This window comes from Solanum lycopersicum, chromosome 6 (genome assembly GCF_036512215.1).
Source record: "Solanum lycopersicum chromosome 6, SLM_r2.1".
NCBI classification, from domain to species: domain Eukaryota; kingdom Viridiplantae; phylum Streptophyta; class Magnoliopsida; order Solanales; family Solanaceae; genus Solanum; species Solanum lycopersicum.
This window is the reverse complement of record NC_090805.1, coordinates 41,753,872-41,824,831: the sequence shown is the minus strand read 5'-3', so window position 1 is coordinate 41,824,831 and position 70,960 is coordinate 41,753,872. Positions and strand designations below refer to the sequence as shown.

The 70,960-nt window shown below is 31.8% G+C and overlaps 9 protein-coding genes, 4 non-coding genes and 2 pseudogenes across 16 annotated transcripts in view; 13 read left to right on the top strand and 2 right to left on the bottom strand.

The window, feature by feature from the left end:
* Nucleotides 1-829, top strand: part of LOC101263824 (acid phosphatase 1) — a 1,505-nt gene extending 676 nt beyond the window's left edge. For both annotated transcript variants that reach the window (XM_004241904.5, XM_069299268.1), the window contains 2 exons: nt 83-292; nt 602-829. In XM_004241904.5, coding sequence (XP_004241952.1) covers nt 83-292; nt 602-776 — 385 coding nt within the window. In that variant the 3' untranslated portion in view covers nt 777-829. The remainder of the gene's footprint in view (nt 1-82; nt 293-601) is intronic.
* Nucleotides 830-11,813: 10,984 nt separating this feature from the next.
* On the top strand, nt 11,814-13,352 carry LOC101266530 (acid phosphatase 1). Its single transcript, XM_010324559.4, has 3 exons — nt 11,814-12,544; nt 12,765-12,974; nt 13,053-13,352. The coding sequence occupies exons 1-3, from the start codon at nt 12,129-12,131 to the stop codon at nt 13,225-13,227; spliced, it is 801 nt and encodes a 266-aa protein (XP_010322861.1). The 5' UTR covers nt 11,814-12,128; the 3' UTR covers nt 13,228-13,352.
* Nucleotides 13,353-15,671: 2,319 nt separating this feature from the next.
* LOC101266836 (stem 28 kDa glycoprotein-like) lies at nt 15,672-17,099 on the top strand. Its single transcript, XM_019214307.1, has 3 exons — nt 15,672-15,772; nt 16,659-16,860; nt 16,986-17,099. The coding sequence occupies exons 1-3, from the start codon at nt 15,672-15,674 to the stop codon at nt 17,097-17,099; spliced, it is 417 nt and encodes a 138-aa protein (XP_019069852.1).
* A 2,617-nt stretch (nt 17,100-19,716) lies between these two features.
* Nucleotides 19,717-20,954, top strand: LOC101264133 (acid phosphatase 1). The gene is made up of 3 exons (XM_004241905.3): nt 19,717-20,303; nt 20,385-20,594; nt 20,682-20,954. Exons 1-3 carry the CDS (start codon nt 19,852-19,854, stop codon nt 20,854-20,856), a joined length of 837 nt encoding a protein of 278 aa, XP_004241953.1. The 5' UTR covers nt 19,717-19,851; the 3' UTR covers nt 20,857-20,954.
* Nucleotides 20,955-24,226: 3,272 nt separating this feature from the next.
* On the top strand, nt 24,227-29,237 carry LOC101264438 (syntaxin-22). 3 transcript variants are annotated; one of them, XM_004241906.5, is made up of 7 exons: nt 24,227-24,740; nt 26,522-26,615; nt 26,824-26,963; nt 27,147-27,221; nt 27,680-27,837; nt 27,912-28,012; nt 28,881-29,237. In XM_004241906.5, exons 1-7 carry the CDS (start codon nt 24,553-24,555, stop codon nt 28,944-28,946), a joined length of 822 nt encoding a protein of 273 aa, XP_004241954.1. In that variant the 5' UTR covers nt 24,227-24,552; the 3' UTR covers nt 28,947-29,237. The 3 variants fall into 3 exon arrangements, with proteins under 3 accessions (XP_004241954.1, XP_019070058.1, XP_025887335.1); XM_019214513.3 differs by having other exon boundaries at nt 28,850-29,237; XM_026031550.2 differs by lacking the exon at nt 28,881-29,237 and adding an exon at nt 28,450-28,780.
* A 999-nt stretch (nt 29,238-30,236) lies between these two features.
* TRNAW-CCA (transfer RNA tryptophan (anticodon CCA)) lies at nt 30,237-30,308 on the bottom strand. The gene has a single exon. It is a non-coding gene; the product is annotated as a tRNA-Trp (tRNA).
* A 2,822-nt stretch (nt 30,309-33,130) lies between these two features.
* On the top strand, nt 33,131-38,363 carry LOC101264735 (ruvB-like protein 1). Its single transcript, XM_004241907.5, has 12 exons — nt 33,131-33,862; nt 34,382-34,570; nt 34,857-34,988; nt 35,107-35,256; nt 35,675-35,830; nt 36,411-36,545; nt 36,676-36,741; nt 36,835-36,941; nt 37,573-37,672; nt 37,774-37,865; nt 37,958-38,027; nt 38,110-38,363. The coding sequence occupies exons 1-12, from the start codon at nt 33,782-33,784 to the stop codon at nt 38,197-38,199; spliced, it is 1,368 nt and encodes a 455-aa protein (XP_004241955.1). The 5' UTR covers nt 33,131-33,781; the 3' UTR covers nt 38,200-38,363.
* An 819-nt stretch (nt 38,364-39,182) lies between these two features.
* Nucleotides 39,183-39,256, top strand: TRNAT-AGU (transfer RNA threonine (anticodon AGU)). The gene has a single exon. It is a non-coding gene; the product is annotated as a tRNA-Thr (tRNA).
* Nucleotides 39,257-40,968: 1,712 nt separating this feature from the next.
* Nucleotides 40,969-47,889, bottom strand: LOC101267129 (flavin-containing monooxygenase FMO GS-OX-like 2; annotated as a pseudogene).
* LOC104648079 (zeatin O-glucosyltransferase-like) lies at nt 41,004-42,665 on the top strand. Its single transcript, XM_069299267.1, has one exon. The coding sequence runs from the start codon at nt 41,004-41,006 to the stop codon at nt 42,423-42,425; it is 1,422 nt and encodes a 473-aa protein (XP_069155368.1). The 3' UTR covers nt 42,426-42,665.
* Nucleotides 47,890-50,486: 2,597 nt separating the features above from the next.
* LOC101267418 (probable 2-oxoglutarate-dependent dioxygenase AOP1.2) lies at nt 50,487-57,095 on the top strand (annotated as a pseudogene).
* A 586-nt stretch (nt 57,096-57,681) lies between these two features.
* On the top strand, nt 57,682-57,753 carry TRNAD-GUC (transfer RNA aspartic acid (anticodon GUC)). Its single transcript has one exon. It is a non-coding gene; the product is annotated as a tRNA-Asp (tRNA).
* Nucleotides 57,754-59,271: 1,518 nt separating this feature from the next.
* On the top strand, nt 59,272-61,805 carry LOC101265039 (zeatin O-glucosyltransferase). Its single transcript, XM_019214155.3, has 2 exons — nt 59,272-60,856; nt 61,532-61,805. The coding sequence occupies exon 1, from the start codon at nt 59,430-59,432 to the stop codon at nt 60,831-60,833; it is 1,404 nt and encodes a 467-aa protein (XP_019069700.1). The 5' UTR covers nt 59,272-59,429; the 3' UTR covers nt 60,834-60,856; nt 61,532-61,805.
* A 701-nt stretch (nt 61,806-62,506) lies between these two features.
* Nucleotides 62,507-64,948, top strand: LOC101261904 (zeatin O-glucosyltransferase-like). Its single transcript, XM_004253329.5, has one exon. The coding sequence runs from the start codon at nt 63,417-63,419 to the stop codon at nt 64,797-64,799; it is 1,383 nt and encodes a 460-aa protein (XP_004253377.1). The 5' UTR covers nt 62,507-63,416; the 3' UTR covers nt 64,800-64,948.
* Nucleotides 64,949-67,591: 2,643 nt separating this feature from the next.
* LOC112939980 (U6 spliceosomal RNA) lies at nt 67,592-67,693 on the top strand. The gene has a single exon (XR_003247343.1). It is a non-coding gene; the product is annotated as a U6 spliceosomal RNA (small nuclear RNA).
* The last annotated feature ends 3,267 nt before the right edge of the window (nt 67,694-70,960 follow it).

Below are 70,960 nucleotides of genomic sequence, written 5' to 3'. Positions count from 1 at the left end.
AAGCTCAGCTCAAATTACACGACTCACTTTTTTTTTTTTTTTTAATTCAGTCTAAAACATTTTTTAACTATTTAACATTCAGGGCAAAAGCGTTCAACAGTACGAGGTTTAATGCGTGGGTGATGGAGGGAACAGCACCAGCGATTCCAGCAACACTTCGTTTATATAAGACGGTGTTGTCTCTTGGGATCAAACCGGTTATCCTAACAGGAACTCCAGAGTTTACAAGAGAAGGAAGGGTTACGAATCTAAAGAAAGCGGGTTACACTTCTTGGTTAAAGCTCATACTAAAGTAAATACTCACTACTCTGTTTCAATTTATGTGACTCAATTTCCTATTTAGTTAGTATAAAAAATAACAACACATTTTTATATTACGGAGTAATATTTTGATTATAAAATGTCTATTTTATTATTAATGAAATGATTTACAGACACACACACATTTCTATCATTCATTTTGTACCTTAAATTTTAAAAAATCAAACTATCTCACGTAAAATGAGACGGATGGAGTTTTATTTCGGTACCCCAACAAGTAGTACTTTTATTCTTCTCTCTTTTAGAATATTGAAAATAATTAGATTTGGTTCGAATGCAGGGGAGAAAATGATTCACCAAAATCAGTGGTGTATAAATCGAACAAGAGAACAGAGCTGGTGATTGCTGGATATAGAATTGTTGGCAACACTGGAGACCAATGGAGTGATTTGATCGGAAAAAACGCTGGAGCTCGTACTTTCAAAGTCCCTGACCCTATGTACTACATTGGTTGATTTGCTTATAAAATTTTCTCAAGGGTGAATCAATAAAATTATATTTTTATTTATGATTTCTTTAATACCATGTGCTTATGTATAGTAATCGGTTAATATGAGATAGAGAATTGATTGACTGATTTTTTTTTATTGTGAAATATTAATAATTGAATGACTTTCTAAATGAAACATCAATAATTAAGTGTTTTTTGAGTTATAATATAAAATTGAGCGACTTTTTAAATAAACTATTAAAAATAGATGACTTTTTGAGTAAACTATTAAAAGTTTGAGATATTAACTGATATATAAAATACTGAAATCTTGTATTTGCAAATATGCACGACAAACTTCAACATCCAAATAATAATATTGTAAGTCACATGTGAAGAGCACGAAATAATCATTTGAGAAAACTTCGAATAGAGTAGACAACATGATTTAAGTTAACTATAGAGTGACGTCGCCTTTATGGACTTAATTTTTATTGTCTTTTGGTAAAGTGATAAAAGTTTCAAAAACACTATTTAAATTATTTGATTTTACATCAAAATTATTAAGAGTGAATTTTACATATGATTTATCACTTTAAGTTTGAGAAACACATATTAATAGTGTGTATAATATATCATCTCTTTTATTGCAAAAACTTTGTCACATCACACATGAATAAAATATTCAATCTTAACAAAAATTAAATAAACTATTAATACTGGTTAAAAACTAAAGACTTTAAAGTATTATTGTCTTAATTTCTTTTTAAAAAATAAAGTTGAAAATTTGATATTATCTTTTTAAAAATAAAATAAAATTCTACCCTATCCCATTTACCGCTTCGCTCCTAATTTATTTTTATTTTTCTAACTTTTTTTTGTTAGATTTGTATATATATTTTAGGAAAATAACCTTTTCTATTTATTATAATAAAATCGAAATTTTATTTTTAAAAGTCTTGCAACAAGTAAAAAAAGTGCTTTTCTAGAAAATAAATATCTAATACAAAAGGAAAAAAATATGAGAGCAAAGAATTATGTGCGGTGTGCTAGAAATATAATATTTAAATTATTAATTGATGGGACGGGGTGGGGAGGGGGAGGGGGAGATTTAGGTAAGAATTTTTTTAAAAATAAAACTAATAAAAGAATTTTAAAAAAATAACTAAAAAATTGAGGTAGGAGGAGTACATGAAAGAAAGTGATTAGGGTCGGGCATAAACACCGGAAAATTGAAACACCATACCGAATCAAATTTTTTTGATATTTCGATTTCGGTTTTTTGGTTTTCGATTCGGTATATGTTTTTGTATTTTTTGATATTTTGATTTGGTTTTCGGTATGTGATTTTGTGTAATTCTGTATTTCGGTTAACCGAAATATATTATATTATATTATAATATATATTTATATTATATTAATTATTAATATTAAATTATAAATATTATAATTTAAAATAAAAAAGTAAAAAGTAAAAGACTTTTTGATATAACTATTTTTAGTCCATTAAGCTGAAAATCAAACAAAAAAAATTGTAAATTTTTAAAAGCCCAACTAAGCATGCCCATTAAAAAAACCAAAATAACCAAACCGAATCGAAATAATAAAAACCGAACCAACAATATTTCGGTTCGGTATTCGGTACACAATTTATAAAAATCAAAAACCAAAAAAAAAATCGAAATCGAACCAAAATACCGAATGCCCACCCCTAAAAGTGATGGTGGGTAGGAAAATATTTTATTTTATAATTCTTTTTTTAGAGAATAGTAATAGTTTAATTATTTAACTCTAATCAAATTATTTGAAAATTATTAATTTTTTATCAAATAGGAATGTTTTGCCCTAGTGGAGTGTGATGTAATAATTTTTACCAAATAAAAGAGAGTGTGCATTAAGCATACCATGATGAGAGTAGGATTGTGTTCATGGTTATGATTAAAAATCTAACGAATCGCAATTCGTACCGAGTCGATAAAGAGAAATTCGATATTTAATTTGGTTTGATTTTAAATTTTAAAAATCGATGCTATTAAGTTTGGTTTGATTTTACTAAAAAACAACTGCAAAAAATCAAACCGAATCGAAAAACTGCAAGTCTATGAAAATTTTAGCTCAACTATTATAACCCTAAGTGCTAGTCTATCAAAATACAGTACTTCAGCTTATATCTAGTAGCGTACCTCACATAAGATATACACACTTTTCTTAATTAAACCATTTTGTTCGTGTGATAATAACTTTTGTTTAATTGAACTCACATTAGATTTTTCTATAGATTGTTCATGTGGTAGGTGTCCATATCTATCGAGATACATATGTCTTCAAAAAATTTATTACTTTTAAATCAAAAAAATCAGAACAACTGAACCAAAACGAATTAAAATCGACAATAACCAAATCAACAGTTATTTATTTCGTTTCATTTGGTCTTAAAAATTTTAAAACTGACTTAGATTGATTTGATTTTAATTTTAGTTAATAACCAATTCTAATCGAACCATAAACACCCTTAAATAAGAGTATGATAAAACAAATAAAGAGCATGATTTTTCAAATTAATAAGTAATAATTTAAAAATAAAACTCAAAATAATAGTTTAAATATATTTTTCACCCTCTTTTCGTAAATGTTAAACAAAATCCGCAAGTTGTTAATGAAATTATTATGAGGAATGGTTAATTCGAGACTTATAGACTATATAATAAATACATATATGTAAATAAATGGATAGCTAAACGTCAAGATTAAACTAATGATATGGGCTTAGACGTAGATTTTATGGAAACCGATCATCCTATTCTACTTTGTAAACGTGCACATCGTAAATGACACAAATTCGTTCATGAAATCAATAGTATAGTATTCGTTATTTAGTATTTAAAAACTGACTTGATCAATGGTTAAAATGCTTTCCACTTGAGTTGCTTCACTTGTCGTTGCCTTCCTCTTTTTCCGGCGAACCCCACCGCGAGGCAGCAACTCCAACACCATCACCGGCGCCTCTCCTCTCTTCCCCCTCCATGTCCTCCGCTCCCTTCCTCCCTCCGAACCCCCACCACCCAGAAACCCCGACCCAAGCTCCATATTCCATTTTTCTCCATAGCCAATGGAGAAACCAGAAGCTCCAAACAAAACCCCATCCCGTTTTTCCTTTACATTTTTTTTTTCATTGCAGATGAATGAACCAGGGAGCTATTAGCTCCAAAAAATCATCAAGTTTCGACGGGAAACAATCCAGATCCAGCGCACGATAGCTCCGAGGAGCTTTGATATTTTTCTTCAATTTCTGGTAGAAATCTTGAACTATTTTACCATTTTATTTTTATTTTTTTGTTCTATGTTGAATTTCATATTTCGCTCGAATATTTTTATGTGGCTGCTTGTTTGGAAATTTATTCTGATTACTTTTATTTATTTATCTTATGTTTACTTTACATTTAAGTTTACACTTCCTATTTTGCTAAAATTGTTCATTGGATATTTAAATAGTATTGCATTGTTATTTTTTTTTTCTTTTAGAATACTTTTACCTACATTATTTTATATAGAGAGAGATAAATTCTTTTAGATTGTTAACTCCGACGACTATTATGTTAGCAATTTCATTTGGTTTTGTTTGATTTCAAAATAGGATAGTGAATTTTATTTTTCCTAGCGAGCTCCCTGCTTCAATCCTTATATCTTGGTTACTGTCACGTGAATGTTTGTTAGATTTGCTTCTAGTTTACTGTTATTTTTATTAGTTAATATAATTTGTTTTCTTTCAATTGTTAGTTAAATGATAACATATGTAAGGGCTTAATTCAATTAATGAAGGTTGGTGTTATATTTTAGTTACTTAGCTTATTAAATGTTGAAAGGGATCAATGAAAAATCTATCCGTCGGGTTAAGAGGTCTTTCCATTTTGAAAGACAGAAATTTAATTCAAGTTTATATATTTTATATGTTGAAATGGGCCAATGAAAAATCTATCCGTCGGGTTTAGAGGTCTTTCCATTTTGAAAGTTACCGTCGATTTCCAAGGCCTCCAATGTTAATAAGACGGATTTTTATTTTTTAGTTATTATTTGAGTTATTCATTTTTATTTATATTTATTTGGTACTAACTCTTCTACTAAGTTTCTATATAGGTACTCGGAGGTGCTTCTCCTTGAAATTATTCGAATGAAGTTCGAATCGTACTTTATTTCATTATTATTGGAATATTGATGTAGGCAAACTTTAGGCCGATTTTTTTAATTATTTATTTTATTATTTGTGCATATTGCATGTTTATTATATTTGTACATTATTTTATATTCATCCTCAATTTGAAAAAAAATGAATTCATTCACGAACCACAATTGTGGATTCCGAAGGGTGCCTAACCCTTCCCTTTGGAATAATTTAAACCACTTACCTAGAATTGAATTGGTTTCGTAGATCATAATTGGTTTTCTAATTTTCCTAAAATTAGGTGACGACTCTTTTTTAAAACTCGTTTATTTTTAAAACTTTGTTACAATTGAAACAATTAATTATTTTCGAGTTGCCGCGACGTTTCATCCTATTTCGACAGAGTAGGGATGTAAACATATATATCAATTTATTTTATATATATGTATAATATTTTTCGAAGTTAACGAATGCACATACGTCTCACCATTATATAAATTAACGAGTACACGTGCGCCCCTCCTTTACATGTGGATCCGTCCCTAATTGACCATATCGTCTCGATCTTAAAGAAGAATTAGGAGAATCAATATGTTTTAGCTCTTAGAGTTTTCAATTTGATTTTATACCCCTATACTATACGTAGCAAGAGAAATTATTTGAGAATATATTTTGAATACAGTAGGCAAGATGATTGATTAACCAAATAGGAACTCGTCTTTATTTTGTTGTCTTTTGGCTAAAATGCAGAGGCAAAAACCTCGAGATGGGCCGAATATATTTTATTAATGCAATAATTATGAAGACTAATTAGATTAGGAAAAATAAAAATAACACTACACACATATTTAAAGATGTTTTAAATATCAAGTTATAAATAAACTTTTTAATAATAAACTACTTATAGCATATTATTATCAAGTTATAGCATATCAAGAAATAATATATTATTCTCATTAATTTTTTAAAATAATAATTAACTTATTTAAATAATTCAATTACCTTATTTAAACCAATGTAGTTAATTAAATTTATTATTTTAAGTTACCTTTTTTAAACAAACTCTTAATTAATGTAATTTAAATTAAATGTTATATAGTTACCTTTTTTAAGATAACTACAAAATAATAGGGATTTTATCTCTAAAACAGTTACATTTTTATTTTTAAAACTGTAAAACGTTATCTAAAAAAAATAATTTATATTCCCCAAATTTTTGTTCTTCCCCAACTCTTTTTCAAAATCATTACCTCTGCACGCCTATCAAATCTTTTCACCATAATTCGCACGCCTAATTTATTTTCACCAAATTTTCTCTCAAAATCACTTCTCTCTTAACAGTCTTCTTTGAGAATTCTCAAATATTTGCATTCAAATCTTCATTTTTAGCACTCAAATCTTCAACTCTTGCGAGAAACAAATCGTACAATGTCGAAAAGAGGCAACGAAACCCCGAGAAAAAGTAGAAGATTGAATGAAGAAGCAAGCTCAGACGATTTTCATGCTCCATCTTTCAAAATTTTATCACAAACACAATCTCAACCTTCATATGTTAAAGTTAAATCTAGATCAGGGAAATCAACAATAGAAAAAAAAATATCCAAAGGAAAACGAGAAGAAGAGAAAAGGGAAAGAAAAGAAAAATGTAGATGAATCTGAGAAAAGGACGAAAGAAAGAGAAAATAAGAGGAAAGGAAAAGAAATCGAGGAATCATCAGATTCTGAATCTGATTTTGTGGAAGAGTTGATAAAATCAAAATCCAAAAAACCAAGAGCATTTGAAATCGATACTTCACATTTACAAGAAGAAGGAGAAACAGTTAAACCCAAAAAAAATTCAAAGGTTAGTAAAAGTTAATTTTTTTAAAAAATGTTATGTTCTGTTATTTTTATTTTCAGTTATTTGGGTATAAAATAGTTAAAATATAAATTTTGTGTAAATAAATAATGTATGAATTGTGTATGATCCATTGTATGAAATTACAGATCTCTTCATATTACAATATCAATTGCTGAAACATGTATTTTTTATGTATGATTCACTGTATGAATTGTGTATGATTAACTGTATGAATTGTGTATGATTCACTGTATGAATTTTGTATGATTCACGGTATATATAAAATGTGTATGAATTGTGTATAAATTTTTTTGTATCAAGTTTTTTGATACTGTTGAATAGTAATATCCATAATTAGTTATACTTTATGTTTTGATTTGTATATTTTGGTGTTGAATATATTGTGTATGAAAGAATGTTGTAAGTTTGTTTGAAATGTGTATGATGATATTGTATTATGCTTTGTATACTATGTGTATGAATTATGTATTTTTCACTATTATGTTGTAAGTTTGTTTGAATTGTGTATGATTTACTGCATTATGTTTTGTATACTATGTGTATGAATTATGTATTTTTCAATATTATGTTGTAAGTTTGTTTAAATTGTGTATGATTCACTGTATTAGTTTTATATTACATGTGTATGATTATGTATTTAATTTTTACAATTTTTTAGGAGAAGAAGACACAAACACATTTGTCTTCATGTATTAACAAGAATGTGTTTGCGGATTTGTTGACCTTTTTAGGTCAAGATAAGTTTCAACAATTCCTAGATGAAACACTTTTTGGATATTTTTATAATTTGCATCACATTAAAATTCAATGTCAATTGTTGAGACACTTATTTATAATGGGGAATGAAAATGTTAGGGATGACTTTGACATTATGGAAAATCAAAGAATGATGAAGGCGTAATCAGTGAAAGTGAAGTTACAGGAACAGTTGCTAGCAAGAAGGGTGGACCTCGAACCCATAAAGAACAAGTTATGGACACCACCAAGTATCCTACTCCAAAATTCCGTATCAGGAAGTAGAAATCTTCATGGCACAATGTACATTTATTTGAATGACTTGTTTTTTTTTTAACTTATGAACAATTTATGTATTTTTCCAGTTTTTTTTATTATGACTACTTTGATGGTTTTATATAAATTACTACTGACTATTACTAAATGTGTCTCACTTTAACATATATGAACACTGTATGAATCATGTATGAAAATCATATGAATTATGAATGTCATATTAAAATTTGATATATAGTACATAGTAATGTTAAATTATTCCATAAATTTGTTTTGCATGAATACTATACACTTTCAAATACAAACAGAAAGGGATATTAATTGTATTACTGGTATGAATACTGTATGAATTATATCATACAATTATACATTAATAAATGTGTATCACCATCTTGCATACATTATTCATACCAGTAATATACATACAATTTGTTTCTGTTTGTATTTTTATCATGACTACTGATGGTTTTATATAAATTATTACTGATTATTACTAAATGTGTCTCACTTTAACATATATGAACATTGTATGAATCATGTATGAAAATCATATGAATTATGAATGTCATATTAAAATTTGATATATAGTACATAGTAATGTTAAATTATTCCATAAATTTGTTTTGCATGAATACTATATACTTTCAAATACAAACAGAAACAAATATTAATTATATTACTGGTATGAATACTGTATGAAAAATGTATGAATTATGACAAATTATAAAATATATTTTTCACAATACAAACAGAAACAAATTGTATGTATATTACTGGTATGAATAATGTATGAAAATTGTATGAATTATAACATATTATAATTTAATATGTATAACATAAACATACATTATTTTTTTATATGCAAGTATTGAATTTGTATAAATGTATAAATTTTGTATGTAGTCCCCATTATGAATGCAATAACTGAATAAATGTTATATGATTATATGAATTATTATTGTTAACATATGTCAATATATGAACAGTTGTATATACAATGTATGACATTTGTATGAAAAATAATATTATTCAATAAAAAAATATTTTATAACAATGTAATGCCTCAAAAAACACAGATTTAACATTACGACATCATTGTTTTTGTACATGATAATTTGAACAAGTCTTCCTATTATATCCAACCTGATGGCATCTACTGCATGTGTTTTTTGTCTTCTTGAATTTCACATTTGCGAACCCCTTCCGCCGTTCAAGTTTGGGTCTTTCTGCTGCTCTTTTTGGACCAGGCGGCATCAATTTAGGATATGAAATATAACTTGGTATATTCCATGTACGCTCGACAGGAATGACATAAGCATCTTTGAAATTCTTGAGGCTATAAAAAGCAGAACATATGCAATATAACATGAGAATTTAACATATGCAATATAACATGCAATTTAACATATGCAATATGACATGGGGGAAAAAATACGACACATTAATAAAATATTAAAAAAAAACTAACCTGATGAATTCCATTTGCCACCATGTTTAATTAAAATTGACACAATTTTCTCCATCAAATCAAATCTAAACTTTTTCAACCTTCAATTTTAATTGTTTTTCCAAAAAAAAAACGATAAAATATGACAGAATTCGAATATATGAATATAGTTCAATTTCTGGGAAAAAAATGATACACGTTTATGGAAAGATAGATAACAGAATACAATTTTTTAAGGATAAAAACTCAAAAATAATTACCATTAAAAACTGATTGAGATAATTAAGGTGCATATCTATAATTAATATATTTTAAAATCCCTTAAAAAAAGGTGCACATTTTGTTATCAGTTAACATAACTACATTTAAGGAAATTATCCAATTTTAATTATTCATTTTTTAATTTTATTTTTCGTCCTATTTAGAATAAATATTTACAATATTTTAATTTAAAGAAATGCTATAAGTTGATATATTAAATGTTATAGAATGAAAATCAAACTCTTATGTCATAACTTGAGAATATGACTACATAATATGCTATATACCTAATTTACACTTAGGAAAATGCCTACCGAATGCCAAGATGAGACCAATAATTTAATTTATTAGATGATTTTTGATGTGTATGTTGCAAAACATGCTGATCAAAAAAATGATTCTTTAAACAGTCTAATATTATATTAGATCTTCATAATTAATTATCTTATAAAGTATTTTTAAATATAAGATATTTATTTAAAGATACGTATTCAAGTATTGATCGCTCTTATTGTTATCTATAGATCACTATCATTGTCTAAATCTTAATAAAAATAAATATGATCTTATACATATAAAGGGAAGTGTCTTCTTAAGAACTACCTTAGTCATTTGTTAGGAGAGATACAAAATATGTACCATCAAATTAAATAATTATAGTGAAATAATATTATAACGAATAGTAAATCATGCCTTTGAATATTATGACGAGTACAGAAAGCATATCAGAATGCGGAGGTCTGAGAATATATGTAAACAATTGAGTACTAAAGTATTCAACTGTAAAAAGTAAAAAAATTAAAAACACAACTTGTAATTGTAATTCGTAGGTATAACGACAAAAGTTGAACATGTGACATTATAATTAAATGTGTTAGACGGTTTCTAAATTTTTTCTAATTATTATTATTATTATTATTATTATTATTATTATTATTATTATTATTATTATTATTATTATTATTATCTCTTCTAAGGGGGTTGGTGGAAAGACAGTGGGATGTCAAACCACGCCAGGGACATGGCAATATTTTTATTCCATAAAATTATGATACGGTATCATTAAGAAGATATTAATAGTATTTTTTTAATCTTATTCTCATTTAAATAAATAAATTTATATTTTTTAAGTAAGAAAATAATAAAAAAATACATCTTTTTCAAGATATTTTATTAGAATAAATTAGTAAAATATATCTTACATTCTAAGGATGAATAATTTCTTTTAAAGAGCATATCCAAATAAAAAATATCATTTATTTTGAAAGAGAGTAGAATTTCTTTTGTTTATTTCGATGTTGATGTCGTTAGAATAACAATTATGAGAACCATAAGAATACGTGAAATTAGAGTAAGTAAGCGTCATAGCTCTCTCCACTTCAAAATAAATTCATTTTCGACACTTATTCTATGTTCCAAAACAAATTAATTTTTTTTTTAAAGCCTAAGATGTATCACTTATTTTCTTCAAAAGTAACTCATCTATTTAATGAGTAAGTTTTTCAAATATCTCTAGATTAAAAGAATTCTGGAAGAAGCAAGAAAATAATATTTTTCAAATATCTCTAGATTAAAAGAATTCTGGAAGAAGCAAAAAAATAATATGGACTTTCGATAAAATCACTAATAAATTTTCTTCACGCCTCAAAAATTTGTTTATTTTTAAATTAGAGGGTGTATGAATAAATAAAATACATGTACGTCACCCCCAATATATTGACTTGCACTCTACCTGTCCCGGCTTGGAAAGAGGATGATGATTTTGCTTGTCAGTGTTTATAATACTATTACTCATCAATATAGCCAGAAGAACACAATATTGATCGAGAGATCGATAGGGATATTTATAGTATAATTTAACTTAATTTGATAATGTGGATAACATCCATTACAATTGTTATACAAATAATATAGTATCGATTATTATGGTCATTTAACGCGATTTATTGATAGCCCAAATGTTTTGGTGTATTCTAGACCCAGGATCAAGTTCTAGGATGTGGATGATTGGGTGGCCTATGGTCGATTTGGGTTGATTGCGTCCTTTGTTTACTTGGCACGGTTAAATGATGTCAATCCGGTGTGTTTCTACAAGTACAATTAACATAGAATGTTATTTAGAAAATTTATTGTTAAATAAAATTCTAATTTAAAAAACTTATCGTTAAAGAAAATGTTTTGACAGACTAGAGATGAAAAATGGAAATCCTTCCAGCCAATCATGACCCTTTTTAATGTACAAGCTAAGTTATGAAAGAATGATTTTAACAAATCCTCATAGAGAAACATGCCTATCCGGTCAAATCATATCATAATTCATGTCGTTAAACACGTGATTGACATAGTTCTCTGAAATTAGGTTTTAAAGTCTAATTTACACCTAGGGCGTAGATAAATTTAATTTTGAGAGCTTCAATTTTGGGTGATCATGCGTCATGTTGTGAAATGATGTAAAATGTGTAATTATCCCATCTTAAAGCTTAAACTATTAAAAATAAAATATTTTTATTAGTTAATTATACTCTCAACAAAGCCGCTTTGATAGGTTTCGCGAGGTAGTTGAGATTGAGGATCTTATAAAGGGCACCATATCCAAGCAATATAATCTCAAACATCTTGTTTCTTCTCTTCAATCAAAATGAGGTGTTTCACAATTCTCTTGTTTTTTTCATCTATAGTAGCCGTGGGATCGGCCTCTGATGTTGAAGATGAGGGTATGATTAGCCAAGTAGTAGAAATTCACCGTCTAAGGCCACAAACTGGTTCTGCTGGTTATACCGTCCCACAATTGGACTGTCTTAGCTGGCGCCTCGCCGTGGAGACGAACAACCTTCAAAACTGGAGATTGGTACCTAAAGAGTGTGAAAACTATGTAGGTCATTACATGCTTGGTAAACAATATCGACGTGACTGTGAGTATGTAGCCAAACAGGCTATTGAATATGCCAAAGCCCTTAAACTTGGCGGAGATGGAAAGGACGTTTGGGTATTTGATATTGATGAAACTACTCTCTCAAATCTTCCTTACTACGCTCGATCTGACGTTGCTTTTGGGTAAAAAAAAAATTACTTTTTTATGTGTATGTCCGCTTATTACGTTTTCTAGTAGGTACATAGCATGATAAATTTTCATGAATAGCGCTATTACCATCCATTTTTGCAAGAATTTGTTTTAATTCAAAACATATAGTAGCATTTTGATTTCCAACTAAAATAGACATTATATTTCCAAAGTTAATATTAGATATATGTATTTCGATGTAATTTTATGCAGGGCTATAGCATACAACAACACAAAGTTTAATGCGTGGATAGCTGAGGGAAAAGCGCCAGCGATTCCATCGATACTGGGTGTATACAAGACTGTGTTGTCTTTGGGGATCAAGCCCGTTTTCATTACAGGGACAAGAGAAAATTTCAAACAAGTTAGGATTGTCAATCTCAAGAAAGTTGGTTATAGCAACTGGGCAGCACTTATACTAAAGTAAGTAATAGGTTCGTGTATTTTCAGTAATGTTACGTATTTTTTTCGTTTTAATTTATCTGACTGATAACTTTACAGGGGAGAAAATGATTCGGGATCAGCAGTGCAATTTAAATCAAGCAAGAGAACGGAATTAGTTAAAGCTGGATATAGAATTGTTGGTAATATTGGAGATCAATGGACTGATTTAATCGGAGAAAATGTTGGAGCTCGTACATTCAAAGTCCCTGACCCTATGTATTACATTAGTTGATTCTGGCCAAATTTTAATCATCAACAAAGGGGGATGGCTTTTTTATTTCATGTTTTTATGTATTTCGACTTTTCTTATTCATCACCCTCACTTTGCTATAATAACGACTTGCTTCAACATTTTAATTGTTTTCTTCTTGGCAATTTTGTTATTAAAAGAAGCACATCTCTATTAAAATTTAATTTATCATTGTAGCCTAGACTCTAGAGGAGTAGATCACCACACGATGTTAATTAATTAAGAAATTACATTTTTTTTCTGTTATAAAAATAAACAACCCATACCTAACCATTATAGAAATTGCTTTGTGCGATGGAGATAGGTTTAGATGTTGAAAGGTTTTCATCAAATAATATGATTTTTCGTACATTTCTTCGTTTCAAAATATTATTGTCCTTTTGACTAACTTTTTTCTTCTTCTTCTTATTTTACCTTTTAATTGTAATTGCTCATTCTTTTTTTGAAGATTACACACACTTTAAATATATTATATAAATAGAGAGATTAATAAAAATACATTATATCTGAAAATATTAATAAAGATAAAATATCATTACTCTTAATTAATATTTCTTTAAAGATATGTAAATAAAAGATACAGATATTTTGAGACATAGCTAGTAGTATATGTCAAGTACACCAATAGTAATCACAATTAATTTAGCTTTTGACAATAGATATTTGAAAGTGAATTTTGTCATTCGAACATCCTTTTCAAAGGGATAGCCCAAATCTCAATAGTAGAGTGGACTTACCGATTGACCATAATGCCACTTTAAATTTTAAAAATTACAATGTCAATAATTCAATTCTTTTAAATTTCAAACTTTAAATGTATAATTAATCCAGAGTTTAGCTATCAAGTGATAATGTCGGTATAACTTAATATATAATTAATGAGTACTGGACCGCATGAGTATGTCTGCAATAATTCTAAACCCATATTATATTCTATTTTTTTTTTCTCTAATAAAAGCCATAGAAAAAAACGAATTGTGATGGGGGACTCATTATTAGGGGTTTGATAACTATACCTTACATTTTATATTGCAACTAGTACGTGCGTATGAAACACGACTAGTTGCACTATTTAGAAGCAATACTAAAGACAACTAGATAATGGTTATAAGATTTAGCGTACAATGATGTACTGCTCAATCGTTAATCAAAAATTTCAAATTTAAATTTTGAATATTAGAAAATTTTGATAAAAATCCTGTAAAATTAAAATTTACTCGGCACTCTAGTACATATTCCAAATATCAAATAAAAAACCAAAATGATAGTGATTACCCGTATGTGTTATGTCAAATTAAATGAAATTATATCTTGGCCTGATTGGTCCATCTTTAAGTACGCTAGATCCTAGTTGAATTGCGTGTTTTTTAATATACATGCAGTGAAAAGTAAAATAAAAAAAATAATTATTTAAATCATTGAGATCAAATTAATTTGACATTATATATATAATTTTAAAATTTATTACTATACATAAAAATATTTACTTTGATATAATTCGTAAATATTTTTTAAACTTTTTCATAATTCTTATCTTTTCACATATTATTTCAAGTTTTGAGACATAAATTTTTAAATGTTCCAATGAAGGTTATAGTCCATAGATATTGATAACTTTAATAAAACTCAAATCACTAGTACTGCTAACAAAAGAAAAACTTAATTCAACACTATTTGTTCTTTAGTTTTACACTGACTTAAACATTTAAATTACATTACTCAATTTTAGTTTTCTTTAACGTTTAATCATGTATTAATACTTATTAGGCTTATATAGCATGATTTAATACTTTTAATCATGATCATTTTCATTATGACTTTTTAATTTTTAATATTTATTTTATGCAATTTCATTATTATTTTTTGTTGAATATATTAGTGTCATCACTCATTTCATATTTGTGTTATTTTCTTTAGAAACTCCACAAATAATTGTATTTTAGTAGGACTTTAGAAAACTTTGGAGTAAAATTACTTTATTGAAAACCCTGAAAAAATTCTATAACCCAAGTTTTATAAATTTGATTTGACTTAAAATTTTAAAAATTCAACTTAAATTAATTTGATATTTGAAAAATTCAAACTAATTCGGGCCATGTGTACACCCCTAGTTGGAATGAAAATGTTTAAGGGAAAAAAACGATATTGTTAATTTTATAAATTTCATAATTGTGAGAAGCACTTTCAAAATAGTGTACGTACGTAAAGAGCTGTAAACAAATTAAGAGAAAGTCAGCTATATGATTCACGTTATGAAACACCCTGAAAACCTTGCAATTGAGAGTTTTATTTAAGCCACTATATCCCACCTATATGATCTCAATATCTTCTTAATTTATTCTCTTCTATCTATTTGGTTATATATCAAAAAAACATGAATAATATATGGTTTTTCACTATTCTCTTCTTTTTTAACTATAGTAACCATGGCACTGCCGTCCAATGTCCCACCACAACTTGACTGTCTTAGCTGGCGCCTCGCCGTGGAGACGAACAACCTCCATAACAGGAAATTGGTGCCTAAAGAGTGTTCAATGACTTCAATCTAGGTAGGTCACTACATGTTGGGTAAACAATATGGACGTGAGTGTGAGTATATAGCCAAACAGGCTATTGAGTATGCCAAAGCCCTCAAACTTAACGGAGATGGAAAGGACGTTTGGGTGTTTGATGTTGATGAGACTACTCTCAACTCTTCCTGATGTTGCTTTTGGGTAACAAAAATAAATCATGATTTCTTTTTTACTACATTCTTTTTACTTCGCTAGGACGGAGTTGCTGTCGATTGAGGATTGGCAAAGGGCCCTTTTTTCTTTTATAAGAGAAGAGATTGTAGCTGGGTACAAATAGGCCGGTGAAAGACGAGCTCGGGTCTTTGAGATTCCCTGTGATGGTGGGCCATTATGTTCCCCTGTCTCCCCTTAGAGGGGAGGGGTGGAACTATTGAGGAGTTTATGTGAGACAGCATCAGAATGCTCCGATTTAATAGAGTCAGCAAGATCCGGGTGACCAGAGTGATCAGCTTATATAGGGATAAAAATGACAAATATGCTCTCGAACTATCATAAATTGTATGCAGATACCCTCCGTTTTGGTGTTCCTACCGTCCAAAAACTAGAGCATATAAACCCTTTATACTAATGGATATACACGTATCATAATCTTATCTAACAATCGACATTTATTAAATATCGAATCGATGGATGAGATTGTGCCAAGTGTCCCTATTTAATATTCTGTTAGAGTGAAGAGTATATATATAATTCTAGTTTTTGAACAAGAGGGGCACAAATTTCCTAAAAGTATGACGAATAATATTTGCATGCCATTTACGATAGCTCGGAATATATCTGTCATTTTTTCCTTTTCTATATATATGCAACTAGTCATGCCATACGAAATATTGTATATAGGGCTATAGCGTTGAATAGTACAAAGTTTATTGAGTGGCTTGCTGAGGGAAAATTGCCAGTCATTCCTTCCATACTGGGAGTATACAAGACCCTGTTATCTCTTAGGATCAAGCCCGTTTTAAATAAAGGGGCTCCAGAGAATTTTAGACAATCAAGGATTGCTAATCTCAAGAAAGCTGGTTATAGTAACTGGCTAAAGCTCGTATTAAGGTAATTAATCGATACTTCTACTTGCATCTTATTTTACATGACACTATTTAAGTATATGTTTTAAATATTTATATAGATATACAGTAATACTTTTGATATAATCGCGATGATCGTAAGGGTGGAAATGATTCGAGATCAGCAGTAGAGTATAAATCGATTAAGAGAACGGAGTTGGTTAAAGCTGGATATAGAATTGTTGGTAATATTGGAGATCAGTGGACTGATTTTTGATCGGAGAAAACGTTGGAGATCGTATTTTCAAAAGTCCCTAACCCTATGTACTACGTTGGTTAATTCTAAGAAATTTTAATTAAGCATGCTAATTGCTAATAATTACCAAAGGGGGTGAGTAACTTTTTAATATTGTCACATGTGAGATATGATTATAAGCTCACTGTTCCAGTATCATTTATCATGTATTTGACTTTTCCTTTTTCCTTTTCCCACTCCCTTTATCATTACGAAGAACGGAAAAGGGCCTAAAATATCCTTAAAGTATTGAAAATGGTATAAAACTACCCTCTATCCACCTATTGGCTCCAAAATACCCTTTCCACCCACCTATTAGGTCCAAAATACCCTTGTCATCCACCTTTTGGTTCAAAATTGACCACTTATTTAACGGTTTTATATTTAAACTATTTAAATATTTTTTTAAAATACGTGGTGCTCAACTATTTGTTATAATTTAACTTATTAGTATAATTTATGTATCAATCCATAACCCACCCATTACTAATTAAATTCCTCTTAATAAACTGTCACATTATTAATGCAAGCTACTGCCAATTGATTGTTTTTACAAATTATAGAAGTAAATTATCATACATTCAAGTGGTTAAATAAAAATCACCGATAAACTTAAAAGTCTGATTATGTTCATCTTAATTATTTTTACGTCTCAATTATGTGATGTTACTTCATAGGTAACTTTTTTTCAAATATATTAAAGGTTTTAAAACAAATCATAAATATTTAAAAATTATATTTACAAAAAAGTGCATGAATTAATTCGGGATGTATTACTTGTTTACCTTTAATCATAAATTTCTAATTCAATTTTGAAAGAAAGTGTCCTCCTAAATAAGCGGCTCAACCTAAATTTAATTGGGGTTTCGATTCGGACTCGAATAATATTGTATGTCATTTTAAGGAATCTATAATTTCGTCGTGTTTTAGTAGTGTTTATGACGATTTTGATATTATAATTGAATCATTAATTGAGTAAGGTTTAGTTAGTAATGAGTGGGTAGTGGATTGATTTATAAATTATATTAATAAATTAAAATTATAATCAATAGTTGAACGCCAAGTATTTTAAAAAATATTTAAAGAGTTAAATTTTAAAACAATTAAAAAAGTGGTCAATTCTGAACCCAAAGGCGGATGACAAGGGTATTTTGGAGCCAATAGGTGGATGAAAAGGGCATTTTGGAGCCAATAGGTGGATGGAGGGTAATTTTATACCATTTTCAATACTTTAAGGGTATTTTAGGCCCTTTTCCGTACAAAGAATGAAATGTTTTAGTTTGTAGCTTGACAAAAATAATTTTTAGCGGTAATAGATTTGTACATTTAATAAAGAATATTAAAATATTTATCGATGTTAGTTAATTGTCAATTAGATTCAATATCATTATAAGCTTTAAAAATATTTACACATAGTACTAATTGCCACTAAAAATATATATTTATCGTAAATAACTAGGTGGTTATATACCATTGACATGACAAGTCTAACAAATACTTACTAGTATATGATTAGTAAAAGATAAATTGGAATTGGGAACAATTTTTTTAATGTAATTTTCATATAAATTTGAAGCAAAAGAATTTAAAGAAAACTAATATAAAAATGAGAAATTTCTATGTAATAAAATATTATAATTAATAAAAATATTGATGACTTACATGTTCAAATTGTAATTAACTCCAAAAAACATCATGACAAAAACAAGAATAAAAAAAGACACAGGAATAAGGAAGAAAATGAAATCTGACTCAGTATTAACTTCTTTTTTTTTTTTTTTGTATCTATGTAATTTTGTCAAATAAAAATCAAGAAAGGAAAAAGAAATACATAAAAAGAAAATTTAAAAAGTGATGCTAAAAAAAAAGAAAAGGAGAAAGTAATAGTGGAATACATTTTTGACATGGTATGCTTCGCCTACCTTTAAATTTTTTTAATCCAACTTAATTGATCATGTGGATCACACCTGTTACTGCCAAAATATCTTGGTGTATTCCGGACCCAGTTCTAGGGTTTTGAAATGTTCAGTGGTCAATTTGGCTATATAGTCTCAGCTAATACAATTATCATACTGAATGACGCCAAGTTTACGATTGTAAATCATATATTAATAAATTAGACGATAAATAAAAGTATATTAAAAATATATAAGTAATATATATAATTTTCATCAAGCGACCTAAATATTATAAAATTAATATTGAAAAAATATAAATATATTTAGGAGAAAATCTCCCGGTAAACAAGACTTTTAAAGATGGAAAAATGAAAATCCTCCTCGCTAGACCTTTTAAAAAGTATTTCCTCACCTTAGTTTAAAAAATATTGAACTCCTTTCAGTTTTAGTTTATTTTAAAAAGAATGATCTTTTTTTTTTGAAAATGTTTTAATTTCAATATTTCAGGTAATATATTTATGATCACAAGACAATTTTAACACAATTAACATAACTCTAATAATTTAGAATTGTGAGATTGAGAAGTCTTTTTTTATTTTCTTCAAACGCCATGACAAGTAAAAGTTGGGTGATTTCTTTTTAAAATGTGGGAGCACAAGCTCTAAGTTACTAAGAAGCAACTGACAAGAAAAAAAAGTTTTTAAAGAGAACCACAGAATGCTTATCTTGTCAAATCATAGTTCATGTTGTGAAAAACGTGATGACCTAGCTAATTGATTGCTTTTGAGGTAGTTGATGTATTGAGGCTCTTATTTAAGACACCATATCCCAGCAATATGATAATCTCAACATCTTCTTTCTTCTCTTCCGTGAAAATGAGGTGTTTCACTCTTCTCTTGTTTTTTTCATCTATAGTAGCCGTGGCATTGGCCTCTAATGTTGAAGAGGCCGTGATAAGCCAAGTAGTAGAAATTCACCGTCTAAGGCCACAAACTGGTTCTGCTGGTTATACAGTCCCACAATTAGACTGTCTTAGCTGGCGCCTCGCCATCGAGACTAACAACCTACAAAACTGGAGATCAGTGCCTAAAGAATGTACAAACTATCTAGGTCACTACATGATGGGCAAACAATATCGCCACGACTGTGAATATGTAGCCAAGCAGGCTATTGAGTACGCCAAAAGCCTCAAACTTAGTGGAGATGGAAAGGACGTTTGGGTATTTGATATTGATGAAACTACTCTCTCAAATTCTCCTTATTACGCTAGATCTGACGTTGCTTTTGGGTATTACTAGTTTTTTTGTGCATGTTACGTTTAGTTTTTACAAATACAATACAATTTCATTGTGCATACATTTATGTGCAGGGCTAAACCGTACAACGCTACAAAGTTTGATGCATGGATAGCTGAGGGAAAAGCGCCAGCCATTCCATCGATACTTAAGGTATACAATACTGTGTTGTCTTTGGGAATCAAGCCAATTTTCATTACAGGGACGAAACAGAATTTCAAACAAGTAAGGATCGTTAATCTCAAGGAAGCTGGTTATGCCAACTGGGCAGCGCTCATACTAAAGTAATAAGCAAATTCCATTTCATTATTACCACATATATGTTACTATTTTTTTTTTCCATTTTTATTTGTTTGACCTGACAATGACAGGGGAGCAAATGATACGGGATCAGCAGTGAAATTTAAATCGAGCAAGAGAACAGCGTTGGTGAAGGCTGGATATAGAATTATTGGTAATATTGGAGATCAATGGAGTGATTTGATCGGAGAAAATGTTGGAGCTCGTACTTTTAAAGTCCCTGATCCTATGTACTACATAGGTTGACTCTAACAAAATTATCTATATACCGACTTGCTTCAATATTTTAATTATGTTCCTTTTTAAATAAATCTTAAAAGGTGCACATCTTTACTTTTTCTAAATTCAGTTTAGATTCCAGATAAGACATTAATTAAATTGAGCAAACTTAAATCAAAGAAGTAAGTCGACTTAACAATATTGGAGCCTAAATCAAAACTTATATATATATATATATATATATATATATATATATGAGCAACTTAAATCAAAGAAGTAGGTCGACTTAACAATATTGGAGCCTAAATCAAAGCTTATATACATACATACATATATATATATATATATATATATACATATACACGCGCTTGTCCTTGAAAATGGGTCGTACTGGCCGTGAGGGCCAATCGTATGCATATCCAAGGTCTTGACGGATCACCCAAAAAATGATTTGCTATAGCATACGAAAATCGTTGAAATGGGGGGAATGCGCATTTCGGGACTTGTTTGACCTTGAAAACGGGTCGAACTAACCGTGAGGGATAACCGGATGCATAGCCAAGGTCTTGACGGACGTTCACAAAAAAATGGCATTTTTGACGTCGTATTCCAAATCAACCAAAAAATGGTTTGCTATATCACACAAAAATAGTCGAAATGGGGGATATGTGCGTTTCGGGGCTCGTTTGTCCTTGAAATGGGTCAGATTTCCCGTGAGGGTCAACCGGATGCATAAATGAGGTCTTAACGGACGTCCACAAAAAATTATGGCATTTCTTACGCCGGAATTCGAATCACCCAAAAAATGGTTTGCTCTAGGACACGAAAATCGTCCAAATGGGGATATGCGCGTTTTAGGGCTCGTTTGACCTTGAAAATGGGTCGCATGGCCACGAGGTCCAACCGGATGCATAGCCAAGGTCTTAACGGACGTCCACATAAATTTTTGGCATTTTTGACGTTTGAATTCGGATCACCCAAAAATGGTTTGCACACGAAAATCGTCGAAATAGGGGGTATACGCACTTTGGGCCTCGTTTGACCTTGAAAATGGGTCATACTGGTCGTGAGGGCCAACCGGCTGCATATCCATGGTCTTGACGGACGTCCACAAAAAAATATGGCATTTTGACACCGGAATCCAGATCACCAAAAAAATGATTTTCTATAGCATACGAAAATCGTCTAAATTGGGGTGTATGCGCGCTACAAGGCTCATTTGACCTTGAAAATGGGTCATACAGGCCGTGAAGGCCAACCGGATGCATACCCAAGGTTTTGAAAGACGTCCACAAAAAACTTTGGCATTTTTTACGTCGGAATTCGGATCATCCAAAAAATGGGGGGTATGCGCACTTCAGGACTTGTTTGACCTAGAAAATGGGTCGGACTGGTCGCGAGGGCCAACCATATGCATACCCAAGCTCTTGCCAGACGTCCACAAAATTTTTTGGCATTTTTGACGTCGAATTTCGGATCACCCAAAAAATGGTTTTCTATAACATACAAAAATCATTGAAATGGAGGGAATGCGCACTTCGGGACTTGTTTGACCTTGAAAATGGGTCGGACTGGCCGTGAGGGACAACCGGATGCATATCCAAGGTCTTGACGGACGTCCGCAAAAATTTGTTGCCTTTTTTACGTAGAAATCTGGATCACCCAAAAAATTATTTGTTATAGCACACAAAAATCGTCGAAATAGGATATACGCTCTTCGGGGTTCGTTTGACCTTTAAAATGGGTCATACTGGCTGTGATGGCAAATAAGCACTATATCCAAGGTCTTGACGGACGTCCACAAAAAATTATGGCATTTTTGACTCCGAAATCCGGATCACCCAAAAAATAATTTTCTATAGCACATGAAAAACGTCTAATGGGGGTATGCACTTTTCGGGGCTCGTTTGACCTTGAAAATGGATCGGATTGGCCGAGAGGTACAACCGGATGCATATCCAAGGTCTTGACGAACGTCCACAAAACTTTTTGGCATTTTTGACGTCAGAATCCGGATCACCCAAAAAATGATTTGCTATATCACATGAAAATCGTCGAAATGGGGGGAGGGTATGCACTCTTCGGGGCTTGTTTGACCTTGAAAATGGGTCGGACTAGACGTGATGGCCAACCGGTTGCATAGACAAGGTCTTGACAGACGTCCACAGATTTTTGGCATTATTGACGTCGGAATCCGGATCACCAAAAAAATTGTTTGTTATAGCACACGAAAATCGTCTAAATGGGGGAGGGGGGTATGCGCGTTTCGGGGCTCGTTTGAACTTGAAAATAAGTTGAAATTTCTATGAGGGACAACTGGATGCATATTCAAGGTCTTGACGGACGTCCACAAATTTTTTTTGGAACTTTTGATGTTAAAATCTGGATCACCAAAAAAATGGTTTTCTATAGCACACGAAAAACGTCTAAATGGGGGGTATGCGCGCTTCGGGCCTCGTTTCACCTTGAAAATGGGTCGGACTGGCTGTCAGGGACAACCATCTGCATAGCCAAGGTTTTGACGGACTTCTTTTTAAATATTAAATTCTTTTAAGAAAGAATCTCATGAATAGTTTTAATATTTAATCTTGAAATGAGTCTATTTCTAAATTTCTAAAATTGTTTCCATCATTTTTCATCATTTTACTATATAACTTTGCAAAAATAGTGGCTGAAAATGGGAAAGAAGAAGAAAACAATAATTAAAAAATCGACTAAATAGGGTTTTCACGCGCGCTCAACAAGTGTATTATACTCACTAAGTCATGTTAGCAAAAAGTGTCAAAATGACACAAGAAGATCTTACATGATGTTTCTAAAATGAACATCACCCACTTGAGGTGTCTTAGTAAAATTTCATGTCAAGTTTAAGCGATCACCGATGAGTTAGACTTTTGAATTATAAGCATTTGGTACATTCATATGCTAATATCTCAGAACACATACTGGTCAAATAAGGAGTATCTATATCTAAGCTTGATCCATATATGCACTAATAACTATTTCACTAGCCTCTCTCCCTCTATCGCTCGTATCTCTTCTTGTATATTTAAATTTGAGAATATATTTGCAATATTGAGTCTCCCGATCATCTCTTTTCCTATATATATGTTTATTCATAATGTGTCTGATATATCATATACACGTATATATTTGACTTGTCTAAAGAAATGATGCATCTGATTTAAAACATGATACAAATTTATTTATTAGTGAGAAAATATAAAACAATTTCAAACATTAGTTTGTATTCTGTAAAAGATAATTAATTACCTTAGAAATTCAAAATTTGAATTAATAATTAATTTATATATTCTTAAGATTAAATAAATAATTCTTGTAATAGTTCTCAATTTTCTAAAAATATTAATAAATAAAATAATTTAAATAAATTCAATTTTTTGAATTTATTGTTTTTGTTAACGGGAGTTAAAAATGGAGATATTATTAGTGCACTTTTTTTTTTTGTTTGTGTTCTTCAATTCCTTCCTCCATTTTCGCCCAATTTCTCTATTTTTGGCGCAATAATTATCTAATAAAATACTCCTTCCTCACATCTCCTTGCAAATTCCCCCAACCCCAAATTCTAGGGTTTCCATATTACTTCTCTCTGTAATCCAAATCGTTATCCGGCTTTGTCCCCTCTGATCACATACCTTTAGGTTTGGATTTCTGAAATTTGGGGTGAATTTTGATCAGAATTCGAAGGAACAAGAGAAAAAAATGAGCTTTCAAGATCTAGAATCGGGTCGATCAGTGGGTCCACGTCGGGGCTTTATGAACGGGAAGCAAGACACTACCCAAGCGGTCGCCTCAGGAATTTTCCAGATCAACACCGCCGTCTCCACATTTCAGAGGCTGGTTAACACCCTAGGTACACCTAAGGACACCCCTGAGCTACGCGACAAGCTGTGAGTTATTCCGATATTTTGTTAATTTTTTAATATTTATTCCATAATTTTGATAGTTTAAGAATCTTTGCAATCTGTACGTGAACAAAGCTAGAACTGATGCTTATGCCGTTGTTGACATTCAGCTGGTTCTTGTGGTTTATAAACGGAGCATTGTCACGTCTAATGGGAGTTTTTATTTTTATACAAAAGCTTGGCATTAATGTGTTTCAGTTGTGATCAGATTAGTCAAAATGATACATTTTTACAGCTACTATGCTGGTGCTTTAGCCTCCATCGGCTAATTTGGGAACTTGCGTGTTATAGGATGAGTTTATTTATCAGCTTCAGCAGAGAGGCAGCAGTATGCTTGACAACATTTAGTCTAAAATTGCTTATATGCATGCCAAATGGCAGTGTCTTATACGAAAATCTTACAAAGTAATATCTTGTATGCTTGTGAAATAGACATCCTGGTGGGAGATATTTAGAAGGAGAAGCGCAAAGAACAAACCTGGCAACCATTATAAAAGAGAATGATGAACTTACTGTAAATAGAAGTGATGGATCACCTATCTTAGGTTTTCGTCAAAAAAAAACAATTTGCAACTGCAGGATATACTTTTGATGATGAATGATAAAGCGTGTTTCCTGGTTTACGACTCTAAGAAGACAGTATAAAAAGAAGTTTTGAGTTGAAATACATAGGCCCTATAGAGACTTGCATATGTAAGTGAAACATAAAAGCATGAAGGGTTCATGTTGCTCCAAAAGTGGCACATGTGCTTCATTGAAGTAAAGCGTGCAAGTTGAGTAATAGTTCTAAGCAGCACTAATGAATTTCCCTTGGTAATAATAACAATATAGTTACGTTTGTCTCTACAAAATCCCTTTACCATAGTATATTTATGATATTATTTTTTAATGAAAATGTAGAGAGTTTGTTAGTAAAGTACCAAGAATTAACCAAAAAAAGTACATCAGAAAGAGGAACATCCTCCTAAATATTGAAGTAGTACAAGAGATCTATAGTGAATCAGAATCAGATACAGGAGCTTTCCTACACCATAGGTACAGTTTTTTAAACACCTAGATTTAACTTGTTCTATGTTGTTTCTCTTGTCGTTAGAACATATATTGTTCTTCTCCATCCCAGTAAACCAGAAAATGCAAGAAGGGATAGCAATCCAGTAGTGCATGTTATCCTTCGATGTGAACTGTTCATACCAGCTGCATAGGGCAAGTTTTGTGCATCATGGCATGACATAGTGAACACCAAGTATGGGTAAGAAACATAGTCCAGACCTGTCTACTAAAAGCACTGTGCTGCTATTAGCCGATATGAATAATTATCTCATGCTTGCATATGTGTGTGGTGATAGTTTCTGTTCTAGCAGTCTCTTTTCAGAATATGATTTAGATAGTTGGTGAATAGGTGGGATAGCCCTGCGAGGTTTACCTATCAAATGCCTTTAGCTTGAACAGGGTGAATGTACCTCGAACTTTTCCCAGGTTGAATAGAAGACTAAGATATGGGTTGGTAACAAGGAAAAAGAAGCAGTGGTGGGTTAAGGCAATGTATTGATCTTTAGGGAGTTTACATTAATTTGTTCAATAATATCTTAAGAAGACAATTAATACAAGTTTTGCTGTCCGATGTTTGTCAACCCAACTTAATGATGCATCAACTATTATAGTGTGTTGATGAACTGAAAGGTGGCAACTTCTATTCATATTGGGTATCATTAGATTAAAAGAATTTCAAACATGTTTGGTACTTGTGCTGATTTTCTTAACTGCAGGCACAAGACAAGGCTACATATTGGGCAATTAGTGAAAGATACTTCCACAAAACTTAAGCAAGCGAGTGAAACAGATCATCGAGTTGAAGTCAGTGTAAGATTCAAAAAGTTCTCTCCTCATTACTTTGTGTTTGTCTTGTGGGACTGCACTTTGAATATGTATGTGTGAAATATGTATACATCTTCTCTCATCATGAATTAACTATATTCTAAAACACTCACCACCCTTGTGTCTTTCTTGCACTTCTTACATCACATTCTCTCTTTTGCCTATAACTGTAAATTCGTTCTTTTGTTCTCAGGCTAGCAAGAAAATTACAGATGCTAAACTTGCTAAAGACTTTCAAGCTGTATTGAAGGAGTTTCAAAAAGCTCAACGGCTTGCAGCTGAGAGGGAAACAGCATATACACCTTTTATTCCCCAAGCAGTTCTTCCTTCTAGGCAAGTGAGGGTATACTTCGATGGAATTTAAATGTAGTCAAATTTGAAATGTGAAGAAGTACATCAAAAGAATCTTATATCTCAATAATGATCTTGCTCTTTGACATTCTCAAATAAAATTCTGTTCCTTCATTTTTTCTTTTGTCACCTCTCATTTTTAGTTCATCTTTTTTTGGTGAACAGTTACACAGACGGTGAGGTAGATGTCAGTTCAGATAAAGGTCAAGAACAGCGAGCTCTCCTTGTGGAATCTAGAAGGTAAAATAAAGTAATAATAGAACTCTTTTATGCATACTCTTAATCATTATTGTTGTTGTGCTGAAGGTTTAATTAATTTCTACGAATTACCAGCAAGATTGTTGTCAATTCTTGATGCACAGGGAAATGAAATTGGCCTTGGATTCAAGGTGACTTATGGTCTACTTCAAATTAGATGGACTGGGGATTGGAATTTTTGGTTATTGACATCTGTGCAACATGGTGTAGAGTAGTGTAAATTTTCCGAAAGAGCTGTCAAATATGATTGAATCGAACTAAGATTCCTTTCAAACAGTTTTTTTAAAAAACAGACTTCACTCTTATGAAAATGCACTTGGGGCAAAGTTGAGATTAATGTGATGTATTTCAACTATGATACCATTATGTCTTCTTTTATTATAAGTTTTGGCTTGGTAATATTTGGTTTCTATTTTATCTTCCATGTACCTGTACTGCAGGCAAGAGGTTTTGCTTTTGGACAATGAGATTTCCTTTAATGAAGCAATCATAGAGGAACGAGAACAGGGAATACAAGAAGTACAACAACAAATAGGTGAAGTTAATGAGATCTTCAAGGATCTTGCCGTGCTTGTTCATGAGCAAGGAACCATGATTGGTAAATCACTCTCCTTCTTCATGTCATTGAGGTACCAAGGGGAACACATTTTGATGTTTGCAATTGTTTCTCAGATGATATTGGTTCCAACATTGAGAATTCTCATGCTGCAACTGCACAAGGGAGATCACAACTTGCTAAAGCTGCAAAGACCCAAAGATCAAATTCATCTCTGGTAAACCTGACATGTTTCACACTTCTCATTCCTTACCTTGTAAAAGACTCTCATCCTTGAGACGAAATTCTGGGTTTTGCATGCAGTAGCATGAAGTCTGGCTGTTACTCCTTCCTTTCTTCCATAAGAATGGCACAATTATTTATTTGGAGCATCAAATAGTTTTTTCTTTTATTATGATTTTTGCAAATAGTTCAGAAGTCTAGTCGACCAAATATAGACCAAAATCTACCGTAATTCTACAGTACCATAAATGTATAACAGTATAAGTATGTAGTTTTATCATATAAAAAGTTAAGAAATATATGTCCGAGCTAACACCAATAGTTAATGTCCACGCTCATATCTTGAACCCCGACATTCTTTTTAGGACGGAGACAGTAGTAGTTGTAGTATTTTTTGGTGCTTTACCTGATAAGGTTTCATGGACTTTTCAGGAATTCAATTGTGAACTACTGGTGGTTAGATGTAGAAAAGGAATGTAATGTACCGGACCATTTAGACAGTGGTCGACTTAGAAATATCATCATTATTTTATTATAACAAGTCAATTGATGTAATTACTCGAAGTTATTTGATGCATCCAAAAAATGGGGAAGAAGGAATTAGTGGTTAGGTTATGTGCTCCAAAGTTGGGGTAGAGGGAGAGGTGCAGTAATTTGAGAACATTTGAAGTACTACTATGAAATTTTTGATATGCAATCATGTAATAACTCTAATTTACATCATACTCATCTGCAAATTCAAAATTGGTGATTCTGCTTCCCACCCACTTTGTGCGACATCATATTGCTTTTCCACCTTATTTTCCTCAAACTGAGTAATTTTTTTCTGTAGATGATCTCCTGACATATTATACTAATCGCAGACATGCTTACTCCTGGTGATTTTTGGAATCGTGCTCCTTATTGTTATTATAGTACTGGCAGCCTGATTTGAAGATTTTGAGATATAGGAAAGGATCCTAAACTCTGTTCAGCAGTTGAGAGATCTTTGTGATGCAAGTTGTTTGAAGTCTCAACCTGGTGTAATATTGTGCTGCCTCAAATCTTTGATCATAGTAAAAATAGAGATACTGTCAAATGAACTGTTTGGGGGGAGGGGGAGTGCAGAGTTTGTGTTTATTATTGTAAATTTGGTGTTTGGGTTGCCGCGTATGTTACTGCCTTGTAGTGGCACTATTACAGGTTTGTCAATAAAAATGATTCGTCACAACAATAACAAATAGTGTTCATGACACTAGAGCAATGCGATAATTTAGAGCGAGTGCAACAAGCATCATTCCACACATCGTAAAGTAGACGAAACATATGACTTTGTTACGTTGAGCTAATTTTTCATCATTTTCATCAACAATCATATCATTATTTGATATTCAATAATATTTCATCACTATTTTTCTGTTCACGTAAAAAATTATATAATACAACGCAAACAATTACTATAGAGGGTGTTTTTGTAAAAGATAAAACTTAGGAGTAAAATTTTAATTTTTAAAAGATCCCAAATAATGAGATTTGACCTAAATACTAAAAAAAAAAACTAATATTAGGGAATTTGGGATACTTGCCAAATAATGACAAATAGTATTGACAAACATTATTTGTCAAATTTTTTTCCAAATATTATTTGGAAAATCTATGGCCCAAATACTAGAAAAAACTAGTATTTAGGAATTTGGATATTTGCCAAATTTTTTTGCAAATGCTACGGCTGTTTCAAAGTCCTCAGTTGCTTAGTAACCAGGATACTGTGCTATCTATGCTATGATTAACGAAATGAGAAATGTTGATACAACTATTGACAACAGTTATGATGGATTTTGCAGGACCATTTTCACAATATAATTCTGTTTTATATTCTATACTATAATTCCCAAATTATAATCTCAGTATAATTATTTCACTAAACCAAACTATGTGTTAAAATTATTGTAAATCTTTCAAGTGTAGATATTTGCAGCTTCAAACGGTACCTGTATTATATATCATAAAGTGTAGATATTTGCAGCTTCAAACGGTACCTATATATATCATACTTGTGTATTTTGCGGCTCCAGAAGAATTTATTTAACCTAATAAATAAATAAATTATTCAACCTAAAAAATTACAGAAGAATTTATTTAACCTAATAAATAAATAAATTATTCAACCTAAAAAATTATTTTTTAAAAAAAAAAAAGAGCAAAAAAGTTGTGGGGACCCGATATTATTCGGGGGTTTTTGAACCCGACGTGAATCGAACACGCAACCTTCTGATCTGGAGTCAGACGCGCTACCATTGCGCCACGGATCCCACGTTGTTATTTGATTTACAATATCACTAAATAAACTTATACAATGTTTTGGTGACATAGCAAAAACTAATGTCCACATAATTAATGTAGATATATTGTTATTTTCGTATAATTAACATAAAATTTTTGTCAAATCAAAATAAGAAAAAAATCATAAACGCATTAATGGACATAATTAAATACCACATTAAGCTAATACAAAAAATTATATATTATTTTATGTGGAAGAAAACGTGATCTTTATAAAAAGAAAAATGTGTATTAGCAAATCCGTAATGTGACAAAATGCTCTTTATGTAAATAAGTACAATTAAAGTAATCATCCGCTTATAATATTAATCGCTGAAGTAACAATTCTTTCACTTCCTATTCATCTCATATATAATCCTTCATTATAATTCTTTCTTTTTTTATTGTTGTTCTCATTATAATTCTTTTACTTCTTAAAGAAGACTAATTTTATATTGCAAAATCACTTGTTCTAGAATTTACCATGTCAATCAAACAACTGATTTGATTCCCAACAACAAATTCAGTAATATTAACTCTATAATCATCTAATAAAAGAAAGTTGGTGATTTAACTAAAGTAAATACTTAATTATATATACGTTACTTGTTCGTAGTTGAAAATCATAAAACTTCAAATGTATTTTTAATTAATAATATTGGATATGTCAGAGTGTAATTATGAGTATCATCTAAGTATATAGTATCTATTTTACTTAAAACCATTTATCGGGAAATTAGAACAATTAAATGACTCACTATATTTCATTATTAGATGTATCTTATATGTGTCTAATTGTAATTCATATTTAGATGAAGCATATATGACTATTCTAACTAATAATTATATCTATTAGTACGTACATGTCTCATTGTAATTCTTAATTGGATGAAACATTTGTACACGTAATTATAGTTCATGAATAAATGTATCATATATGTGTTACTTTGTAATTGAGTAACATGCATGTGTTGTAATTCATAATTAGATGTATTATGTATGTGTTTCATTGTGATCCATGAAATACAGTTTTGCGTGAATGAATCATTAGGTGGATCAGACTCAATTTGTTAATTATATTAGATAGATGACGAGTATAATCAATGTCAATATATATCAATAATATTATTAGGTGAAATATGAAATCAATATAAATGTGTCACATATTTGGATGAGTCATGATATATTCATTGCTAAGTGAACTATAAAGTCCAGTAGGCTTAAGTCATCGATAGCCACTTAAAGTTGTCCGCAAATTTCACTTAAACATCTCTTCTTAGGCTTGTTTCAATTGAACCCCCATACTAATAAAAGAATTTACCTATCAAACACTTTATAGACAATCAGCTGAAATAAGAGAGTGTGTGTTATACACTTGCTGGTGATGTGGCATAGTAACTAATTAAAAAAAGACACATGGTATTGGACCTAGAATAACTAAAAAAATAATAAGGAAAAATTATATATTTTTTTAGAAATAAAAGAAAAAGAAAATCACCATTACCCTTCTCCTCTTTCTCCATAACCTTCCCCAAATACACCATAGACTACCATTTTTAAATCTTACTCTTATCCTCAAACTTCATTTAGATTTATTGATGTTCTTTTTTCTTCTTGTGTTGTCAGTTCTTTAAAATTTAAATAAATTAACAATTTCAAAGAATAATTTCAAATTCATATTATTCTTGCCCCAAAAAATGGAGTTTGCCGGAAATAATGAACACTAAAATAAAGTAAAAAGATGATTGATCACTAATTGCTCGTTATTTTAATTTTATTTTAATATTTATTTAATGAAATTTTCTTAACATCCCATTTCAAAGGAAAAGAATCTCTGGTTCATCTTCTTCTTTTTTTTTGTTTTTCTTTTGTTTTAAGATTTTTATTTAATTTATGTTTGAGTTTATTTTGACAAAATAGATGAACAAGGTTAGATACTTTTGATGGCAGCAGAGATAACATTTTTACGGCTGAAAAACTTACGGTGGGTAATTTGAATGTGTAGTTGGTTGTTTGAAAGGCTAAGGTTGTTTGACAATGGTAGACTTGTGGATGATAGCAACCGATTTAATAAACTGGTGTATTGGAGGAAGAGAATGGCTGAAAATCGAAAAAGAAGGAGAAAGAATTATGAATGGTGATGGTTGCAGAATTATGACCAGTGATGGTTGCAACTTGCCATGGAAAAATGGTGATGAGCTTTCTCAAAGAAGAAGAAGAAATAAAATCTTTTTTTTTACTGAAAAGTTATGCTTTCACGCTCCTTTCTTTGTGTGTACTATAAACGCTTTGCCATGTCAGCGAAAAGGGTTTAATAGGTAAAAGATTTTGTTGTCTAGGTGTTCAATTGTAACAAGCCTAAGAAGAGGTGTCTAAGTGAAATTTGCGGACAACTTTAAGTGGCTATCGATGACTTAAGCCCCTAAAGTAATATACTACAATAAGTTATTGTATTACTGAAAAGAATATGCTAATTAGAGCAGCTTTATTGTCAAAGTCATTTCAGCTAAAAACAAATTTACTTTCATCAATGATTCTTCGTTTGTGTCATTAGTCACTTCTTAAGAGTTTAAGGCTTCGAGTCGATGTGATGATATGATAATATCATTAATATTTAGTTCTCTTTCTAAGGATATAAATAAATTTGTGTTTTACTCGAAAACTGCAACAGAAATATAAAAAGAGTTAGATGTGAAATTTTGAGCAATGTAATAAAGCACAACTTTATCACCTTCAAAAAGAGCTTAGTGATACAACTCAAGGTGCTATTGATATTACTAGCTAATATCACAAAAGTGAAAGAAGCTACGGAATGATTGCATCCAACATTTTATGATCATTATTCATGTGCTTGCACTTGTAGAAGTAAGTCTAAAACTGCTAAGTCTCACTAGGACGAGAGACTTAATACTCATGATGAATTTTCTACCTAGAATCGGGTAGGCCTAGTCTCCGCTCATTCAAGATGAGAAACAAAAAAAAATAATTTATACTCAAGAGGATCCTTTTATGATTTCTAATCAGAAGTTCTTTGAGAAATCAAGAATAAACTATCTTATTTATGGATTTATTTTTTTCATCTGAACAAAATTTCAGGCACAATTTTAATAAGCTGAAGGGAAAATTTTACACATTGAAAATTAGTACAAGCTAATTATAAATCCTATTAACTCAGTCTATTTAATCTCTCCCAAGTACAAGTAAACCCGTCCAATTTGCCCCAAGGCAATATAGAAAATAAAATTTGAAATAAGGAAGTAGCCCAAAAGGATTTAATAGACACTTTTCTTGGAACAAAGAGGGTTTATTTGAAATAATTGAAAACAATTTGGGTTTTTCTTAGCACATTACAATTTTGCCTCTTCAAAACCTCATATCGCCTCCATAGAAAAGCTTCCGTTAAACCCAGACAGCAACACGAAAAAGAAGAAGAAAGAAGGAGACACATAAAGAGGAAGAAATTATGAAGATAGAAGAGGTACAATCAACAATAAAGAATCAGAGAATTGCTACTCATACTCACATTAAAGGCCTTGGTCTTGAGGTAACTTCTTCTTTTACCTCAAACCCCTCTTCGCCTCTGTGTACTTTTTTTGATCTTTTAGTGGAAAATCGGGTCAATTTGTTTTTATTTGGTGTTTTGATTTGTGGGTTTTTGAGTTTTGGTGTTAAAATTTGCATAAAGCTGATATCTTTTGCTGGTTCTACCCAACCCCATTTCGTCTCCGTGTATTGTTTTGACCTTTTAGGAGTTTTTTTCTGGGTTAACTTGCTTTTATTTGGTGTTTGGGTTATGGTTTTTTTTTTTTTTTTTTTTTAGTTTTGGTGTTAAATTTGCATAAAGATGATATATTGTTTCTTTAGGAAATTTTTTGGACTCTTTGGGGAGTTTAGTACTGAGGGTGTTTAGACTTTGCTTCTATATTTCACTGAATTTGTCATCTTGTGCTGGTTCTTTAGTTACCAAATACTTTCTTGCATTTGATGTTTAAGTTTCGTGTATATGTGTACTTTTTTGCTAACAAATGGGTGATTAAATGTGACATTTTGTGTTATATGGTAGCCAAATGGGAGGCCACTTCCATTGGCAGCTGGGTTTGTAGGTCAGGCAGCAGCCAGAGAAGCTGCGGGGCTTGTGGTGGATATGATACGCGAAAAGAAAATGGCTGGGCGGGCTTTACTGCTAGCTGGTCCGCCTGGTACGGGGAAGACAGCTCTTGCTCTTGGTATATCACAAGACCTTGGAAGCAAGGTGCATTCTTTGTACTCTTTGGTTCTTGATTTAATGCGTCTATTTTATGGTACTTATTATGTTTGAGCTTTATTTACTGCTATTGGAATGAAATGGGATCGGACGGGGTGGAATTCATATTTAGGATTCAATGATTTAAATAGCCAATTGCAACTAGTTTAGGGTGATTGATTGAACATTGATAATATGTGAGATGTTTGGGTATTTTTCTTAAAATTTTATCAGGGTTAGCAAATCCAAAATATAGCCTGTGTCATAATTGGTGACATTGACTCCTATATTGCAGGTTCCATTTTGTCCAATGGTTGGGTCCGAAGTGTATTCATCAGAAGTGAAGAAAACTGAGGTCTTAATGGAAAACTTCCGGCGAGCTATTGGTCTCCGTATGAAGGAAAATAAGGAAGTTTATGAAGGAGAGGCAAGTCCATAGTCTTTCTCATTTGTGGTATCATTTTTGCTGGTCATTGACACAATAATTCTGCAATGGTTAATATGTTGTGAAGTTGATCATTTTTTAATTTTCTCTTCTAATGTAGGTGACTGAACTATCTCCAGAAGAGGGTGAGAGTGTGACAGGTGGATATGGTAAAAGCATTAGCCATGTTATAATTGGGTTAAAAACTGTCAAAGGTACCAAACAGTTGAAGCTTGACCCCACGATATATGATGCCATAATTAAAGAGAAGGTAAGTTCTGCAACATATCTGACAGCGACGTATCAAAACTTTTAATACGTTTAATAAACAGGATACAACAGCCTACACAAAGTAGTGGGGTCTATGAAGGGTAGTGTGTACGGAGACCTTACCCTTACCTTGGTAGGTAGAGAGGTTGTTTCCGAGAGATGCTCGGCTCAAGGATGATGGATATCTAAAATATTTCCCTCTTTCTTAACATCCGACTTGTGAATTTAGATTGACACATATTTATCTTGATTAAATTCATTAACTTTCATGTCATTCTTATTAATCACGCTCTAAGTAGTCATTGAGGAAATTGCATTTAGTCTTTAATTTACTTTAGTATCGATATCGTATATGCTTATTATGCAAGGGAGCTTATTCTTCTCTGTTGATATCTCCTGCTTCCATTATATATTTGCAGGTAGCTGTTGGTGATGTCATTTACATTGAATCAAACAGTGGAGCAGTTAAAAGAGTGGGCAGGAGTGATGCTTTTGCCACAGAATTTGATCTTGAGGCAGAAGAGTATGTTCCACTTCCTAAAGGAGAGGTTCACAAGAAGAAGGAAATAGTCCAGGTTTGTCTCATTTTTTGATTTGCTATGGTGTGAATAAAGATTACCTTGGAATGTCTTCATGTGGCTGTTTTTTGGCTCAAATAGTCAATTTGTTCTATGCTTTGGGTGCTGTAAAGATCATAGTTTGTCTTCTCGAGCTCACGCCTCATGTGAATGTTTGAAGCGTATAAAATTCTGTATATTATTTGGAGTGGTGAGGAAAGAGATTCATTAGCTAGATTTTATGATGACTGGGAATTCAGAGTCCCGTAAGGATGTAACTGGAGTGGAAGTATCATATTTCATGGCATTAACAACTTATAAAATGGTATGTTTAAAGTAGCCAAGTACCTGCTTTTAGCACAAGATCTTTTAGGAGGAAATTAGCTGCCTTATTGTAGTATTTATTTAGATTTTACCTGCCATGATTGCTTGCTTGTGAGATTTTGATCAAACTAATATGCAATTCCAAGTATCTGCATTTTTGTTCTGGACAAATGATATCATTACTTTAATGGACTTTTGTGAGAGAAACCAGTTGCAAATAACCTGAAAACAAAGATTTCTGTACTTAATTGCACGTGGTATTGTTTTCTTCCAGGATGTTACATTGCATGATCTTGATGCTGCAAATGCACGGCCACAAGGAGGACAAGATATATTGTCCCTTATGGGTCAAATGATGAAACCTAGGAAAACCGAGATCACTGACAAGTTGCGGCAAGAGATAAACAAGGTACTTCTGATTTATTGGTTCTAGTAGTCCTCTGGATGAATGAGTACAAATTTTATGCTGGTTCTAATGTCTATGAGACTGTGAATTTAGTATTTAGCATAGTGGGTTATATGGTATTATTTCTCTGCAGGTTGTCAACCGTTATGTTGATGAAGGTGTTGCAGAGCTTGTTCCTGGTGTCTTATTTATCGATGAGGTTTGTTCTCATTCAGACAACATTCTGTTTGATAATTCATTTAACACCATTCCCTCCCCTTTGGTAATTAATTGGAGAAAACGTCTTGGGCAGGTTCATATGCTTGATATGGAATGCTTTTCATACTTGAATCGTGCCTTGGAGAGTTCATTGTCTCCAATCGTGATTTTTGCAACTAACAGAGGCATTTGTACTGTCAGGTATGAGTGTTCATGCAAAACCAAGCTTCAAAAGTTCATCAAGTTGGAAAAATTCCATTATATTGATTTCTTTATCCTGGGGCTTTTAAAAATTTGCATTTTGGCTGCATTTTTTCGTACATTGATCCATTGCATGTAGAATGAAGTGTTTAGAAATATAGGACAAATTGTCACTTCTCTATATCAAAATATTGTTACATGGGCCATGTAATTGTCGACTTTAAATTGAAAGAACATAAGAAGAATGAAAATCTGAACATAATTACTTGTTAGATTCAGTTGCTAGATACTCCCTCTGTTTCATTTGTTTCTCTTACCCCTTTTTAGTCCGTTTAAAAAATAAGGCCTCTTTTCCTTTTTGATAACTCTTTGATTTCAACCTCCGACATAGCATGTTTAAGACCAGAAGATTAAAGGGTCTCTCTGTACATTCTACATATCTTCAATTTAAGTCACAAGATTCAAAAGTTTTCTTTACCTTCTTAAACTTCTTTGTGAGAATCAAACAAACAAACTTAAAAGGAGGGAGTACATGCTTTTGGCTTTGTAGGCGCCTTAGATGTATGTGCTGCAGATACAGGTGATGTCTGAGATTAATCAGTTGTCACTAACAAAATGTATCTCTTTGCAGAGGAACAGATATGGTTAGTCCACATGGCATTCCAGTTGACTTGTTAGATCGGTTGGTGATTGTCAGAACTGAAACTTATGGTCCAGCTGAAATGATACAGGTTCGGGCTTGCTTGTTCAACACTTTATTTGTATGGCTTATTGATTTCGACCTTAGCCGTTGCATTTTCTTGATGGATCTTTCGTTTGAGTGCTTGGCCAGATATTAGCTATACGTGCTCAGGTGGAGGGATTAGAAATAGACGAAGAGAGCCTTGCATTTCTGGGAGAGATTGGACAACAAGCTTCCTTGAGGTTGCATTTAACTGTTGGATATATATCTCCGAAGTACAATATCAATTCATTTTAAATTAAAGTAACCGGTGTTCAATCCTTCCCTTTGTTAGGCATGCTGTTCAGCTGCTATCGCCAGCTAGTGTAGTCGCAAAAATGAATGGCCGTGACAAAATCTGCAAGGTACTTGGCTGATCACATTCTTTATCATTTCTCTCTGTGAAAGCTCCGAACTCTATTTACTTATTAGCTATTCACTTTTCAGGCGGATCTAGACGAAGTGAGTTCATTGTACCTGGATGCAAAGTCTTCTGCAAGACTTCTTCAAGAGCAGCAAGATAGATACATCTCATGATAAATTGTACCTATAACATCAATTCTCTAGCTTTATTTTCTACGCTGCTCATATCCAATATGCATTTTGCAAGTCAATTTGTTTCATTCTAAGGTTTTCGTGTCTTCTGCAACTGATGCACTGTAGTTCTCTCATGAGATTGCAATAGAACAAGGCTTCTGGAATAGGAGACTCTCCTTTCTATATTTGTATCTTCATAGTAGATCGCTCATCCTGATTCTACTTGTAGAGAGAGGAGGGGCATAAGTTGTACAAATTAAAACTTGTACATTGACGTTTGGTTCCTTACTTCAAGACTAGGCTGAAAGGCATAGTCTCACCTTTTGGTTCAACCCTTGAACGATACACTGTTTAATAGGGGGTTTCACGACCAATTTATGGATTACATTCTTGGGTTCGAAAAACCCGCGAATGTTGCCCTGTTCTTTCTTCTCCTTAGGTACTCGAGACCATGAAGTGTTTCACACCCAAGAATCAGACCAGTGCATAGAGGTTTTAGTAAAATACTTGACCTTAGTGTGATGAGTTGAAGCTTAAAACTTTGGGATGCCTTGGCTAAGTTAGTTGAGGTATTTTCACCAAATATTGTGAACCTTTAATACGCCACTAATGACAACAACGTTACGTGAGTACATTCTTCAACGATTAGAAATTCAAATAGTGAAATATGTAGATTTTAAATAATCTCTCATCTCTTTCAACAATTTTTTACACATTTCATTAAAATATAGTTGTTTGAGCAAAATTTATTAGGTTTAACTGAACCTGCATGTGTGCGATTAGTTTTGCATCACTATTCGCTGTTAGTCTTATTTGGCTACCATATGAGTTCATTTGTGGTTTACAATACGGATTGGTGTGTGGTTCTTCCTATGGAAAAACTTAGCTTGTGGAGTTGCATTATCAGACACCAGAGACATATTATTAAAAATATTCCTTTTCTGTTTTCATATATTAAGTCTATGAAGGAGTCAAGCATATAAGCTCTCATAGCTCAGTTGGTTAGAGCACCCGTTTAGTAAGCGGGAGGTCTTGAGTTCGACTCTCAATGAAAGCAAATATGTATTCCTTTTTTTTTTACGCCCCTTAAAGGGTGTTCAAATATTGCAAATTGTTATGTTAAGGGTGTCCAAAATAGATTATTTAATCATTTCGTATATCATTTTATTTGTATATACGCTAATTTTTTTTCGACGAAGGACACCCTTGACAATATATGGCTTATGTAATTTTGGACATCATTCATCAATTTTCGAGCTACGCCATTGACAATCTGTTGTAGGCTAGAACACACAGAAAATTTATTTTTATGTTTAGTTTGTTGTTTTTCTCCATTGATCATGTAACTTTGGCAATCAAAGTTATCCGAGTATATGCTCTTAACAAATTCACTTTTGGTGTAAGAGGTATCACTATGACTTAATCAGTATTATAACACTAATCTTCCTTTTGAGGAATTTCAACTACTTTTATATATACATATATATGTTTATGTTTGTTAATTAATCATGTTGCTTTGAAAAACTCCTATAAAATAATATTATTTTTTTTGATGTATCCGAGGAAAATTCAAACCCTTTGCTTGAGATATTTTAGCCGCCTCGACAGGTCCAGTATATAAAAAATGACTAGTTTAAAAAATCAAACCATTAGGGTATTCTAGATTATGTCAATCTCTGACAAATAATTTAGTCACCGTTGACTGGTTAAAATTGTATAAAATGACCAGATTGGTTCAATTATTGTTCGGGGAATCTCAACTACCCCTTACCATAAAAAATAAATATAATTATTTTAAATTATCTGTCAATTTACAAAATCAAACTAAGTTTCCCTATTTTATATTTATAATTAATTTATTTTTGTTATGTGTAAATTCATTTATTTGTGTAAAGAGAAAAGTGAACAACTAATATAGGGCAAAGGAAACATTAAGATTTTTCACATCTATATATATATCAAGAAATGATTTCTTCATTATAAAAAATTTACCATGATTTTTTCTAAAATTTTTCTTAATCTTGTGATCTAAACTATATATACGTATAAGATAACAAAATATTCTTTAGATTTTATGATTTTAAATGTGTGAAGTTGGAGAGTTAGTAATTTTTAATATAATAGCTTTTTATCTCCTAAAAATATGAATAAATTCTGGTTTTAATTCTCATGACACATGTGACTTGATGACATACTTAACCTTCATTTAATTAAACTATACGTTCTTCATCCCTTTATGGATGTAGAAAATATGTTATATTTAGACATAATTTTAGAAGCATATTATCCTAAAAATTAGAGTAATAATACAAACTTAACGTACTGCGAAGGTAATAATTAAAGGAAAATTAGTGCAACGGTTAATACTTCTAGAAATTTGTGATTGTTCTCCCAAAAAAAGGTATCAAAAGTGCTCATTTCGCATTATTGAAAGTTAATTATATTAGATATCACAAGGATTAAAATCAGAGTATATCAATAGTTAAGGAACCAAAAATGAAAATGACGTTTGTTCCTAAAAAAGGACAGACATTACAAGACAAATTTAATTTTTAAGATTTACTAACATGAATTGTGGTGAGATGGTTGGATTCACTCTTAGTTACCGTTATAGGTCTAGAGTAGCTCCTAAGAATAGAAAACATAGGCCATGCAATGAGCAAATCCGATTTTAATGGGCTCCAATGTAGATAGATACAAAAAGGGAAACCAAAAAGAAAATAGGAATAGTACTATTTAAGAGCTGCCTAAACAGCTACCATATACTTTGTATTCATAGCTCAGTTCTAACTCTTTTTGTTTCAATGGCTATGAATTCATCATCAGATAACAGTCTACTTCACCTTAATGAAGTGACTGTAGCCATGGTTCCATGGCCTGAACATGGCCATCTCAACTTACTCTTCTATCTCGCTCGAATCATCGCCTCCCACAACATTCCTGTACACTTCCTCTGCCTCACTGCTAGGAACCAAGATTTAAGAAAACGCCTCCAAGGTGGACTTAAAGCCTCTGTTGAAAACCTAAGAGATTCAAACATCCATTTCAATGACCTCTTAGTACATTCATCTCCTACAGAAAAAAAAGATGATTTCTTGGAAAGACTAGGTGAGTCCATTTGCAGGACATGCCATGAACTATCGACCAATACGAAAAGATTGGTCATAATTCATGACTGTTTGATGATAACTTACATAGGTAATCATTTGCATTTGATGTCCAACTTCAAGTGTTATGCTTTCCACCCCACTTCAGCTTTCACCAGGTACTCTACACTTCGACAAACTATTCATACAGCTGATCAAGATCACGACGAAATGATTAAGCAACTTGGAGATGAGTTTCCAACTGCAGAGAGTACTTTCGGTCCAAATATGGCTGAGTATGTTGAGGAGGAACTTACATGGAAGCACAACTCTGGAGATATCATTAACTCCTGCAGAGAATTGGAAGGTAAGTTTATAGATTCACTTGCGAAGGTAAAAGAGAATACGCCTTTGTGGGCTTTTGGACCATTTAACATGCTGCCTGAATCACTAGACTCATTTTCTAATTCTTCATCTGGCAACAAAAGTACTCGTCACAACTGTCTCGAATTTCTTGACAAGCAAGATGTTAACTCAGTAATATTCGTGTCGTTTGGAACAACCACTACATTATCACAAGAGCAAGTGAAGGAGTTAGCACTTGGTTTAGAACAAAGCAACCATAAGTTCATATGGGTAATAAGGGAAGCAGACAAAAGGGTAGACATGGAGAATGGTGAAGAAAGACATGAGAAGATTGTGTTGCCAGAAGGGTTTGAAGAAAGAGTGGAAGGAAGAGGAATGGTGGTGAGAAGTTGGGCACCACAGTTGGAAATCTTGGGGCATCCGTCTACAGGCGGTTTTCTGAGCCATTGTGGATGGAATTCTTCAATGGAAAGTATAAGTATGGGAGTCCCAATGGCAGCTATGCCTATGACTGTTGATCAGCCATATCACACTCTGTTGGTATCAAACGTTTGGAAGATCGGAGTCTCTGTGTGGAGTTGGGCACGTCGGAAGGAAATAGTACCAGCAGTGGCTATTGAGAAAGCTGTCAAAACTTTGATGGGGACACCAGAAGGAGAAGAGATGAGGCAGAGGGTGGTGGAGTTGAGAGATAATATCAAGAAGTCTGTTAGCCATGGAGGACTTGCATACAAGGAGATGGAATCTTTCATCTCTTATATTATCAAGAACTGACTTCTATTGCTCAGTTTGACCTATGTTGGATTTGGCTTGTATGAATTTTCATACTTGATAAAGTTTTACTTTAGTGTTGGAATAAGATTTTTGCTAAATCTTCTGATTCTCGTAATCAAATTTTAAGAGCTGAGTCACTCCTTCTAGATCGAAGAAGGTGATGTTTTCTTTTGACATCTTGCTTTAATGTATGCATGTTGGAACTGACAAACGAAGAATTTCCACAAGTTGTTATTATTATTATTATTCTAGAAAATTATTCAAGTATACACTTCATGTAACAACAGAAATAACCAAATTCAGGAATAATACATGCCAGATTTACCATAAGAATCATGTCGATAGCTTTTGTACTTGAGGTAGTTCAGGAATAAATTGTACAAATTCTTGAGGAGCTTGAATGATCAAGTCATCGTCATCCCACTGATCACGATATCTCTCTGTCTGAGTCTTTATCTTCTCCCTAGCGATAAAAAACATTTCCTTTCTCCATTTTTCAGGAGGTGGAGATCCACACTTAGCAGCCAACCAATCTTCGTAGTCTAACTGTAAAAATGAGGTCTATCTCAATGAGGCAACAACAACAACAAACTCAGTTTGTTCACATAAGTGGGGTCTGGGGAGGGTAGAGCATACACATACCTATTTCCTAACTTTGAGAAGGTAGAAAGTCTGTTTCCAAAATCTCAACGAGACAAAAACTTTAAAAAATCATAAGAATTTGTCAAAACTAGTTTAGTACATGGGGATGTATACATACATTCCCCAACACATTGGTACCAATCTGTCAAGTTTGCTAACACAATATTAGGAACTTACTATTCCTTAATTCTTTTTTTAAAAAAGAAATCCTTTCTTATTTCTTGCATAACTAGGATGAAGAATGTTCCGTTGCTTATACCCAAGTGTATCGCCACTCCAACCAAGAAGAAAAGTAAAATGAAAGGGGTCAATGGAAAAAAGATGAGAAAAATTCAACAATTGAACAAGGTCTCTCAGGTTTTATACCTGAAAATCCATATTGTGAGTGTGTCGTTTTGGTATGCAAGAGGCATCCAAGGATGAGTAGAACGCATCAATATCAGCAATCATATCTTCCTTTGACAAGAGAGAAATTCGACCAGATAAAACACCAGCAATCCACTTGCTTTGTAGTTCACAACGGGGGAATGGTATAAGCTGTGCAAACCAAAGTAAACACGTTATTCATGTTCACCATGAATCTAAACCTTAAATTGACAACCTATTCCCAAAATCATCTTATTTACCTTCCATGGCATTCCAACAAATGAAAGACTAGGAGCAAAGGCTGGTGGGAAAATGTGTTTGTAAAGTGGCCCAACACGGTTGTCATCCACAGTTGCTATCCCATTAGTTTCAAGGCAAGGGAAATGATATTTTTACCTGGGAGAAACTGAATAGCAACATTACTGAGTACTGATGCTTCATCCTCCCATTCAGTTTCAGTCTTTCAGATTAATTTTTAAGATCATTTGTTAATCATTTTGTATTGTTCCTTTCAATTTACTTGTGATTCTGATTAAATGGAAGGCGATTAATCTATCACTTTCCTGATGAATCTGTATGGATATACTGTGGAATTCATAAAGAATATTTGTTTTAGTAAAAACATTACTCTTGTTTGTTTCTGTATCTGGAGTAGTTAGATTAAACTTTACCTTTTTTACCAAATTATCGATAACTAGCCAGTAGCCCAGTACTTATGGAGTCTATTACGATCCTGATTCATTGTAGTGGCATATCAACAACTTTAATAACTGGTTCCAATCATTTGACCCATAATCTACCCGTATCATTCATTCATTATCGGTACCTTGTTCACCTCAACAATTTAATGACCCTATAACGCCACCTTAGTTTCTTTCATTTTGTTTAATATTGGCAAAGGAAAATGACGGGTAATCAAACTCACCCTGTGCAATGTATAATGATATCAGCATAGTCTTTGGATCCATCACGAGAATTGACACCAACCATCTATACCAACAGCTTCAATCTGCATTATTTAGCCAGTATAAGTTATTTCTAGCAACATGAAGATACAGCATTATCGACAATTCCCCACAGAATTACATAAGTTATTAACAACTTTACAATAGAGTGGAGACATAGATTTTCATATCCATGCACCTTTTTGGGAGTCCTACTTAGAGCTTATCTAGAAGAAATGTGGACCTCTTTAGCAACTTCAGCAATTTCTCTGGAGATGTCAGAGGCACTTGTGGCACCCCCTATGACCACAATGACCTGCCAAACCATTGATCATGTACTCTAAACGCCATGTCAATGAAGAAGAAATGTTATATTATATTGCAACAAGAGATTATTTTCCGTGCTTCTTTTTCTCTCTCTGCAATTAGCATCAGCCGTGATATATTTGTCAAAAATTGATAACTGATATTATCAAGGATATGACCTTTTACTATTAAAGAAGTATGCCTTATGGAGGTGATATACTTTCTCATCTAAGATCAGGCGGCTAAAGACTAGAATACAGGAAGATGACCTTTTTTAGGATATAAGGAAATCAAAAATTCAGTTACACATTTAAATAATGGAGACTATTTTCATACAAATCTATCTATCAACCAAACTAAAGATGGAAGGCGACATGTCAACAAGACAACCCACTGAAATAAGCAAGCAAGACCACGACCTGACAGTATTTTCTCCATATCATAACAAGGCTCCAATAAGTAAAGTACTTTTTCTACATAGCTTCCTAAGAACAAGGACTAGTATAGCTTTTAATTATCCATGTGTATTTCATTAAACAAACAGGTGGATCTATATTAACAAATTATTTGCATTTTGTACTTGCAGTCCTCGCATTCCCAATGTTTTATGCAAAAGTAAGATTTGAATAATACAACTGTTCAATGACTTTTGATTATAGTGAATCCACACTTGCAGTTTTAACGTTTTAACTTTCACTAAGTAGGGCAAATATGCAATCTGAATAACTGCAAGCTATTTCAAAGTAAATATTGCTGCACTACGAATTTAGAAACATTAAACCTCTCAAGGGAACAATGCACATGACACATACTTGATCTCGAAAAGGCTGTGGAACCCCGTAATTGTGGCTGTGGGTTTGCTTTCCTGGCCAAACTTCGATTCCTAAAAAGGCAGAAGCCTTTGGTTAGCAACATATGATTTCAGACACAGTGGGAAAAATCTGAAAGCTAAAGATGTAGGAAAGGAAGAATTTACTCAAAACTTAAAAAAAAAATGATTTGCTCAGAAAACTTCCAAAACCATGAAAAACCAAAATATTCTTCATATGATAGCTTGACAGAAAGTAATGATACCAAAACTATGTTGAATTGATCTTAAGAAAGAAAAACTTAAAAATTGGCTGAAACTTTTGAAATAAAATATAGGCTAATCTTTTATCCCTAGAATATATCATGCTTTGTCAAGGAGATTTATCAACTTTCAAGTTTTATGGGAACCCAAATTTCCTAACTGCGTGTACAGGAAAACCATGACATGGTGGATATGTAACGCTGACGAAAAGGTTAATTTTGATCAGCCACAACTATTAAAATACAAAGTACGGTAGACCCATTCGCTTGATGTACAAATCAACATGGGTTGTATAAATGGATTACCAAATACTGGACATCTTCATATCAAATTTTGTAATGAAGAATGAATCTTCCAACAGTACATGATCTATTCCCTTGAAAAATCAATGATGACCACAAATTTAAACAACGGATATATTCCATTGTAGTGTGACAATCTGCTGTCAAAAAAGTATACATGCAATGTTGATATGCAAAAAAAATTAAATTTGATTGACCACCAGCAATAAAAGACTTGTGTGATGTTGATGAAGTTCGCGAAGACCACAGGAGAAGTCTTGGGAGAAACTTAAGGTAGGATGATTTCCTTGTGTCTACCTAAACTTTGGTGGGTAAAGTTATTCGATACAGAGTGGGAGGACACAAGTGCACCACCGTTATTAGGGAAAAGGTTAAGGTAAAGACAGCCAAACTATAAGGCAACTGCAGGTACCCTTTATAACCAGCTATAACATGTTAAACTACACTATAGTGCAATAATTCTTTGCACTAAGTGAATATAACTTCAATCTTGTCCAACACAAATATGAATTTTCTTAATCAGTACTTGACTTATTTCCTCAAAGAATCTATACTTATCACAAACCCGAACCTGACTAAACAAAGTTCCATTCTGCTATAATCTAACAGTCGAACCAAATCTTTAACTGTGAAGACTTAAAAGATCAAAATGCTCCTAGGGTGGCTAAGAGATGGAGTGAAAACTTGAAACTAATGTTCGATTCTTGGCAGCATAGACACTAGGGGACGTTTGGTATTGGTATAATGGATAATCATTGAAGTTATTTTATCCTACATTTGGCTAGAGGTATTAGTCCTGAAATTACTTATGCCACAATTTGTACTATAATGATGCGATAAGTTATTTCATGTAAATGAAAAGTGAGAAGTCAACTCTTCTCTCTCCGGTTCCATTATTACAAAATAAACATTTAAAGATCAAAACTTTAAATAAATTACCAGGAATATCAGCTAGTTGGGTTCAGTAAAGCGTCCATTACAGATAACTACAGCATCATACTCCTCGTTAACAAACACAACATGATCATCATTCTCACTTTTTCTTGAACTAAACTTCCATTTTCCATTCTCCAACAATCCCACATACCCAACTTCAGTTCCAAACCTCACCAGTTCAATAATCCCAAAATCAGACGCAAAATCATTCAAATAGTCCAACACTTCCCTATGACCCGGATACCGTCTCGGGTCTCTATTGGGTTTTCTCGTGTCCACGATCATGAAAACCCATTACTTCACGTGGAAGGTTTACCCGAAGTGATGAATAAAGACTTGAATGAACAATTCTCCGATTCGGGTCGATCCCAATTGGGTCGGAATCAGTGTGTGGAGTGTAAATCCATGTACCTCCTAGCTGATTTTCTCGCTCGAATACAACTACAATGTGCCCTTCGCGTTGGAGTTCTCGGGCTGCAACGAGGCCCGCGGGAACAGCACCGATAACGGCAACGTTTTTTGGGGAATTTTGAGACATTGAGAAGAATCTGAAAATGTGCTGGAGTTGGCATATGTGCAAATGGAGAAAACAAGCTTGGTTTGAAGAACAGACAAAAGTTGAATTATCATGAGTTGGTAGCTACATACTCCATTAATTTATTTAAATTGATTCATAATTGTGCTTTGTATGTCTCTAGTGTTTTCTGTGAGAATGATGAGAGAGGAAAGTACCCGCCAATTTGGTTGTATATATAAGCCTTAATCATTCGATATAGAATATAGTTTTACCACAATTAAGAGGTATTCTCGTTTGAATAATATTCGTTACTATTTTATTCATAACCACTAGCCATCACTATTAATCACCATCATTGTCAACCACCATTACATTTGTCTACAACCAACTATATATGTCATCACAATCAACCACGATTCTTAACTACGTACTATTATCAACTATTAACACCAACCAACTTTATCATTACAATCACCACAATTACTATCAATTATCATCACTCTGATAGTTACCACAACATTAACCATCTATACTGTCATAACTATCATCATTATCATTACTAGCAACCAACAACAATTATTATCATCACCATCACCACTACAAATTGATATCCTCGGAATTCATATCCATATAACCCGCTAATAGTATTTGGGGTTTGAAATCCGTTGGGTTTGTCTTGATTTTAGTCAAGTCCAAAATATTGGGCTTATTAAAATGCCTCTACTTTGATTAATGGAAGATTTTTTTTTTTATAATTATACTAACATATCCAATGTAATTTGAAGATGGGTACAAACACAAATTTTAACAATGTTAATATGCTGAAAATAGAAAAAAAAGAAAGATATAAATTTATGACCAACTTACATGAATGACTATATTTATAGGATTATTGAAGTTCAATAGCTATAAGTGTGTTATTTACTAAAAATGACTGCTCTTTAATTGAATATCCAGCTGTATTTGTGTTTTTTTTAAATTATGTGGTGATACAAATAGAATTATAGTGAATTAAATAAGGTAACTGAATCTCTTTAATTATGTGCTAAAATTCTCAAACTTCCATAATTACATTAACAACTAATAATTACATAGTCAATGTGTATACTTTTGGATTCAAATTAATTTTTTTAAAAAAATGAATACGCCGTATACAAATTTTCATTGTCGCTATTGTTCTTGTTCAAACGTAAAGGTATTTCACTTACATTTCTTAGTTAAATTGATTTATTGTAATTGTGATGAATCTTGTTTATTTCAATTTAAAATACACAATAAACATAATTGTATCTCTAAGATTGCTCAATACAAATGTGTTGATATATCCATATAATTGGACAATCTAAAAAATGACAATGAATTATACTACAATATGATTATCCAAATGTATATGTATTTCACTCTATGCAAAAAAAAAAAAAAAGCAGATGTGTTATATACATGTACATTCAAATCTATGTAATGTATTAATGTATCCAAATGCACTTGTATTTCTAATTGGACAATCCATAAAAAATAACAAGTATTCAAATGTATATGTATTTCATTGCGTTCAACATTCAAATACAATTATGTGTGTATCAACAGAATGAAATGTATTACAACATTTATATCAAAGTGAATTTAACATAATTAAATTATGTATTTGAATGTCGGTGAAAATAACTTCTTGAAACAAAACTCTACGAAATACGAGAAACATATATATATAAATATATAAATATAAATGAGAAAAAATGCACTTAGAAAATACCCAACGAAAATAATACAAAAATCGTTCATATAATCATGCAAAGGATCTTGATTAGAAGGAAATCGGCGGAAAAATAATAATAATAATAATACATTATTACATGTATATTGAAAGAGAAAAACATTTAATTAGGTATCTTTCCTATTTAGTAATAATTATTTAAATACATATAATTTATTAGATATCTTTCCTATTTAGTAATAATTATTTAAATACATATAATTTTTTTTTAAAAATAACTGATAATTCATAATTAATTAAGTTTGCTAATTAATATGTAAGTATATCCAAATAGCTTTAAAAAAAATACACTGTAACTATACACAATAAATATAAATTGATGTTTGCTATATTGTGTAGTTTTTCCTAAACTTATTAGTAAAGAACAACAAAATATGTAATGCTTATTGAATCATTCAACAACTATCCTTTTATTGTGAATCTGATCCACCTCATGTCTTATAGACGATGATTTCCCTTCTTGATTTATATGTTCTCAGTAGATGTAAACATACATATACTTAACAAAAGAGCTTGTCGATCTTATTACTTAATAATTAATTGCTATGCATGTTCAAGGATTTAATACTTACTCATTAGACAAAGTATTATTTCTCAATTAATTGTTTAAGAACATTAACTGGCAAGAGATTATATTCCTCAAGGCTATATGAAGGAGTTGTTGCATTAAAATATCTCTTCAATCCACATATGAGAAATTTGAAACATAACCATATGAAACTTTCACATCTCTTAAAACATGTAAGAACATTTCTTGTTACGTGTTATTCAATATGAAACATGCAGGTGGTTTATATATTTTAATTAAGTAGTGCTTTATGTATTATTTAAATGTTATCGAAATGTGTCAATTTATTTGATAAGTAATGTAAACCGTAAAGGATGATATTTTGAGCTATTTTTTAAAAATAAATTAATGATTTTTTATTTTTTAAAATAAGCAAATTTTGAAAGGTGAGCAAAATAAGTAAAACAAAAGTGACAACTTTGTTATTTGAGATATTTTTTAATAAATCAAATATAATTTTATTTTTTTAAAATAAGAAATGTGAGCAAAATAAGTAAAACAAAAGTGAACTTTATTTTCGCCCAGAACTCAGGCAGTTTTGAAGTAAGAAAAGTCAGAAAAAACCATCTCCAAATCCTTCAAAATTAGGTACAAGACAATCAATTACACATGTCATTGGTGCTATTCCTAAAAAATGGGAAATTGGGGTTAGCTACTATTTTTTTTTTTCATAATTAGTGTTCCGGTCAATTTGCAAGCACACCATTAATTTCATGTGCACTTGCTACTAATAAATATATTGTCTAATTTTGGTTATTGAATCTTAGAAAGATAAAAATAAATTGGTTGTTGTTATTCATGATTCTCAACTCATTTCATTAACTATTAGATAAACTCATTTCATTAACTATTAAATAATCAGGGTTGTAATGATTGGTTGTTCGTTATTGTTTTGCTTCTCAGATTTGGAGCTTAATTGAGATCTTTTTAGTTAATTCAAATATAAGTTAGCTTTTGGAATTGAATTTGTCCATATATATATATATATATATATATATTCTTGAATGTATTATTAGTTGTCAAAATAGTATATTTTACCTTACAATATACGTACCCCTTTCATGTTGTGGTGATTATTGTTTGTTTCAAAAGGCACATATTTAAGTGAAGTAATAATAATCTTCTTTTTTTTTAGATTCTTCAATTAGTGTCTGATAATTATATTGAAGTTTGATTACTTTGACATTGGATGGTCCTACTTCTTATACTAATCTCCTATTTCGTTTAATGCGTAGAGATCTATTTTTCTTTGCACATCAAATATTTGATATAAGTCATGATCAACTTCTTAATAAAATGGTCCATTTATAAATATTAATGGGGATATATCTGTTTTATATCTTTTAAAAGCAGTGCATTCTTTTGATAAAGATATGAAAAACAGAAAATTATCTAAAAATAAATGAGATTTTATGAGATAGCTGAAATTTAATATCAGAAATAATGGTGTCATGAAAAGCTAAACATAAGTAATTGCTACAAAGTCCATTAACTTCTGAACATTTTGTTTTGTTTTAATTTATCACTCGGTGTTTGATATTTGTATTAAAATCAGACTAATTTGAATTCACATCGCATAAGGCCTCATTTGAGAAACACTCCCTGCCAAAAAAAAATTCATACTTAAATACTCTTTAGAGATTATATAACTGTAGCATAATTTGAAATTAGAGCAAAATATTTAATTAAAAGAAATTATTTATATAAACACGTTGCTTTAGCCTATTCAATCTTTTGATATCCTTAAAAACCTAATAATAGGGTTGGGCATTCGAACAGTTGGAATTGAATTTTAATTATTTTGTTTTATACCTTCACACAACATTGTGTTATACCAAATTCTTTAAATACGTTCATTTACTTACATAGAATTAAAGCATAACAAACACATAAAAAAACTCTTTTTCCAAGGAAATATGATCAAGCTTCCAAAAATAAGACTTTTCTCATGAAGATCTACAGCCAAGCACACTTATATGGAACCAAGTGAAAATCCAAGTTCACAAAGCAGTAATAGAATATGGTTGTTTTGAAGCTTCCTTTGACAAAATTTCAAATACACCTTAAAAAATCCATTTTTGAATGTTCACAAGAGCTTTTTGATCTCCCTTTACAAACCAAACTTAAAAACATTTCATCAACTAAACCTCTTCATGGCTAAATTGAACAGCATCCTCAAATTCCACTCTATGAAAGTTTGTGTATTGATGATGCTAACATCCACAATAAAGCTGAAAAATTCACTCAAACTCTATGGCCTCAAGGAAATCCTTCTTTTTGGTAAAACATTAATCTTATTATATAGCATGTCATTTTTAATTTATTGTTAGTATTTTAATTTGCATATGTGTTGCCAGTAAAACTATTCAGTCATATTCAGAGCAACTATCAGAATTAGACCAGATAGTAGATAAAATGATTTTAAAACAAATATGTATATGAAGTTTTGTTTTTGTACGTAGGCATGGGCAAATGGTCGATTGCATGCACCATATCATAGAGTGATGATGAGAGGAAAAGAAGCAAGGTACTCAATTGGTTTCTTTTCAACACCTAAGGTTGGATACATGGTAGAGGCACCAAAAGAGCTAGTAGATGAAGATCATCCTTTGCTCTTTAAGCCCTTTGATCATGTTGAGTACCTTACTTTCAGCTACCGTGCAGCTTTCAACAATACTAAAGAAGGCATGAGATGTGAATCTATTCTGAAGACCTATTGTGGGGTCTAAATTTTATTTACTTTAATTGTGTTTACTAGTAGAATAAATATGTATGCTCCATGAGTATATATTTATTGAAGAAATTAGAACAACTATTTATGCTATTATAAAATGGCAAAGATGTAAAATAATCTAAAAGACTAACAAATTCCTAACAAACTTTACACACCTATACAATTTCTAGAAGAAGCATCTAATCAAGGAATCTCGTGCTATGTACAAAAAATGTGATGAATTTCTTAATTGAGAATGATATATGAATATTGAGTCGATCTTGACTTTAGGCTTTAGGAGCAGCTTCAGAAACAGGTTTTGAGACGTTTTTGTTAAACAGTTGGTTAAATGCACTGCAGTGCACTAACAGAAAATGTACACCTGTCAGAGTCGCTTAAATTAATTAGTTCAATTTGTAATTCTATAAATAGTGTTCTGTAGATGTAAAACAGTTGAGTTTTAATATTCATTGTTCATGTGATTCAATACAGAACTTTCTCTTCTCTTCTTCTTCAATCAGTTCTTCTTAAACTAGCATTCTTCTCCATTAACCAACTGTAATTAGTTGGAATTCACTGAAGTTTACATGGTATCAGAGCGGTTTGGAGCAGATCTAGAATTTCATTTTGGGTTTTTTTGAACATAGATCGAGAGATTCTTCAATGGAGATCGAGGATGGATCGACGGATGAAACACATGGAAGAACTGGAGGAGTTGTATCGAGGGGAGGTTCGATGATTATAGATCACAATCACCCACTCTACTTGAGCTCTTCTGATGTTCCTGGAGCATTATCTGTTGGGATTCAATTGCTCGGCATGGAAAACTACACTTTGTGGAGTCGAGCGATGGAAATAGCATTATTAGGAAGAAACAAATTGGGTTTCGTGGATGGATCAGTTTCCAGGAGTGATTATGAAGGGGATTTGAAGAAGATTTGGGATCGATGTAATGCGATTGTAATTTCATGGCTTACATGCAATGTGAGAAAGGATCTGCTTAGTGGAATCTTATACGCGTCAAGTGCATACAAGGTTTGGTTTGATTTGAAGGAACGTTTCGATAAAGTGAATGGATCGAGACTCTATCAACTTCACAGAGGAATTTTCACATTAACACAGGGAATATCCACAGTTTCTTCTTATTACACAAAACTAAAGAGTCTATGGGATGAATATGACTCAATTCTGCCTCCCCCAGGGTGTGACTGTCACAAATCCAAGGAGTTGTTGAACAAATGCAATATCAGCGAATTTTGCAATTTTTGATGGGTCTAAATGAAAGCTACTCACAGGCAAGGGGACAGATCTTTATGATGAATAATTTGCCTAATGTAAACCAAGCATACGCAATGGTCATCCAAGATGAAAGTCAAAAGGGAATTGCAGAAGTTGTACATGATGGAATTGAATCAACAGCTTTGTCTACTTTAAGACAAACTGGATTCAAACAGTTTCAAAAGAAAGGATATAATAATCTCTATTGTGATTTCTGTAACATGAAAGGTCATACAAGGGATGGATGCTTCAAATTGATGAAATGTGAACATTGTCATGCGACAGAGCATGTTAAGAGCAATTGTTATCAACTGATTGGGTATCCTGCAGATTTCAAGTCAAAGAAGAAGGTTAATGCTGCTATAGGAGGGAAAGTGTGTGATGATCAAATAGTTACACAAGATCAGCTTATGCAGTTGATGAAAAAGGCCACACCAGAACAAATGACGCAGATGTTAAATGTATTAAACATGAATACTACAAACCAACCACATAGGAGTGCTCATATGGCAGGTAATTCTACGAAACTCATGAACTGGGTAGTAGATTCAGGGTGTACAGATCATATGATAAGAAGTAAACAGCACTTACATGATGAGATTATTGTGAGAAATGCAGGAAAAGTACAGCTACCAACAGGTGAATCAGCTTCCATTTCTCATATTGGAAGTGTTCATTTAAATGAAGGTGAAGTAATTAGGGATGTGTTATGTATCCCGGCATTCAAGTTTAATCTATTGTCAGTTTCAAAATGGAAAAAAGAATTAAACTGTTGTGTTTCTTTTTTTCCCATATGCTGCGTATTTCAGGACCTCTCATCTGGGAAGGTGAAGGGGATTGGTGATATAGAGGATGGTCTTTATGTACTAAAACCGCAAGGAATGCAACAAGGGAATGTGAATATAATCAGGACAATGTCTGCTGTTGAGAAAACCATTGATCCTGCTCTTTGGCATATGAGATTGGGACACATTCCTATGGGAATACTTAGAAGAATAAAGGTCTTCAATAATTGTAGTAGTCTTTCTTTGAAACAGTGTAGTATTTGTCCACAGGCTAGACAAACTAGAATTCCTTTTCCCATTAGCAACAGTAAAGCAGATGCTAATTTTGACTTGGTTCACATGGATGTTTGGGGCCCCTACAAGTTGCCTGCTCACAATGGGAAGAGGTACTTCCTCACTCTAGTTGATGATCATTCTAGGTGGACATGGGTTTTCTTACTTGCTCTAAAGTCTGATGTGATTGTAGTTCTGAAACAATTCCTATCAATGATAAAAACACAGTTTGGCAACATTGTGAAGGTGTTTAGATCTGATAATGGAGGTGAGTTCTTTAATACAAATTGTAGTGAATTGTTTACATCAAATGGAATATTGCACCAAAGTTCTTGTCCTCATACACCACAACAAAATGGTGTTGTAGAAAGAAAACACAGGCATGTTTTGGAGACTGCTAGAGCAATCAAAATACAAAGTAATCTTCCTGACAAATTCTGGGGGGAAATGTGTGAAGGCTGCAGTGTATATCATTAATAGAATTCCTCTTACTACAATAGGCAACAAGACACCTTATGAGCTACTTTATAATAAGCAACCTTCTCTGTCTCATCTTAGAGTAGTGGGATGTCTTTGTTTTGCTACAAATTTTTTAAAGGGAGATAAATTTGCACCCAGGGCAAGGGAGGCAGTTTTACTTGGATATGCAGCCACTCAAAAGGGATACAAATTATATGATATGAAGTCTAAGACTATATTTGTTAGTCGAGATGTTGTTTTTCATGAACAATTATTTCCATTTCAAGCACACAATATTGACACTGAAGAAGGCATGCACTTTCTTGATCTTGGAGGTACTGAAATGAATGGTGAATGTGAAACACCAACCACTACTACTACTGAGCATTCTAATGGTAAACCAAGTCACAGTGAGGTAACTTCATCTCCACCTTCATGTATGCTTGAGGAAGAACATGTGGAGGAGGAACATGTCACAGATGTACATGACCAGGTTGTATTAAGGAAGTCACATAGAACTGTCAGGCCTCCTATTTGGCAAGCAGATTATGTTCTACCTAGGAAAGCAACTAGAAACTGTTTATACTCTATTGGTGATGTTGTGGATTACAATAGCATTTCAGTTCCTTATAAGAGTTATTTGACAAGATTCTCACAAGAGCAAGAGCCTAAAACATATCATGAAGCAGTGAAAGATAACAGATGGATTGAAGCTATGCAAAGTGAAATTCAGGCCCTAGAATCATACATGGAAAATTGTACAGCTGCCTGTGGATAAGAAAGCCATAGGATGTAAGTGGGTGTACAAAATTAAGTACAATGCCAATGGAGAAGTAGAAAGATTTAAAGCTCGCCTAGTTGCCAAAGGATACAATCAGATAGAAGGATTAGATTATCAAGAAACTTTCTCTCCAGTAGTGAAGATGGTAACAGTCAGACTAGTGATATCTTTGGCTGCTGCACAAGGTTGGGGATTATATCAAATGGATGTTTTTAATGCATTTCTTCAAGGTGATTTGGATGAAGAAGTGTACATGGAAATGCCACTGGGGTTCAGTCATCAAAGCGGGAAAGGGAAGGTTTGCAAGCTGATAAAATCTCTATATGGACTCAAACAAGCTAGTAGACAATGGAACATCAAATAAACTAAAGCTCTAACTGATTTTGGTTTCAATTAGAGTCGTTTTGATTATTCATTATTCACCAAGCAACGAGGATCTAGTTTGGTTATTGTATTGGTCTATGTTGATGACCTGCTTATCACAGGGAATGATCACCAACTAATTTTGGAGACAAAAACAATGCTCAAAGATACTTTCAAGATCAAAGATTTGGGTGACTTAATGCATTTCTTAGGCATTGAATTTGCTAGGAATAAGGATGGAATTATAATGCACCAGAGAAAATATTGTCTTGAGTTGATTTCAGATATGGGATTATCAGGATCAAAGCCTATTAGAGCACCTATTGAGCTAAATCAGAAGCTTACCAGTGCTGAATTTGATCTGTATTTTCCTCAAGAATCCAAGACTGACAAGTTGTTGAAGGATCCTAGTGTATATCAAAAGTTAGTAGCCAGACTTTTATACTTGACAAGTTGTCATTCTCAACACTTCGCATTTGTTATTGTATAACCGATATAGAGCGAATTGAGGTGTCACCAATACGAGCAAATTCCAGAATTTTATGTATTTGATGCTATTTAAAAAAGAAAATCAATCATATTTGGTAATAATCCAGATAATTTCATGATCCAACCCAACTACCCAAGCCTATCCCCAATTAATTTGTTATTTTAATTTTGAGTTCAGTAGTTGCGCTAGCTAATTATGACTCGTATCCATCATCTCAAGCTCCAAACGACCTAATTTTCATTTATTTATTTTTATTTTTATTTTTATTTTATGTTTGTTTTGCTTGCTACAGCCAGTAACAAATCGATGTAATCTTTATCTTTTTTTATGTTGTTTTTGAAAAAATCATTTTAAAAATATCGAACCAAATCGAGTTATACTTGAAATAAAAAAATCTAACCAAATTAATTTGATATGATATTCAATGCACACTTTTTGCTTAATCGAAAAGTGAAAAGTTGAATTTAAGCTTGACAACGGAGATAAAATGATAGAAAATAATAAAATAATAAAAAATTATCAAACCTCTCGATAAAGTATTGATATGTCATTTTTATTTTTCACAAATCAGTTATATTCAACAAAATTTTAAATAACAGAACTATAACTTCATACACCTTAAAGTTCATATGACGAAAAGAGATATTTTTAATAAATAATAAAGAATCAATTATTCATCACCAATAAGTCGTTGTAGTATAGTGGTAAGTATTCCCGCCTGTCACGCGGGTGACCCGGGTTCGATCCCCGGCAACGGCGATTTTTTTTTCTTTTTTCCTGGCTTGTGCATAATGTAATAAAGGCGACAAAAACAAATAGTACGATTGTTTCTCTACCTATTGTTTTTTCTATTTTCTAGATTCGAAATATACAACTACGGTACAAATTAAATAAATTAGCTTTGTACATATAATATAATTTTCTTGATCCTTTGGTCTCCGCCTCTTTTGATATAAACTTAGTTGAGCTCAATACATATTGTAATTTATTATGTGTATAAGCACTAAAATTATTCAGTCATATTCAGAACAACTGTTAGACCAAAATAAAAAAGATGATTTTGGATAGTTTAGGTGTTTAAGAGTATATGGGTGAGCATATGAATTTGACCAATTACCTTCTTCGAGTGATGAATTATGAAAAGTACATGGGTGACAAGAACATTGTTACCATATTATATCAAAATCGGGTGAGTAATCTTGAAGTTTTGACAAAAGATGTATAGTGGATTAATGTTAATTTACGCTAGACAATTTCATTATCATGATCGAAGATTTTTTATATAAAATTTCTTCCAACTCATCAAAGGTATTTAAGGTTTGATTATTCTTTGTCTCGATTCATTTAATAATGTATATACGATATTTGGAAGAAAAAAATTGTATATGACATATTTTATTTACGTGACTTTATCATTTATTAAAAATAAAATGAGAAGTTTAACATAAAATTATGTCTAAATAAAGAAATATGAACATTCTTTTGGATCATACTGCAAAAAACATAATGTCATATGAGTTGCACATACCAAGTATATATCTATTTATCCATAAAATATATTTTTTTTGACTTGTATACAAATTATATAATTTTTTTCGTCAAAAAATGTCAACAAGCTACCCTTCCGTTGATATTACTCCACCAAACTGTAGTTTTTTTATATGTATCAAATTATTTTAACGAGTTGTGGCTTAGCTTTGTAACTAATCTCATATTTTAGGTCATTAAGTACAAACTGGGAATACTTGCAATTTTTCTGCAATGACTTATTGTTGTTTTCTTAATTATGTGTTTAATATAGTAAATTTAATTAGCTTTCTTTCTCTTCAAGTGTAATGATAATTTATTTGTGATGATAAACATGACACACTTCTATTTTATCTTGCCATCTATTACGAGTGGAAATGTGTACTAGTATTTTTTTTTAAGTTTTCAACCCAATGTTAGATATTATTTTAGGGTTTAATTAATTTAAATTTATAATAATTTCCTTTCATTATCCCCTTTTATTTAGAAAAAATAAAATGAGTCGAATCTGAATCGATTCACATAAACGATTTCTTTGTCGTTAAATTTGACCGGAAGAATTTAAAAAATAGCTATTTTAAGTAATTTATTAATAATTTGAATTATGTTATGATTCAATATCAAATACATCGACAAGTAATTATGTACATTTAAATATTGATAAAACAATTAATTTTAATTATTCAATGTTCGGATCTAAAAATAATATAAAAAATTATTCAAAACTTACATTCGGATGAGGACTTATATTCCAAGTATTTTACCGTTATATTATTTGCTTGCTCATGAGTTGCTTTATTATTATTATTTATTCAAAATAGTTGCAAGTTGGAGTTGCCTTACACGCATACAAAAACTTGATTTTCTTCACAACACACTCAGATCTATCATTTTTTATTTTTTGTCAAATGGCTATCAACAACTCATTAGAGAATAATCTTCAGCTGAATGAAGTAATTGTAGCGATGGTTCCATGGCCTGAACATGGCCATCTCAATCCACTGTTTCTCCTTTCTCGCTTCATTGCTTCACACAACATTCCTGTACACTTCCTCTGCCTCACTGCTCGAAACCATGATTTGAAGAATCGCCTTCAAGGTGTTCGACGAAATGCCACTTGTGAAAATTTGCATTTCTGTGACCTCTCAGTACCTAAAAGTAATGAGGCAGAAAGTGATAAAGATTTGTTGTTGAAAAAGCTAGGGAAGTCTATTTGCGAAAAATGCCATATACTCTCGAAAAATACGAAAAGATTGGTCATCGTTCATGATTGTTTGATGATAACTTATATAAAGGATCTGGATTCAATACCCAACATCAAGTGTTATTCTTTCCACTCCATTTCATCTTTCGTTAGCTATTCGACTTTACGACAAGTTGTTCATATAGTTGATGAAGATCAAGACAAGTTGATTCAGGAACTAGGCGATGAGTTTCCAACGGTGGAGAGCACTTTTGGGCCACATCTGGAGGAGTATATACAAGAAGAACGTGAATGGAAGCTAAATTCAGGGGTTGTCATGAACTCCTTCAGAGAATTCGAAGGCAAGTATCTTGATTCACTTGCCATTCATGCAGAGGATAATATGCCAGTGTGGTGTCTTGGTCCATTTCACATGCTGCTCCAATCATCAGTTGTTTCGTGCAATAGGAGTGTTCGACATGTGTCCCTGGAATTTCTCGACAAGCAAGATGCTATCTCTGTTATATTCGTGTCATTTGGAACAACCACTACATTGTCACAAGAGCAAGTCAATGAGGTCGCTCTTGGTTTAGAACAGAGCAACTATAAATTTATATGGGTAGTAAGAGATGCAGATGACAAAAGGTTGGACGCGGAGAATAATTCCGAGAGGAAAGATGGGAGGGTTGTATTACCTGAAGGGTTCGAGAAAAGAGTGGAAGGAAGAGGAATCGTGGTGAGAAATTGGGCGCCACAATTGGAAATCCTGGGACATACGTCAACAGGAGGATTTATGAGTCACTGCGGATGGAACTCTTGTTTGGAAAGTATTAGCATGGGAGTTCCCATAGCATCTTGGCCTGTCCATGTTGACCAGCCTTATAACACTGTGTTCATAACAAACGTGTTGAAGATTGGAATCTCTGTGTGGAAATGGAGTCGCAGAGAGGAAATAGTACCAGCTGCAGCAATTGAGAAAGCTGTCAAGACGTTGATGAGTACACCAGAAGGAGAGGAGATGAGGCAAAGGGCGGTGGAGTTGAGTAATAAGATCAAAAACTCTGTTAGCCATGGAGGACTTGCGCGCAAGGAGATGGAATCTTTCATATCTAACATTACCAATAACTAAATTCTATTGTGAATCTCAAAATGGTATGTTGTATTTGGCTTTGTTAAAACTCTCATATTCGATTATATTATTTGTAATGTTACCTCTGGGAATAAGATCTTTTCTTGGGGTGTGTTTTGTACGTACGAAAATATTTTTTGGAAAATGCTTTTTAATTTTTTCATGTTTGATTGGAACAAAAGTTTTGAAAAAAACTTTCCAAATCAAATTATTTTCGTCAAAACTAAGGAAAATGACTTTCCTTCAAAAGTTAAGGAAAACATTTTCCAAAACTCTCATCCAACTTCAAATTATATTTTTTTAAAAATTACATCAATTTCTAAAAAATATTTTAAATTTTATTTTTTCACCCTAAATTTCAATTTCAAAATTTATTTTCTTACTCCAGTTAAAGTAAAAGATATTTTTTATTCACATATCAAACACTAAAGATCATATTCTAAAAATATTTTTTATTTACCATAGGAAAATATTTATTTACCATAGGAAAATATTTTCCTTCGTACCAAACACATCCTTAATCTCCAAAATTTTGTACTTGAATGATGAATTATATATATTTTAACAGGGTGTTAATACTTTTTTCAAATTCAAATACAACATCTTTATCATTCAAATATACATTTAAATTCAGAATGTTAATCTTAATGAAAACAAATAAGGACGGATCCATCCAGCATTACTCAAGTTGTTAACAGGTTTAGCATAGAGTGGAGCCAAAGATTTTCATATCCGTCCCACTTGAACAGATGTGGACCGCTTTAGCAACTTCAGCTTTTCTCTGGAGATATCAGTAGCACTGGCACCCCCTACTTTGCGGAAGGCAAAGAGCCAAGTTAAGAGCAAAGATTAAATGGAGTATGGAGTTTAAACGGTATAAAATATTAACAAAAATTTTAAAATGGTATATAAAATTTTATATTAATCAATACGGCAAAGTCGTTGCATCAACAGCGATTTACTTCCCCGGAAAAAGGCAGCGATTTTGCAAAATGTGAATTTTTTTTAAAAAAATGAAATCGCTACCTAGGCAGTGATTTTAATTTTTTTTTTAAAAGTCGCTGCCTAGACAGCGATTTTTAATTTAATTTTATTTTTTAAATGTGGAAGTCGCTGCTTGGCAGCGACTTCTATAAAAAAAAATTTATAATTTTTTTTTTTAAAAAAACCGCTGCCTAGGCAGCGATTTATAAATTTTATAAATTTTTTTTTTAAAAAAAAATCTTAAATTTTTTTTTAAAAAATAAAAATTATAAAAGTCGCTGCCTGGGTAGCGACTTTCACATTTCAATTTTTTTTTAAAATCGCTGCCTAGGTAGCGATTTTTCTTATTTATTTTTTTAAAAAAATTAAAAATTATAAATCGCTGCCTAGGTAGCGATTTAAAAAAAAAATAATTTAAAATCGCTGCCTAGGTAGCAATTTCATTTTTTTTAAAAAAAAATTCACATTTTGCAAAATCGCTGCCTCTGCACGCGATTTTGCTTTTTCCAGTGGAGTAAATCGCTATTTATGCAGCGATTTTGCCGTTTTGGTTAATATAAAATTTTATATACCGTCTTGAAATCTTTGTTAATATTTTTTACTCTTTAGGCTCCGAACTCAGATTAAATGGGTAATGTGTGGTTTATATGCATTTTAATAAACTCTGTTGGAACTCGTTTTGAGGCTCGTCCTAAGGCGGGGCTCTAGCAGAATGTTTTGAGATTCAAATGTGAAATAAAATTCGGTAAGATTTACGTCTTAAGTGTTCCGATTGTAGATTTACAAACGTTCAACCTCCAACGCTTAAGGCTCGCTTAACATATCTTACATAAATTACGTGCTAATGCTAAAATATTTAGTTAACATTGTTGACTCTCATAATTATTGAATAATTGAATGATACGTATTAATTTTAATTCATAGAGATAAGAAGATTGAGAATAACTCAAATAATAAATTTTAGTATCACATTTTTCCTATTTGGTAACAATGTGAAAATAATGACATGCATTTTTTTTTAAAGGTACATAGCAAAATTTTATCTTTTTCACTTATCACTGCTCTTCATAGTTTTGTCACATGTTTGATAATTATTATATTTTATCTAGCTATTTTAAAATTAAATTTATTTTAATTATCACATGTTACATAATTATTATATTTTATCTAGCTTTTGAAAAGTAATTTTATTTTAATTAATAATGGAGTGATGTTTTTATTATACTATTAGTAAGGTTATTAATTATTTTCTTTTAGAAGATAAATAGTATAGTATGATAAAAAAGTATTTTTAACAAATAATAATTCTCTTATTAATAAAAATTTAAAATATTAAATTATTTATACTTGTGTAATTAATTATCTATTTTCTAATAATTTATGTGACCCCATATATATAATTACAAGCCACCTTTTAAAATATTGGTCAGCATATAATGCTGGGCATATACAACCAACAATGGCGGGTCCTTCCGTCAATCAATCAACAAAGTTTGGCGGGTCCTTTTATCAATCAATCAACCAAACACTCCAGTCCGTGTGCATTGACATTGCTATCAACATTTGTTTCATTTTCAATTCTCAGATTTTTTTTGGTCAATGGCTATCGACAACTCATCAGTGCTCAATGAAGTCACAGTAGCGATGGTTCCATGGCCTGAACATGGCCATCTCAATCCACTGTTTCTCCTTTCTCGCTTCATTGCTTCACACAACATTCCTGTACACTTCCTCTGCCTCACTGCTAGAAACCACGATTTGAAGAAACGCCTTCAAGGTGTTCGACGAAACGCCACTGTCGAAAATTTGCATTTCTGTGACCTCTCAGTACCTACAACTGAGACAGTAAGTGATAAAGATTTATTGTTGGAAAATCTAGGGAAGTCTATTTGTGAAAAATGTCATCTACTCTCCAAAAATACTGGTAAAAGATTGGTCGTCATTCATGATTGTTTGATGATAACTTATATAAGTGATCTGGATTCAATACCCAACATCAAGTGTTATTCTTTTCACTGCTTTTCATCTTTCGTTAGGTATTCGACTACCCGACAAGTTCTTCATATAGTTGATGAAGATCAGGACAAATTGATTCAGGAACTAGGCGATGAGTTTCCAACGGTGGAGAGTACTTTTGGGCCACATATGGAAGAGTATATACAAGAAGAACGTGAATGGAAGCTAAATTCAGGAGCTGTCTTGAACTCCTTCAGAGAATTCGAAGACAAGTATCTTCATTCATTTGCCATTCATACAGAGGATAATTCGCCAGTGTGGTGTCTTGGTCCATTTCACATGCTGCTCGAATCATCAGTTGACTTGTACAATAAGAGTGCGTCCCTGGAATTTCTCGACAAGCAAGAGGTTAACTCGGTAATATTCGTGTCATTTGGGACAACCACTACATTTTCACAAGAGCAAGCCAATGAGCTCGCACTTGGTTTAGAACAGAGCAACCATAAATTTATATGGGTAATAAGAGAGGCAGATGATAAAAGGTTGGACGCGGAGGATAATTCCGAGGGGAAAGATGGGAAGGTTGTATTGCCAGAAGGATTTGAAGAAAGAGTGGAAGGAAGAGGAATGGTTGTTAGAAATTGGGCGCCTCAATTGGAAATTTTGGGACATCGATCAACAGGTGGGTTTATGAGTCACTGCGGATGGAACTCTTGTTTGGAAAGTATTAGCATGGGAGTTCCCATAGCATCTTGGCCTGTCCATGTTGACCAGCCTTATAACAGAGTGTTCATAACAAACGTGTTGAAGATTGGAATCTCCGTGTGGAAATGGAGTCGCAGAGAGGAAACAGTACCAGCTGCAGCAATTGAGAAAGCTGTCAAGACGTTGATGGGTACGCCAGAAGGAGAAGAGATGAGGCAAAGGGCGGTGGAGTTGAGTAATAAGATCAAAAACTCTGTTAGCCATGGAGGACTTGCACGCAAAGAAATGGAATCTTTCATATCTAATATTACCAATAACTAAATTCCACTGTGTATCTCAAAATGTTATGCTGTATTTGGCTTTGGTAATGTTCTCATATTCTATTATGTAAACTTTGGGAATAAGATCTTTGTAATGTATAAATACTATATATATCCATAATGTTTATGATACATGTATACCTTCAAAAAGTTTGGATGCACACATACTGTTTATATGTTATAGTGTATATACAATGTATCAGAGTGTATATAATGATACTGGATGCGCACACAGTGTATACTATGTTTTGAAAGAAAAAAATATTGCTATGTTTCCTTAAAATGGTAAATAATTGTTTTCACATAAAAGAAAGGGCACTAATATAGTTACTTATGAAACTTTTCCCTATTTTCAAATCACACCAATTTAGCCCATCTTGTATGTAAATTTGAAATATATAGGAAAACGACAATAATTCCAATTGTCGGAAAAAGCTTGAGAACTCATATATTTAAATTCTTGACAAATTAACGCTTGAAGTTTGTCGGGATTATATTTAGAAATTGTAGTTAAAAATTGAAACAATTTGATAGACTGATGATTTTGATCCATTTTAAATAGAATTCCGTGGGTTGGAGTTTGTAGGAGACAAAACTCAATAACGGGATGAGTTTGTATAATAATATAAAAGTATGTATAAACACCTTTTACACACTATTGTACATTATTATACAAAGTTGATACATCATTTCCGGTAAATGTATCATATTTCATATTGGGTATATACACATTATTGCAGAAAAAAAAGTTTTGTGGGGAAATAAACTGAAAATATAACTACGTGGGTGTAACAAATGAGTATTTTACACGGGAACTAACTATTAAAACATAAAATGTACATTACATACGAGTATGTATATATATCCCATTCAGTGCATTAAAGTTCGGACTAAATCTAAACCGCACACTATATGGTCAATTCGGAGGTGACGCTCCAACAGATTTTCATCATAGACAAGGCTCGAATCTGAGACCCCTAATTAAGGGTGGAACAATTATATTACTGCAGCACTCTGAGAAAAGAAATTCCTGTGTTTAGGTCCCTACTAAGCAGAATTCGTAAACAATGCAAAGGCTCTTTGAAGACTTTTTCAAAAGTTTTTAGTAAAAAAAGCAAAAACATTTCTCAACGCCCTTACGAAATAGTGATGAGTTAAACTACTCGTGTTGACATGGAAGTCAGCCCGATAAAATGATTCCATTCTGCTACTATGACCTATGTTGGAAAAAGACTATCTAATTCGCTTAATTTCTGAAGAATACTTTACACTCCCTCAATTTTAATTACTTGAAGTAGCCATGGAGTGCTAATGTGCAAACAAATCATACATAATGTGTTAATATTGAGGTGGGACGGAGTATAATAATATTCCCTCTAACTCAAACTAAGTGTTATTTTAAAAAAAAGAACTGATTAAAATGAAATATCACTTTAGAAGTTCAAGACAAAAAATAATAACAATTGTTTACTCTTATTATAAAGAATTTATTCTTCTTAATAGTGCTCAATTCTCAAATTTAAAATTGGTGCAAATAATAATTTCGCTTTACATAATATTAACTGAATTAACAGTTAAATACTTATAAATATTTAATAAATTTCATAAGAAATATATAAGATTTAGACAAAAAAAAATATTAATGAAAATCTACGTATCAACATTGGATTTGGCTGTAACGTTTGGCAAAAGCTAATAAATTTTAAACATGTAAATTGAGAATCATGAAAATTTATAAAAGCAATAATTAAAAGGAAAATTAATACAATAAAGTATATACAATGAATTTTGGGATGCCTAGTAATTGTACGATATGCAATAAAATTTTTGGATGCCTAGTAATAGTTGCAAGTGGATGAATGACTAGAGGTTAAATAATTCTAATAGTATATATATATATATTAATCCCCAATTTTCAAAATGAAACTAAGCTTGTTGATTATAACTATCTAGCTAACCAAATGCATTTCATCTATTCAACTTCAATCACTTCATCTATCAACTAGTTGCATTGTAGCTTGGATTCTCTTGTTCCTTATCATTTCGGATGATCTTTAAAATACTTCTTCAATCTGTTCACTTTTACTTATTTACTTTAAATTATATATATATATATATATATATATATATATATATATATATATATATATATATATATATATATATATATATATATATATATATATATATACCTAAAATTTCATTATTAAGTGATGTTTAATCTCAGGAAATAAGTAACTAATATTAAAATAAATATAATCATGGACAAAATAATAATACGTGGTCTGTTTGATATGAAGCAAATCGTTTTTCAAAAAACATTTTTTAGAAAATCAAAATGAATTTTTACTTATTTCTTGTGCTTTTTATACAAGTAAAAAATAGTATCCTACAATCATTTGGTATCTAAAACCAAACTATGAGAATAGATAGGGGAGGGGGTTGGTCGCGCAGGGTGGTGGTGGTGGTGATTGTGAGGATAACGAGGAGGAGACAATGCAATTTGTTTCCTAAATTTTTAAAAAAGTCATTTTTTTTTATTTTCGCGCTCGTTTTTCAAATTTTTTTGACTAATTAAATATGAGAAAATAGAAAATCATGAAGTGTTGTTTAGAAAAGTGATGAATAAATCAAAAATATATTTTTAATATTGTGAAATATGGACAAGTAAAAGTAACTAAAGTAAGCATTGAACGACCCAACTGGATCATGAATAGCAATAAAATGATTATTTTTTAGTGACTCTTTCACTGTGAATGTATTTAGTTAAAGTTCGGAAATTGACTATTTCAATTTTCCTTTGGAGACATCCAATAAAATTAGAACAATATAAAGAAGATTAGCATGATCCATGCGTAATAATAACACACAAATCTAGAAATGGTCCAAATATCTTCTTTTTTTGGGAGAAGGGTCAAATATGCCCCTAAATTATTTGAAAAGGTTTAGATATACCCTCCGTTTAAAGTTTGGTCCATTTATAACCTTGCCGTCCAACTTTTGGTTTACATATGCCCTTTTAGGCGTTAGTTGGCCAACTCGGAATATCCAACTCATTTTACTTTTATTTAAATGGCAAATGGATTTTCCACGTCATTTTTATGTATTATCACTTGACATTTATATTCAAGGGAAAAGGGTCAAATATGCCCCTAAACTATTCGAAAGGTCTAGATATACCCCTGTTTAAAGTTTGGTCAATTTATACACTCGGGTCCAAACTTTTGGTCTACATATGCCCTTATAGGTGTTAGTTGGTCAATTCAAAATATCCAACTCATTTTACTTTTCTTTAAATGTCAAATGGATTTTCCACATCATTTTTATATATTATTACTTGACATTTATATTAAAAGAGAAAGGGGCATTTTATGCCCCTAACTATCCGACCTAATTTTAAAACACATATACGACCCGTCTTTTAAATAATCTATACAACCCGATCCTTTTTCTAAATACCCTATATGGGTCGGATTAGGGCATAATTGAACCATTTAAATGGAGAACACTATCGTGCTCTGATTGGAACCGCCAAGAAATCAATGGCACGACAATTGAAGGAAAAGGAAGTCGAGGTTTGAAAAGCGTTTTGGCGCAACGCAGAGCTGGAGGCGCAAACCTGGCAGGCAAGGGCTAGAGCAGAGGAATTTACTGCAACAACGTTACAGACACAACTGCAAGCTGCAGCAGGCGATGATGATATAAATAAAAAAATAATTCACACATATATGAGTCAGATTAGGGGCATAATTGAACCATTTAAAACACAGTCGTATATGTGTTTTAAAATTGGGTCGGATAGTTAGGGCATAAGTGACCCCTTTCTCTTTTAATATAAATGTCAAGTGATAATATATATAAATTATGTGAAATCCCATTTGACATTTAAAGAAAAGTAAAATGAGTTGGATATTTCGAGTTGACCAACTAACATCCATAAAGGCATATGTAGACCAAAAGTTGGACGCGAGGGTATAAATGGACCAAACTTTAAACGGGGTATATCTAGACCTTTCGAATAGTTTAGGGGCATATTTGACCCTTTTCCCTTGAATATAAATGTCAAGTGATAATACATAAAAATGACGTAGAAAATTCATTTGGCATTTAAATAAAAGTAAAATGAGTTGGATATTCCGAGTTGGCCAACTAAAGCCCAAAAGGACATATGTACACCAAAAGTTGGACGGCGAGGATATAAATGGACCAAACTTTAAACGGAGGATATATCTAAACCTTTTTAAATAGTTTAGGAGCATATTTGACCCTTTTCACTCTTTTTTTTTTTAAAAAAAACTTTTTCTAAATTGACATTATAAGTGGATAAGCTATTCTTCTTATTACAACTGTTTAAGGTACTCATACTTCATTAGAAAACATAGTAGTAATTTACGGACTATAGCAAAAAAAGAAAAAATTAAAGCTACCACATATTTTAATAAAGCTTCATGAAGAGCTTTATTGATAGTAATTAAAAAGCTATGGAGCATTGAATTTGAGTTGACGCATAAAATATAAATTTTAATAAATCATGATATCAAAGATTATTTTGCCACTTTTAATAATCTACCAGCACATATTTAAATCATTTATAATAGAATTTTACGGGTTGCTTGATGAAAATTGTCCTTGAAGGTGAGTTTTACCTATTTATTTGTATTTTTGCAGATATTATACTACTTGGTGGCCCCAATATATAATGGTGCACCAGACACTCATCTAATAATCATCAAATTATTTGCTATCTCCATAACGTTGAAATGATTTTTAAACATGTGAAACGCACTTACTATATATAAATCTCAATGTTTTTTGTCTTATTTATTTGAATTAATTCGAATTTGGAGTAACACTTAACGAAAAGGAATAAATGATAACGTATATTTCGATTGTAAATGATCGGTATACAGATAGTCTGTTATTTTTTTGGGATATCGGTGTTTCTGTCTTTTAAAAATTAGAGTATATATGTCCTTCATTTTAATAGAAGACTAAATAAGGGCACATGATGCAATCTTATCCGTCGATTCGATATTTAATAAATGTTGGATCCCTGAATAAGATTATGACACATATATATTCGCTAGTATAAAGGGTATATATGTTCTAGTTTTTGAACGGTAAGAACACCAATAACAAAAAATATGACGAAAATATCTGCATATAATTTACGATAGTTTGAAAGTATATTTGTCATTTCTTCCTAACGAGAATAATTAGTTGATTTCTCTCAAGATGACTCAACTAATAATTATTACTTTATTTTATTTTTTTTTATTAAAAAGAAAATTGACATAAAGAAAATTGATGACTTTTTAAGATAATAAATATTAGCTGAATTATCAACTCTGGAAATGCTACAACGTGACAAACTCTTCTAGTTATAAAATTGTGTACTCACTCTCGAATATGCACCACTACAGTAATAATTGAAGAAAACTACGAAATGATGATAACCTATTATAATCGATCATGGAAAGTAAGAACATGATGTTACATTATTACTAATAATTTGAATATAATTTTTGGGATGTATGGGTCAGGCAATGAGATAATATGCCTTTTCTCCTCTGTCCAAATAGATCTAGTTCAAATATTTTTAATCCGCACAAGATATAATTATTTCAAGAGAGACATTTTCGGTAGTCCAAAAACACAAGCAAAGTTTTAATTTAATTGTCATGAAATTTTAATATAATAACGAACGTGAAGCAGCGCTAACTTAGAAGTGTAAATACTAGAGAAACATTGAAATCTCACCACTTTAGAAACTAATTACTTAGGTACATTCTAGTTTTCGATATTACAAAATCTTATCAGTTTTTGATGTATTTAAATACATTTATTTTGAAATACATGAAGTCAAAATTAGGTGTAATTTGTTTTCGATACATTATATCCAAGTGGTTTCACATGTATTTGAGATACATAACAAATCTCACTCGCCTCCCTCCCATCTTGCTCGCTACTCTCCTATGTATCTGATACCGCAAATACATATAAATATATGTATATGTATGTATCTAGTGTGATTTGCTTGTATATGGTAATATATGATTATCTTCCGTTTCTCCCTCCCCATTTTATTTGCTTCTTTCCTTATTTTACTGTATCAGATAACAAAAATACATATATCAAGATATATTTTTTTCAATAGGCAAT

Bases quoted from the DNA above. Each gene is read 5' to 3' on its own strand.
- LOC101264735 (XM_004241907.5), top strand. From the start codon at position 33,782: ATGAAGATAGAAGAGGTACAATCAACAATAAAGAATCAGAGAATTGCT. The intron at 34,989-35,106 runs GCAAGTCCATAG...CTTCTAATGTAG, and splicing joins AGGAAGTTTATGAAGGAGAG to GTGACTGAACTATCTCCAGA. The intron at 36,546-36,675 runs GTACTTCTGATT...ATTTCTCTGCAG, and splicing joins TGCGGCAAGAGATAAACAAG to GTTGTCAACCGTTATGTTGA.
- LOC101265039 (XM_019214155.3), top strand. From the start codon at position 59,430: ATGGCTATCAACAACTCATTAGAGAATAATCTTCAGCTGAATGAAGTA.
- LOC101264133 (XM_004241905.3), top strand. From the start codon at position 19,852: ATGATAATCTCAACATCTTCTTTCTTCTCTTCCGTGAAAATGAGGTGT. The intron at 20,304-20,384 runs GTATTACTAGTT...ATTTATGTGCAG, and splicing joins AGATCTGACGTTGCTTTTGG to GGCTAAACCGTACAACGCTA. The intron at 20,595-20,681 runs GTAATAAGCAAA...TGACAATGACAG, and splicing joins TGGGCAGCGCTCATACTAAA to GGGAGCAAATGATACGGGAT.
- LOC101261904 (XM_004253329.5), top strand. From the start codon at position 63,417: ATGGCTATCGACAACTCATCAGTGCTCAATGAAGTCACAGTAGCGATG.
- LOC101266836 (XM_019214307.1), top strand. From the start codon at position 15,672: ATGGCACTGCCGTCCAATGTCCCACCACAACTTGACTGTCTTAGCTGG. The intron at 15,773-16,658 runs GTGTTCAATGAC...TATTGTATATAG, and splicing joins AGGAAATTGGTGCCTAAAGA to GGCTATAGCGTTGAATAGTA. The intron at 16,861-16,985 runs GTATTAAGGTAA...GATGATCGTAAG, and splicing joins ATAGTAACTGGCTAAAGCTC to GGTGGAAATGATTCGAGATC.
- LOC101266530 (XM_010324559.4), top strand. From the start codon at position 12,129: ATGAGGTGTTTCACAATTCTCTTGTTTTTTTCATCTATAGTAGCCGTG. The intron at 12,545-12,764 runs GTAAAAAAAAAA...AATTTTATGCAG, and splicing joins CGATCTGACGTTGCTTTTGG to GGCTATAGCATACAACAACA. The intron at 12,975-13,052 runs GTAAGTAATAGG...ATAACTTTACAG, and splicing joins TGGGCAGCACTTATACTAAA to GGGAGAAAATGATTCGGGAT.
- LOC101264438 (XM_004241906.5), top strand. From the start codon at position 24,553: ATGAGCTTTCAAGATCTAGAATCGGGTCGATCAGTGGGTCCACGTCGG. The intron at 24,741-26,521 runs GTGAGTTATTCC...TCTTAACTGCAG, and splicing joins CCTGAGCTACGCGACAAGCT to GCACAAGACAAGGCTACATA. The intron at 27,838-27,911 runs GTAAATCACTCT...ATTGTTTCTCAG, and splicing joins TGAGCAAGGAACCATGATTG to ATGATATTGGTTCCAACATT.
- LOC104648079 (XM_069299267.1), top strand. From the start codon at position 41,004: ATGGCTATGAATTCATCATCAGATAACAGTCTACTTCACCTTAATGAA.